Here is a 72,089-nt window from a genome sequence, read left to right on the forward strand (position 1 = left end):
CTTTGAGGTGAACCCGGTTGCATCTGCCAGTCTCTCAGTCACGGAGCAAACCAGCATCCTGAATCCCTCAGAGGCAGGTGACCCTCCCAAATACCTGCGGATGCTGCCCCCAGGCCCAGCCTGTGCCACACTCTTGTCTCTTTTCTGGCTGGCTGGCTGATCAGTAAAGAGCTGCTAGCTTCCCCTCCACTGGACACATTCAAGCTGGTCCTGTTTCTGTTCCATTCACACCCACTGATTCCATCGCTGAGAAAGGCCCATCTCTTCCAAGTCAGAGATTTTAAGACTCTGAGGATTAGAAGCTGCTATCCACCCCACCCCACCCCAGAGCACTCTATTCTGACTTTATGATGAGCTTCACTAATAAACTGTTTAAAACATGGTAATTGTGTTTATTGTATTCTTTAATTATCATATGTATCATTAAGGATGCTGCTTCCCCTGAGAATCTCAGGGCCTTCCTGCCTCTTCCTGCCTTGGTGTATCTGTGTGCATATGTCTCTGTGGGCACCCATTTAAGTGTATCTATATTTGTGAGTACATTTAAATCTGTTCTCTGTGTGTGTGTGTGTGTGTGTGTGTGTGTGTGTGTGTGTGTGTGTGTGCCTGTGCCTGTGCCTATGCGTGTGTTAATCACCTAGCATACTGTTCACATTCTCCAGTAAGAAGAGCTCCTGGGAACCTGCCTAGTGGGTCTGGACACTGATTTAAAGCAAGCACTGAAGCGTTGCAGAGAATTGCCTGCCCTGGGAAGGAAAGCAGGAAGCAACCAACAATACTGCAGTGCGCCTCACTGCGCCTCGCACTACAGTTTATTTTGAGCCTGCCTAAGATAGATTGTTTCTTCTTTCGGGTTTCAGACTGTTTGAAATCCAAGACTGCTGCGCCCTGGGCTTGGAAGGGATGAGTGTGGCCCCATTGCATTTGAAAGCAGCTGGCGCACAGGGTAGGGAAAGCTGAACTGAGCTGAGGCTTGCAAGGTGAACCAAGAATCCCAGCTCCACTTCCTCTTCAGCCCCTGCTCAGTTTGCTCTAAAAAGCTCTGACTCTCTAGTGGGTGCTCTAGACTCTTCCAAAGCTGTCTCCTTTCTAGCCTACGGCCCTTGCTGTGAACTGCAGCAAGTCCCTGGCCTCCACCTAGGACTCCTCATGGTTCAACCGGCTTATGTTCAAGTGGTCTCCTTGCAGGTGACTAAACACAGTACCAGATTCATTCCAGCCCTGCTCTTTATATCAGACACTAGGTTCAAAGGTCATTTGCTTTCTCAAGTGAAACTTGGGCATCTCTTTGTTTCTAACATGGGCCATAAAAGATGGTATTACTGAGGCTGTGGGGCACAGAGTGTGGGATGATTGTAGGGTCCTTTATGATCGGCTCATGGGGTCCTGTGCTGTGGGGCCCATGTGTTCAGTACTAGCTATACCAGGTACCTGCTTTACATGTTGATCTAAAATAGGTGGGTAGACATCATTCAATAGGAAAGCCAGTTTGTACAGAAGATGGAGCTTTAGGTGTAAGTGTACGTATGCATGTGCACATGTATGTTTATATTTATGCCCACATCTTACACAGTATTATGGTCACCCCTCTACGTGCACAGGAGTCTCTTAAGAAGAGACCTGGACTAGCCACACAGTTTAGGCAATCCTTCGTCTCTCACTCTGTTCCTGCCTCACGTCCTCCTCCTTCTGTGCTGTCGTAGCTCTCTACTACAGACCAGAGACTCCATTCTGCCTATATTCTCATCTACATCTACACCAGGAGAAAGGAGGGCATTTGCATGCCTGGACACTTGTGCTGTTAGTTCTGTCCCTGCTTGTGGTCACTCTGTAACCTAGACAACGTCTGTTGGTATTTCTTTTCTTCTCTTTTCCTTTTTCAAAAAGGTTTATTTATTTTGGATTTTAGAGACAGGGTCTTACTATTAGCCCTAGTTAGGCTGGCACAGGGTGGCCTCAAACTTAGAGATACACCTGCTTCTGCCTCCTGAATGCTGGTATTAAAGGTATGTTTCACTGCACCTGGTGAAGTTTATTTTTATTTTATGAATATTGGTGTTTTGCCTGCATGTACATCTGTGCATCACATGCCTACCTGGCCCCCACAAAGGCCAGAAGAGGGTGTTGGATCTTACAGAACTAGAGTTACAGATGGTTGTGAACCACCATGTGAGTGCTGGGACTCTAACTTGGGTCTTTTACAAGAGCAGTCAGTGCTTTTAACTGCTTAGCCATCCTGCTAACTCCTGTTGTTATTTCTTAGAAGGTAGTTGCTCATGGTAGGGACTGAAGGAGCCAGATACTAATCACCGACTCTCCAGGGGAAGGCACAGGCTTGTGAAGCTTACTCACCACTTACTGAGGGACTGTGGACTCTAAGTTTACCTCTCCTCAGTCAGAGGAGGCTTTGGGTTTAAATGGGTTCAGTGTCCTGTCTCACTGGCTCTGCTTCTCACATCTGAACCGAATGATCCTTGGTGCCGCAGGCTAAAGCAGGGTCCCCACTGCACCACTGATGCAGTGTTAATGCTCCTGTAATCTCAGGCTCTGGAAGAGGGGGGTAAAAGGGGGAGTAGAGAGAGGAGCCAGGGAGGCAGGCAGCAATGGGTATTCACAGGCCCAGGGCTTAACAGAAAGCCCTGAATTAGATTCTGCTACTAACAGATGGGACTCAGCGAGTGACTGTCAGCTGGACACGTAGGAAGCAGGGTTCTGGGAAAGGGTATGTGGGCATTAACCAGTATGTAAACATGCAGAAACTCTATAGAAGTAATTGATTAGTAACTATCATATAATTGCAGGGTAATCACATGGTTATTTTTGCTTTGCAAATTAAAGTGTTACTATGAGATTGAACAATTATTCAGGGCAATTAGAGGCTTAGTCACATGCTAATTCTGGATAAAATAATCAGGTGAACCATGGGACGGGAAGTTCAAACATGGGGTTGTGTGATCTCGTTATTGTATATGACAAGTGGTGACTGGCCTTCTCTGTGTCCCAAGGACTTTCATCAATGACTTCCTTACAGTGATTACCAGATATCAGCAGTAATGGGTAATATAAAGTGTCCTCCCCAAACTCAAGTTCTGATGGCTTGATCCTCAGCTGGTGGTACTGAGAGGTAAATTGTTCTTGAGGTGCCAACTTCTTTGGTGGATTAATCCATTGATAGTTGATACTGAACAGGCTATTTGGAGGTGGGGATTGATTCAAAGAAATAGGTCACCAGAGGCATGCCTTTGATGAAGGTGCATCTTGGTCAAGTCTTTTCCTCTTCGTACACACTCTGCACCCTGATGGTTTACCCTTCTAAAGCCACAGGGCCAAAATACCATAAATTGAAGCCTCTGAAACCGTGAGCTAAGACAAACCTTTTCCCGTTTAACTTGATTATCTCAGTATTTTGGTAGAGTGATGGAGATCTGGCTGACATGGCCATTTACCCAGAGGGAAGGAACCTGAGACTCTACACCAGTGATCCTGGCTTAATGAAGTCACTCTTAGAATATCAAGGCAGTTGGGTAGACACCTTCTAGTGTCATAGCTCATGCTGTCACTTGCAGCAGCCCAAATCCTTTCTCAAGACTTGTACTCAGGCAAAGTCATGATACTTGATTTTGATGCAGAAAGGAATTTCAGGATAAGCTAGAATGAAGCATAGTCAGAATTTATTAGGAAGATATTCTAATATAAATTCAAGCAAAAGGTTTAATAGAATGAGAGTATTCAGAAAAAAGATCAAGACACACCCAAGTATGGATTTGGGCTCCTCAAGAGACCAACCTGCTTACATGTCTTTACACAGTAGCCATCATATGATTTTGGTAGCTTCTGAAGTCACATATCAAAGGGTTAATTAGGATTTTTTTCCTTTTTAATCTCCTTTTAACCCTTTTCAGTAAGTGTGAGTATAAGGTGGTCGTTGAGGTATCTTCAAGGAGGATTGCTGACAAGGTACAACCACGGGTCGCGAAAGTTGCACAGGGGTCTCGGGTAGGTGTTCACTGTGAAAGGAGCTTCTTGGGAGATTCCTAGAGTTCACTTTTATGGCTAGGAAAAGTGTAAGGCATCTCTTTATAAGAGGCAAATTCTCTCTATGTTGGCAACTTTCATGGCAAATATACTGGATTTTAAAAATATTTTTCTATATAATATATTTTTATCATATTTTTCCACTCTCCCAGTTACTCCCAGATTCTCCGTACCTTCCTGTCTACCCAACTTTATGTTTTTTTCCTCTCTCACTCAAAAACAAAAGAACCCCAAGAAACACACCTCCCCCAAAACACATACACACACACACACACACACACACACACACACACACACACACACATCAAAACAAACAAGTAAAAAAACCAATAAGACCAAAAAAAAAAAAAAAAAAGCCAAAACAAAGCAAAATGAAACAAAAACCCCACAAAAATACCACTGAGTTTATTTTATGTTGGCCAACTAACTTATCAAAAACTATTTGGGTCCAGTCCCTCTATAGTCTTTCCCTAAAGTTCCAGAAGAGTGGCAGATTAATTAATCTGAGGGATTCTTGAATAAATCTATGTACACGAAACTCTTTAGTTTATTCACTTTATTCTTCTGAGTCAGTTCTCTCTCCACAGCTTCTTTTCTGCTCTCATACTTAGCTCCTTTCTTGTCTGATTCTCTCTACATTTTTCTGCTCTTAGTTCTTTACCATCTAGTTCTTCCCCATCTCGTTCTTTCCATCATTGTTCCCCAGTCTAGTCCTCCTCAAACTAGTCCTCTCCAAGTCTCTGAGGTTCACAGTTATATACCCATGCAACAGCAATGCTCTGGCTAAGGCAAGGTCAGCAGGCTTGAATTCCCTCAGGGTCAAAAGGAGGGGTGATAAGATCCACACAAAGAGCAGTAATTGTCAGCTATCATTTACAACCCAAAAGGGAAGTGAGTAATGGGGAATAGAATCTACTGAGGGCTAAATTTGGTTAGTGGATCTAAAAAAGGGAATTTATGTGCTCAAACTATATTCTTAGAAGTGGTTCTTAAAATGTTAAGAGCCTATAATTCTCTAAGTCACGGGTGAAAATAAAACTGCCTTATTTTCCTTTGGAGCCGTATCTGTCTCAGCCTAATGGAGGCTGTGATGTTTTCTGGCAGGGCAGGGGTAGCTAGGCAGCCTGTGTCACAGTTTGCTGTACCTGGGGTGTGAAAACCCTTTTGTTCTGAGTTACTTATTAAAGAGGAAATCTAGAGATACCACTTGGGCTGTGGGAGAAAGTCGGGTTTAGCTTAATTTGCACAAGAAACAAGGCTTGTACCTCACATCCGCCTGGCCTTGGCAGTTGTCTCAGTATGGATATTTACCTTAACTCGGGAGACTAGCAGGTGGCCTGGATGCTTTTCTTATCTGCAGTCTCTCCTTGGATATATGAGAGATATCTCAGATAAAATACTTTTGTCTGGAAATGGCCCTGGTTGGATACTTGCTAATGATGGTAATTATAGAAAGGCAGACTTCTGAGTCTAACCCTAAAAAATAAAGACAAAAGCCTGAAAAGAGGGGTCTTGGCTGTGTGACTTGTTGTCAATACAATTGGGGGAATTTATCCAAATACCCCAAATATAGGGGAAATTGTGCCCAAAGAATAGTCAACCACACTGTTAGGAGTTCTTAGAAAAAGAATTAATTGGGAAAACTACCATAGCACACAAGAAAATCATTGCAGGAACTGGCTAATATATTTAAGCTACTATCACCAAGACTCCTTGAGGCTTGGCTTTATCCCCTGGAAGAGTTCTTAACTGTCTGGCTTGAACCTCTGTAGGTCTTGTGTGTGCTGCCGTAGTCTCTGTGAGTTCACATGTGCATCAACCCCATTGTGTCCGGAAGACACTGTGTCCTTGGAGCCCTCCATCATCTCTAGCTCTTACAGTCTTTCCACCTTCCCTTCTGAATAGATCCTTGAGCTTTTAGGGAAGGTGTTTGATGAAGACATGCCCTGTAGGACTGAGTCCAAAGGCTCTCACTCTCTCCACATTGCTTTGTTGTGGGTCTCTGTGTTAATTACTATCTACTACAAGAAGTCACTTCTCTGATTAAAACTGAGCAAGACACTGGTTTATAGGTACAATAATATGTCATCAGGAGTCATTTTATTGCCAAGTTTCTTTAGAAGAATAATAGTAGTAGGTTTTCCCTTATGCCCATAATCTATCCAGTCTCAGGTTCTTGGCAGTGTCAGGCATGGGCTCCATCTCATAGAGTGGGCCTTAAATCTGGTTTTAAAAAGTGGTTGTTTGCTCTCATAACATGTTTACCACTATTGCATCATGTGCTGGAATTCTAGACTCTCAGCTGGTGAGAGACTTCGGGCTCCAGGGTGGGAGCTTATTTCTGGGATGCCATCTTTCTATCCTGTCACACTTCCAGAAATTTCTTTTTCCTAGCATCCTGGGCTTTAGGTCAAGACGATTCCCTCAGAATCCATTTTAGAGATGGCCTCTGCTACATGCTGGACAGTAAGCGGTTTACTCAGCTCACACCTGGATACCCAGCACTGTTCATCTCACCTGTGATTTCAGGTTTAAGATGATCTTGTGGAGGAGCAAAGGTGCATGGACCCTTGGCTCCACCCCAGCCTGGATGGCTATCAGTGTGCAGGAGGCCTTTGTGTATGCATTCACCCATGCTCACTCATGTTTATAACACTCTTTCAGTGATGCTCATGCTTACCTCAATGCTAAGTTTGAGGCCCATTTGGGGAGACAGATGGAGGTTTGTGAGATTTGACCAAGGGTCTGATCATTAGGAATGGGCTATGTGCTATGTGCTTGGCTAGGGCTGACAACCAGGGTAGGGAGTTCTAAGTGGGTGTCCTGTGTACTGGAGGACATTTAGGAGAATCCTCATCCTGCCTGTGGGATCCTTCATCACCCTTTCCTCAATGTACTCAATTATAATATTAGAGAATATCTCTAGACATTTCCAAACTGCTCCCAGAAGCAAATATCACCCTAGTGAGAGTCCCTGGTCAGAAACAGTTTCGGGAGATTTACTATCCTCAGAATGAACTGAACTGCAGCACATTTGCAGATAAAGTTTTATTGTCATATAGGCATTGCCACAGTCCACATTGTGCTGGATGTCCTCTCTGATAATGACAGCCCAGAAGCTATGGTGGAGGAAATACCTCTGAGATGACCACATTCACATTGACCCTTTGTGTGAGAAGGTTGCTAACTCAAGTCAGTTGTACTGGTTTAGATCAAGACAATTAGGAAGTGGATTATAGATAACCTATAGTTTGATATTCTAATGAAACTATTTCTAATACACATTGGTGCTAGAAATGCATTAAATGTATTAGATGCCATGAGTAGGCATCCTCCCTGGACCACTTAAGAGCTTCCAGGTGTAGAGTACAACCAGGGAGGTCGAGATCTGTGTTTTGCTTGAGCTGTGGTGCCACAACCCCCAGACACACACCATGTCTCTGCTGTGATATCTGAGCACAGCAGATATTCATGCATGTGTCAGACACTCATACACCCAATAGGGTGTTGATGCACACAATAAGTGTCCGCGTACACAGTAAATGTCTGTGTATGAAGTAGGTGCTTGTGCATGCAGTAGATGCTCATGAACACAGCAGGTATTTGTACAGGGTCTATAATGGTCCACAAGCCTCACATCAGCTGAGATGTTCCTCAGACCTGACCAAAGGCTTGGGCATAGTATAAGCACCTGGTGCTACTTTCCTACAGGGTTCTGTGTGGTGGGGCTGCTGCTTGGGCTCACATGTCCTCTTTCGGCCCCACACCTTACCAAGAAAAGCAGGTACTTTTCTCCATTGAGTATCCTTTCTGTTCTCACCTTAGAGTATTCCAGGTCCCCAAAGCTGCTTCTCTCTCTAGTGTGAGGTATGAGACAGTCCAAAACTCCGTGAAATGTTTGTACTGTGTGGCCTTGTGCATCACCTGAGGCTTTGGTATCCCTAACACTGGGGCATGCTTATGAGTCTGGCCGGGTGGGACATGACTGCTCTGGGCCATGATGGAATCCTAGCAGGGACCATGTCTCTTGACACCAAGGATGAAGACTTGACACAAGAGCCAGGAGATCTGGAAACAACTGTAGAGATGGCCAGCCACAGGCTGGGCCAGCACTGCCCCAGGAGTCTGTCAGCAGCCAAGACTCTAATTGCCTCTCTCAGTCTTAGGTGAGGGACACAATGGACAGACCTCTCTAAAAGTTCCTCTGCAGTTTTGATACCCTCAGCAGACCCCAAGAAGGTACAAGTAGAACCCCAGGTTAGCCCTCCATGCTCGACTTTCCGGGTCTTCCTAACCAACCTCAGAGAAAGGAGAAGTGGGGTTTCCACAGGCGTTCCCAGGCACACACTGAAAAGTTAGTCACTGTGGAGAGAGTAAGAAGACGAGGCCAGTGTGCTTTAAATTACGTGAATGCTTCCAGTCCAGAGCACACCACAAGCAGCTCAGGGAACTGGCAATTTAGTGGTTGGGAAAAGGGACAGTTAAATGTATCAGTCCTGGAGCAGTAATAAAAACCCGGCAGCTTGCAGGCTGTTGGTTCTGCATGGTTCTGTTGGTTCTCCTCTTCTGTGCTTTTCTTCCTTTCTCCTCTGCCTCTCCTCCACTCACGTGTTTACCCTCTTCCCTCTTCTGTCTCCTTCTCCCTGTCACATGTCCGCCCTCCTCCCTCCTGCTCTCTTTGTCTTCCTCCCGTCTCTGGTATTCCTCCTCCATTCTCTGTGCCCTATTTCCACCTGTCCTTGCCCCTTCTCCAGGCCCCAGAAGTGATGGCATGGCCCATGTGGTATTAGGAGCAGGGCAAGAAGGTCAGTGTGAAATGGTGAAAACATTTCCCCTTGGAAATACCCTGTCATATAAGAACTTGACTGGCACTTGGGGTGGGTACCTTTTAGCCTTACTGTCCAGACTGGAAACCCACCTGGGTGGATGCCTCTCACCTCTTTTTGCTTGACACAGTGGGTCACATACCACTTCAGGTCATTTCCTCCTTAAGGTCCTGAATCCACACACTACACAAAGTCCTTTTGTTGTTCTATACATGAGAAGGGTCACTCCCTTCACAGGTCAGGGGTGTGGCTGAGTGACAGCTGTGTTTGTGTGGCCTACTGCACAGTGTGGCTGCTTGATAAGACCAGGTGCCAGGGAGGGACAGTGGGAAAGATAATAAGGAAGGGAGAAGGGAAGAGGAGGCCCTTCCCTTCCCAGCTTTCTGGCAAGAGAAGAAACAGGACCCAATTCAGGGACAAGGCTGTGAGGGGAACCTGTTTTGGACTATTTCTCAAGCATTTCTCTTCAGAAATCTAGTAAGGCACCAGCATGGGAGAGATATGCACAGATGTGGGTCAGTGAAATAAAAGGGGCCCCACTCAGGCTCCAATCCCCTTCTCCTGGGCCAAGGCCAGGCAGATGGAGGCTGGACAGATGAAGCTGCCTGTGTGCCATCTGCCAAGCCATGGGCCTGCAACGACACAGGTGTGTACTCAGAAGAGGGGACAGAATGTCTCACTTCCTCAAGATGCCGGAAGACCCTCGGGGGCTGCTGGGCCCTGGGATGGGACTGACAATCCCATATGGAGAGGGCATCCAGAGAGGGAAGGAAAGAGGACCAGAGAGAGTCATTAGCAGAAAACACCCCCATTCTGTGCCAGGGCTACTCCAGATGCTCAATTCTGAGCTCCTGGATATGGGACTGAGAAGGAAGACAGAGGAAAGAAAGCTGAGCTAGAGGAAGTGTGGCAGAGGAGAAACTGGCTGCAGTTGTGGCCCTCTGTGGCCCTCTGTCAGGATGGGGAGGCCCCTTCATGTATTGCTTAATGGCCAGCTCCTGTCCTGCCCCACTCAGCTCAGGACCTTAGTCGTATGTTTATAAGACGTAACATCCTTCCAGTGATTAGTCTTTAATTTCAGTATGCTTTGATAGAATGGCTCTGGCTAAAAGGAGGTCCATGGGAAGGGGCTTTATTCAGCTATGTTTGGGTATCTGCAGTGGGGGGGGGGGAGGGGGATGTTTTCAGAGGGGTTTTTCAACACAATGATGGATAGATGGGATAGGGTAGCAGTGACCCCTGACATCAGTTGGTGAGAACAGCTCCGCTTCAGTTGGGGGAGGAGGGCAGAATTGAGTGTCACAGTGCCCAGGAGGGGTCAATAGAAAAGGGGCGAAGAGCCTGAAAGAACTGGTGGGTAAGTGTTGGGCAGCATTCCCAAGAACTTTTAGTAGCCAGGCATTGCCTCAGCCTGCCACAAACCAGCCTGACATGATCCCATTTTCCATAGAAAGTTACAGTTTTCCCTCTAAATGTGCCTGTCCAGTCCTGAGGATCAGGTGTTTCTCACCTCTTACACCTGTGAGAACTAGCTTCGTGCTTTCTCCTTGACAAAGCCATCCATTTTGCTAGCCTCCCACAGTTGGGAAGAATTATCGATAAGCACAGGAAAGCTGATGAGAGAGTCAGGAGACTATTCTGTGGGTGTGTGAAGGCAAGTAGGAGAGTGTGAGGGGGCATATGGAAATGTCCATGGGGTGTGAGGGGGTGTTTATGTGAATGTGTGAGTATGTGGGTGCATCTGTGGAAATGGGGGGTGTAAGGATGTTTATGTGTGTGAGTGTGTGTGGGTGTCTATGGGAGTGTGGGGGTGTGTCTTTGGGAGTGTGTGTGGGTGTTTGGGTATGTGGTGAACAGGGTGTACTTGCCCACACACGCCTCAGGCTGCAGCAGTGTGTCAGGTGGGTTCACACTCTACTTGCTTGTGTGAGCTGCATAATCACCCACAAAGTCACTCCATGCTCCTGACTGTGGCGTTTTCTCTTCCTTTCTTTTCCATAGCTTTTTACCCGGCAAGTGACAATTAATGTTCAGAAAGAACATGAAATGGAGGAGAAATTACAGCAATTTATCAGCTGAAATTATAGGTGTAGACACATGTCAGCAGTGGAAATGGTTTCTATCAAAATTAAAGTATTTAGAGATTTTCCTCAAATTCCAAATTATGCAAATTCCATTTTCTGAGATGCCGCAGCATGGTAGCTTTAATTGCAGGCTTACCAGGAACGTCTCGAAGCACTGGGACTGAGCGTCTCTCTCCCTCCTAGGCAGTTCTTTCATGCCCACATCTCACAAATGCAGGAGGGACCTCATCCAAGCACCAGGCAGACCTTGGCTGTGAGGACTGTGGCTTCCACAGCTGCCTAAGGAGCCACAGAGACCTGCAGCAGCTGGATGGCAGACTGCCCACAGCCAGGAAGAACAACTGGAGCACTGGCACATGGTGGTCCCTTGGCCAGGGTAACTCTGGGATGCTGTGTAGCACCTAACCAGGTTCTCAGAGCCGGAACCTCAGCTCAATGTGTTCCCAAGCTCCTCCTCAGTTAAATTTACTCCCAGGCATTTTATTTTTTTGGAAACTATTGCAAATGTGATCACTGTCTGAGTCTCCTTCAGTGGTGCACAGGAACACAACTCTGTGCTGCGGCTTGCACACAGCTTGAGTGTCCCCCAGGATTTTCATTGTGAAGTTTTAAAATGATTTATTTATTTTATGCATATGAATGTTTTGCCTGCATGTGTGTCTGTACATCACATTACATACCTGGTGCCTGTGGAGGCCAAAAAAAGGAGTCAGATCTCCTGGAATGGGAGTTATGGATGGTTGTGAGCCACCATGTGGATACTGGAAATTGAACCCAGGTCCTCTGTAGGGGCAGCTAGTGCTCTAAACTGATGAGCTGTCTCTTCAGTCCTCTCAAGTTGAAATGTAACCCCTATTTTGAATCACTGAGAGCATATTCAGAAGGGGCCTTTGGGATATTGTTAGGTTCATCATCGTGGAGGCCACAATCAACTACTAGGGAACTTATAAAGAGTAACACTAGACACATACATACACACGTGTGCCTTCCTTTGTAATTTCAGTTCCTCTTATTTCTTTTCCTCCTTTCTTTTCCCCCCTTAACTGTATTGTCTGTTACTACCACTGCAGTATTGAATATTAGCATTGAGAGTTAAAGGCATCCTTATTTTGCTCCTGACCTTAGAGACAAAACTTTCAATCTTTCACTATTGAAAATAATGTTAACTGTGGGTTTTTTCTTTTAAAAAATATTTTTATTAAACTGTTGAAAATTTCATGATGTGTATTTTTACTTAATTCACTCCTCCTCCTCCCCTTAAGTCACAGACCCACTGCTACCTTCCCTCTCTCCCAAGCCCATGTCTTCTTTTTTAAAATAACCCATCAAGCACAGTTTGTGCTCCATACAGTCCTGCGTGTGGGGCCATCCACCGAATCGTGGTCAGCCTATCAGGGGTCACACCTTAAAGAAAACTGACTCTCCCTCCCCTAAGTAGTTTTTTTTTCTAAATTAATTCCCTTTATTATATTGAAGAGATTACCTTTATTCCTAGTATTTTATCAGGATTGGATATTTTTTGTTGTTTTTGTTTCAAGACAGGGTTTCTCTGTGTAGCCCTGGTTGTCCTGGAACTCTGTAGACCAGGCTGTCCTGGAACTCTGCAGACCAGGCTGTCCTAGAATTCTGTAGACCAGGCTGGCCTCAAACTCACAGAGATCCACCTGCCTTTGCCTCCCAAGTGCTAGTGCTGGGAAGGATTGGATTTTTTTTTTTCAAGTGCTTTTTAATGTCTCATCTGAGATGCTCATCTGTTTTTTTTTTTAAAGATCAACATTTTAAATGTGGTCTGTTATGCTGATTAAATTTGAGTATTGTGCCATCCTCGCTTTACTGAGGTAACTCATTGGCCCATAGCATATATTCCTTTGATATTCCGTGAGAGGCTTTTCTGGTGCCCTTTCTGCAAGAGATTCCCACTACCATCTACCTCTACCAGGTAAGAGATAAAAGACACACTCTCTCTGCCCACCCTGTTGACAACAATGTGGGAAATCACAGCACTTCCCCTTGCTTCTGGGTTAGACTGATAGAGTGGACACTCTGACCACAGGGTTTGGGGTAGGTTTCCCCATTGTTTTTTTTTTTTTTTTAACTAAAGTAGGGTAGGTATTAGCAAAAAAAAGTGCATTGCTATTAACCACCCTCTCCTGAGCCCTATGGTTGAGAGAAGCTTTTTTTTTTCTTTAAGTTTTGTAACCCCTGTCTGTTGGTAGTTCTGGATTGGAGTTTCTTACAATACCCTGTTCACAATGTGTGAGTGGTGAAATCCCAGAGCTCTCTGCCTTGAAGTCAAGCACTGGATTTCCTACACAACCTCTCATCTTTTTGATACTGTGGCTGTTTGTGTTCATGGCTGTGGTGGTATTGTGTTCCCCAAAATATTGTGCACTTTAATAAACTTATCTGGGGTTAGAGAACAGAACAGCCACAATATTAAACATAGATGTTAGGCGGTGGTAGCACACACCTTTAATCCTAGCATTCCCGAGGCAGAGATCCACCTGGATCTCTGTGAGTTTAAAGTCATACTGGAAACAGCCAGGCATGGTGACTCACACATTTAATCCCACAAAGTGAGCCTTTAATCCCAGGAAGTAATGGCAGGAGGCAGAAAGGTATTAAGGCATGAGGATGAGGAACTGGTTAAGCTTTTAGGCTTTTAACAGCAATCAGCTGAGATCCACTTAGATGAGGACTCAGAGGCTTCCAGTTTGAGGAAACAGGATCAGCTGAGGAACTGGTGAGTGAGGTAACTGTGGCTTGTTCTGCTTCTCTGATCTTCCAGCATTCACCCCAATAACTGGCTTCAGGTTTGATTTTATTAATAAGAACTTTTAAGATTCCTGCTATACATGGCATTTTAGCTGGAGGGAGAACTTGGGAGCAGGAAGCCTGTTTCATGCTGGTGGGACAGAAGTCCTTGATTTACCCACCTGTAAGTGTCATTGAGTTTGGTTGGGAATGTAGTATGTTGGGAGATGGAGTCGAGGAGCGCTGACAGCTTTAATGCTGTTGAATCCCACTAACCACAAAGCTTGCACTTTAACCAGACCTTTTCGTTAGAGCCTCTGCATGGTGTTTGCTGGGGCTTTTATTCCTATTGCATAGCTGGATTTCTTTTCTTTTCTTTTCTTTTTTTTTTTTTTTTTTGGTTTTTCAAGACAGGGTTTCTCTTGTGTAGCTTTGCGCTTTTCCTGGAACTCACTTGGTAGCCCAGGCTGGCCTCGAACTCACAGAGATCCACCTGCCTCTGCCTCCCGAGTGCTGGGATTAAAGGCGTGCGCCACCACCGCCCAGCTTAAAATGTGTAGCCCAAGCTGGCCTCAAACTCCAGATCCTCCTGCCTCTGCCTCCTTCAGCAAATCCTTCCGGCCTGCGCCACCAGTGCTGGCTGGATTTCTTTTCTTTTTTTTTTAAACTGGTGGGAAGTTGGGATGGTATTGACTTTTGTTTGTGGATCCTACACCCAGAAATTTAGCTGAACTGGTTGGTCCTCATGGTTATCTATGTGTTTCCCTAAAGTTTTCTACAAATAAGGGACATTTCTGTCTTCCTTAGTTTCTAGTCCAGTTGTTTTTTAAAGGCTTATTTGTTTTGGCACACACATGTACACATACATAGATGCAGACAAAACACTCATACACAAGGTTTTTATATTTATTTATTTTATATTTATGAGAGTTCGTTGCATGTATGTGTGCACCACATGAGTGACTTGTGCCTGTAGAAGTCAGCAGAGGCTATTGGACCCTGGAATTGGTGTTATAGAGGCTTGAGAGCCACCTTAAGGCTGCTGGGAACCTGAGTCCTCTGGAAGAGCAGCAAGTGTTCTTCACTGCTGAGACACTCTCCAGGGCCCTGTTTGTTTTGTTTCAATACTTTGGCAAGGACACTCAAGACAAACCAAACAGAAGCAAATAATGGACATTTTCTTACTGGATCAATAAGACTTACAAAAATGCATTATTATGTTACAGTGTTTGTTATGCATTTCTGCATTGTACCCAGCCTGGGAGGATGCTGGGATTTTGGATTACATCTTGTCTTCCTGAGATGATACCATGGCTGTGGTGGTTTGGGTGATAACAGCCTCCATAGGCTCGTATGTTTGAATACTTGGTCCCCATTTTGTGGAACTGTTTGGGAAGGATTAGGAAGCAATGCCTTGTTGGAGAAGGTGTGTCACTGGGGCTGAGGTCCAGTTGAGACTCATGTTATTCCCAGTGTGCTCTCTGTTTCCTGCTCACAATTCAAGTTGTGAGCTCTCAGCTATTCCTGCTGCCAATACCTTATCTCTGCCATTCTGAACCCTAACCCTCTGGAACCATAAGCCCAATAAAATGCTTTCTCTTGTGAGTGGCCTTGGTCATGTGTTTTGTCACAACAGTGGGAAGTCACTAATACAATGGCTTTCTTCTTGTGGCAATTTGTACTCACAACAGAGGATTTCTGAGCCAGCTCTTGTCCTTCCTCATCACAGCACCTTTTAGACAGTGGTAGGCTTGATTTGCTAGCAGCTTTTTAGCTGTTGGTCCTGTTTTGAGATCAAGATCATACCAATAAATTATTTGGGTGTTTTCTTACTTTTCTACAAATCACATTTGTTTGAGATACAGTCTTACATTATAGGCCAGGCTGGCCTGGAATTAACTATGTAGCTTGGGCTGGTCTTGAACACGAGGTAATCCTCTTGCCTCCAGAATTCTGGGATTATAAGCATACACCACCATATCCCCCTGAATTACTCTTAACGGTAAGATGTCCTGCTCCTAGAAAGTTTGGCAAACATTTGCCCAATGTGGGCTTTGCCTGTAAAAACCCAGATTAAGACGACAATGTGTACGTGTGTGCATATGTGTGTGTGGGTGTACAAGAGAGAGACAGGGCTTCAGCTGACAACTTTTTTTCTAGGGGAAATTGGTTTTGATATTTTGGGGTTCATTTGCAATATGTTTTCTATAAGCTTATTATTCCATTGACATCTTCAGTTTTATCAATGTAAACATCTCAAAGTGATTTATGGATTTTAAAATTTGTACTGTAAGCCGGGCGGTGGTGGCGCACGCCTTTAATCCCAGCACTCGGGAGGCAGAGCCAGGCGGATCTCTGTGAGTTCGAGGCCAGCCTGGGCTACCAAGTGAGCTCCAGGAAAGGCGCAAAGCTACACAGAGAAACCCTGTCTCGAAAAAACAAACAAACAAACAAAAAAAAATTTGTACTGTATCTGCAAGCAGAACGTATTGTGATTTTTTTCATCTTATTTTTGTTTTTCTTCATTCCTCATAATGTTTGGTCTTGTTGCAGGAGCCACAGCTGGGGTTTGTTGACCTCTACAACCTGTCCAAGCACTGAAGCAAGTCAGGGCTCTGGGTGACAGTGGGATGCAGAATAGGAAGACTCATGAGCAGGGCACAAGGACAGGTGGGCCAAGCCAGGTCAGCATGAGTTCAGGAGGAAGGAAGCTGCAGACTCCACAGAGAAGCTAGTGTTGAGTCAACTTGTCCAGGGGAGATGGAGACAGGAACACATTTCACCCCACAGAGGGCACCAATGACAGATCAACACACGTGTGCACACATGCATGCACAAAATGACAAGGAAACCTGACTGCTCTAAAAAACAGTCTCTTTGAGCTCCTTAACTAGTTATCCAATACCAATTAGTCAGCCCTGAAATTGTACTCATATAAATAACACTAAATGAACTGAGGTTGAATTTATGTATTTAGGTGTGTGTGTGTGTGTGTGTGTGTGTGTGTGTGTGTGTGTGTGTGTGTGTAAAACAATAATAATTAAGGAAAAGGAAGCCATAAATTTGAGATTCACAAGCAGGGGACAAAGAAGGGTTAAGGGGAAGAAAGGGAAGGGGAGAAACAACATATTTATATTTTAATTTCAAAAAACAAAAATTGACGGCTGGGCGGTGGTGGCGCACGCCTTTAATCCCAGCACTTGGGAGGCAGAGCCAGGTGGATCTCTGTGAGTTCGAGGCCAGCCTGGGCTACCAAGTGAGTTCCAGGAAAGGCGCAAAGCTACACAGAGAAACCCTGTCTCGAAAAACCAAAAAAAAAAAAAAAAACCAAAAATTGAGCCGGGCAGTGGTGGCGCACGTCTTTAATCCCAGCACTCGGGAGGCAGAGGCAGGCGGATCTCTGTGAGTTCGAGGGCAGCCTGGGCTACCAAGTGAGTTCCAGGAAAAGGTGCAAAGCTACCCAGAGAAACCCTGTCTCGAAAAAACCAAAAAAAAAAAAAAAAAAAAAAAAAAATTGAAAGAGAAATATTTTTGAAGTTTCCATAAGAACTGGAAATCTAGAAGTGAATGTAATTGGTGAAGTGTGCTTTTTTCGTTTTTATTTGTGTGTGTGTGTGCACACTTGTGTGTGCACACCACATGTGCACACATACCCCAGTGTGCATGAAGAGGTCAGAGGACAACTCGGGGGAATGAGTTCTCTCCTTTCGCTGTGTGAGTTCTGGGGATGGAACTCAGGTTGTCAGGCCCAGTGAGTCTCCTCTATCCACGGCTCCAACTCACTAGCTGAGGTCACACCTTGAGGTGAATATCCTCATTTATTTCCTCTGGGCTTTTATTTTCTTTCCTCCTCCACTGCTAGAGTAAGGTGTCAAGATGACCTCTGAGATGTTTTTATTTAGGCAAGGGGATAACGGTACTTAGAGACATAAAATTGCTTCCTGAATGAAGTCTAATGAGGCATCAGCTCTCAAGGGCACAATGCGTGTCTTTAGAATCAGAGCTGGGAATGAACTTGGCCAGCTGGTGGAGCTGGGCTTCCAGTGCTAGGCTGTACTCCGGCAGGGAGCTGGCCTGTGACTTAGCACTCACCCCAAGACCTGCACCCTGACTAGAGCCCCAGAATCACACCCAAGCCATTCATGCAGGCTTTATCCTAGGAAATAGATCATAATGTTGGGGAGAGGCAGAAGATGAGAGGGCCATGAGGGTCAAGTAAGTCAGTATTACCTATGAAGGAGGGCTAAAACCTTTCAGTGGCCCCACCCTAGGAGGGGTGGCCTAGTGTTTGCTGCTCCATGCCTAGGGCACAGAAGGGCAGATGGGCATCAGCTGGGACTTGAGAAGTATCTAGATGGGGGAGGGGGTAAGGCCAGCACACCCACATAGATGTAAGTCAGCTTTGGCACTTCCTAGTATTAACAGTTTCAAGGCACTTGTACACGCGTCAGTGCAGTTACTGAGAGAGAGGCCCTTGTTTCCCTCAGGGAACCTGCCCTGAGTCCCCAGAAGTGCTGAGGTCAACTCCTCAAGGAACTTACATGGACTTCAGCTCTTTATTCCCCTCAGGGAACACATATCCCCAGAAGGGCAGGGGTAGGTGTAGAAGAGACTAGGTCTCTCTCTGGCCTTCTGCTCCTTCCCTGCCCACATGACTTCAGTCAGTGCTGAACACAGTTGCTTCTCAGGAAACGCTTCAGCCTCCAACCAAACTGCACCTTCATCTCAAGTGGCATCTGCTCAGAAAAGCTTGGGCGGCCCAGCCTAGGTTGGGGGTGTTGCACTCTCCTAGTGCAGACATGTTCCCTAGTGGCTCTTGTGCTAAGTGTTGTCACCTGGTCGTTGGAGTTTGGACAGCCTGTTCTTTCAGACTGCGAGCTCCATGGTGTTGGGGGCCAAGCCTGCGATGTGTGTGTGTGTGTGTGTGTGTGTGTGTGTGTGTGTGTGTGTGTGAAAGGATGATAACCAGCAGCTGGCAGAAAAGTCACGAGCCACAGCCATGACTACCAGAGTTACAGAGAGCTTTATTGGGAGGAAGGAGGGGATAGGAGAGAGGAGAGACAGGCCTGGAGAGAGAGAAAGATGGTGGGTGGAGGGAGGGGGGAGAGGGGAGCGGAGCAGAGCTGAGAGGAGAGGGATCTGCATCCGGTTTTTAAGGCACAGATTGTGTGAACACGCCACAAGTAAGTAGTTGCCAGCGCCCCTGATGACGTAAGACACAAGACCCCGAGCTGTGCATGTGCAGGAGTAAGGGCAGGATCCTAACAGCCTGCAGTTAAACCCCATGTAGCCTGAAGCTGTGCAGGGCACAATGACACTTCAGCTTTTAGCCTGCTATCCATTCACTTTTCACTTCACTAATACAATAACTATTCCACTGGGAAAAACAAGCCTCACCAGTGCTTGGAGTTCATTGCAGTGGGGCTTGATCACCCACTGCAGCACACCTGTGAGGGTCGAGTGGCTGCATAGGTCCAGAGCCACGGGGCTGAATGTTTGAGGGTCAAATCTGGAGACAGAAATGGCATTTCCATTTCTTCCCACCTTGGAATACAGCCACAGCTGTCTCTGGAGTCTTCTCAGCACTAGGCTCTGGACTGGCTCTTTAAAGGGAACCTAGGGTTGCAGATGGAGTGGATTACAGAAAGCTGCAACAGGTGTAGCTTTCCGGGCCAGTATGTCTGCTTTATACTTTCAGAAGATCTCTGGCTCACACACACAGACCTCAGATCCACTTTGCTGTGAGTTGTGTGGTACTCTTCCACTCCCGAGTCTCAGCTTCCTGAAAGAGAATGAGGTCTCTTCCCTCTTAGAGGAATTGAAACTTGGTGGGCCCTTGCATGTAATCTGCTTCCAGTCTTTGGTTCACCCACAACCGGGACATCATCATCTGTCATACATTCTACCTGGGTCCTGGAGTCAGCCCTGTATTGGCACAGAGGCTAATGAGAAATGCTGTTTCTATAGTGGCTGGAAAAAAAAAAATCACACTTCCTTTATCTTTCCAGCATCCCAGCTCTCCTGGATGCTGCAGGAATTCAAAGTGAAAAAAGAAAAACAGACCTGTAAATTGTTTGGTTTCCCAGTTGAGTACTTTGCCCATTCCAGAGAGAATGGTTGGCTTTCTCTAGTCCCAGCACAGGGCTTGGTGATTAGGTTCACCTCGGCCAATCGACACAGTACTCCTGTGTGTAGATCACAGATGACTGGTAATTCCAATGGAAGCAGAGGAGAGACATCCTAGACTGAGGGTTTCCCTGTTAGGGAAAGAGAGGCACTTACCAGCATGCTAAGCCTCCCCAAAAGAATGTGTGGCAAATGTATGATAGACTGGGTACACCTATGCTTGTCTCTTGAGGTTTCTGGGATAAAATACAAAAACCTAGGGGCTTTAAGTAATGCTAGAGGTCAGCCTCTGACATCCAGGTGGGGTAGGATCATGCGCCCATGTTAATCATCAGAGGAGGACCTTCCGGCCTTTTCTAAGCTTTGGTGGCCCCAAGTGTCCCTCAGTCAGTGTAGCATCCTTCTCTGTCTTTGCAGTGTGTGTGATGCTGGTCTCCTCCTATGAAGACTTCTGCTACATCAGATTCAGGACCTCACCTATTCAGTTTGACATGATTTTAGCCAATCAAATGTACAATGACAGTATTTCTAAGTTAGGTTATATCCTAAGTTCTAGGAAGGCATGCATGGAGCCATGGAGATGGAGCCAGCAGAATACACTAGTGTAACACGAATCGTAAAAGGTCTTATTAAATAAAAAACAAAACAGGAGCCAAATACTGGAGTGAATCCTGAAAGATCAGAGAAGCAGAACAAGCCATAGCTAACCTCACCTTGACAACTTCTCAGCTGATCCTGTTTCCTCAGACTGGAAGCTTCTGAGTCCTCACCCAAATGGATCTCAGCTGAACTGCTCAAAGCCTAAAAGCTTAAAAGCGCTAGTTCCTGGTCCTCATGTCTTATATACCTTTCTGCTTCCTGCCATCACTTCCTGGGATTAATGATATGTGTCTTTTCCAAGCAAGACATGAGATCTCAAGTGCTGGGATTAAAGGTGTGTGTCATTATGCCTGGCTGTTTCCAGTGTGGCCTTGAACTCACAGAGATCCGGATGGATCTCTGACTCCAGAATGTTAAGATTAATGGTGTGTGTGCCACCATTTTCTGGCTTCTATATCTATCTAGTAGCTGTTCTGTTCTCTGACCCCAGGTAAGTTTATTAGGGTGCACGATATATTGGGGGACACAGTATCACCACACACTAGTAAGTCCTGTGTCTGAGTTCATTGCACATGGCAAGGGTAAGAACATCTGCACTGCCCCAGAGACTCTGGGAAGCTCTGAGGCAGCAAGGACAGGATGCACTCCACATTACCAGTACCTGCTACACACGGAGCACCTGCTGGGCTGGACTCACAGACCACTCAGCCTGTTCCCAGTTGTGCTGGCCAACCCCTCACGCCATTGCAGCCTAGGATAGGCATCTGACTTCTCCTCCTAGTAAGGTGTCTAACATTGAATGTACCATCTCCCCTGAGGTCTGAGCATTAGTTCTACCCATCTGCTCCACGAGTGCCTTTAACTCCAAGGAGAGCTCATCCTTGTCCCCTCACCCCATGGCCCACCTCACCTGGGCCCCTAAGTAAGGAGCCTCTAAGCTGAACTACTTCTGCTTGTCCAAATACGTGTATATACACACGTACATATATGCACATATACCCCACACAGGGGAAACATGCACACATCCACAAAATACTGCAGCACATACAAGCTGAGTGACTGCTAACTGACTGCTGGGTCCCACTGATTTGACAAGAACAAGGGGTGCTGGCAGGCTCACAGCGGGGCCAGCACCAGAGCCGCAGAGTCAGACACAGAAGAACCTGGAGCAGCCAGCCACGTGAGGCTGCTTTCCTGCCATGGCATGAAGCTGTTGCATTCATAGACACCTCAGCAGGACCTGTTCCTGCCTCTGCCAGGGTCCTGCTCACATCTTCTTCATAAATCTTTCCCTTAGAAAGACACCATCAATAAGCCACAGAGGCCAACATGTGACCGAAAAACCATTCCATTATTAAGCCTGTAATTGCCGAGAATTAATTTGCTAATTGCATGCAACTAATCTGCGTCCCTTTTGTTTTATGTCAATTAACAGAGTAATTAAAAAGAAGCAATCTTCATGCTCTCTCCTCCCTGGCAGCCTCAGACGGCCAGAGCTGATGAGACAGTCCGCCCTTCCTCGGCCTCATTAACAGCTCTTCCACCAGTGTGCTGAACACAAGTCCTTGAGGCAAGGTGGCTAATGGGACTCCATTGCTCTGCTGCAGCAGCGCCTGGACCAGGATCAGAGCCTTGTGAGTTGTTACAAGTGCAGCCTTCCGGTTGGCAGGGCCACTGACTGTTACAGCACAGGGATTCTGATGGTGATGGGCACAAGGGCACACTGCAGGGAACTTCTGAACATTAGGTAAGACACTGCAGTAAGTCTGTATGTCCCTTGCTGGGATCACACACTAGGCCCCTCATCCCATGGATGTTGGAAGAAGGTGCTGATATCCCTGAAGCTATGAAAGGTGCAAGCATCTACTAGATTGCAATATGAGGCCTAGGAGCACAAGAGGGAGAGCCTTCTGGGGGAGAGCCTGAGAAAGCTTGGCTGTATGTATGTATGTATGTATGTGTGTGTGTGTGTATGTGTGTGTGTGTATGTGTGTGTGTATGTATGTATGTGTGTGTGTATGTACGTATGTATGTATGTGTGTGTATGTGTGTGTGTATGTACGTATGTATGTATGTATGTGTGTGTATGTATGTGTGTGTGTGTATGTATGTATGTATGTATCTTACTCCTGCTCTGCCCTTCTCCCTGAGGGCTCTAATGTGGGTTCAGCTCCCTTAGCAGGATCAAATGGCACCTCAGGAAAAAAAATGCATGTTCATTCTCCCAGCTCACACGCTGCAGTCTAGGCCTCACTCCCGAACCCCTTGCTGGGTGATTCCTTCACATGTGTGGCTGTTGCAGCTCTGACTTCAAGATTTCCACTAACAGCTTGTCTTGATGATACTCAGTTTCCTGCTTTCCCTGATGCAGCCAGCTGCTAGAGAACTGACCCAGCCGCCTGGGCTGACCAACATGGCCTGGGGCTTTCTGGCCTCAGCACTTGGACAAACCTTCCTCTCAATCACACATCTGCGCTGACACAGGGAAGCTGAGCCTGGTGGGAGAACTACCTGGCCCCAGGCCTAAGGACCTCACAGACCTCTTCCTCAGCCCCTGCCCAGCAGTCCTCCTGTCTGCTCTCATGTTGAAGACCCTACTCTGGATCAAGGTCCTTTCTTCAGTGGCAGAATTGGCACCATGATCTCAGGACATGTTGCAGCTAACCCTCTTAAGTGTTCAGTCAGCCTAACTCACAAGTTACATTGTGGCTTTTAGCGGCCTGAAGCGCTTTATGCTTCTGTGTGACCTCCATTAAAAGACTCCCCAAACCACCACCCACCCCTCAAATATATCTCTATCACTGGTATGTAAGATGTATCCATTTGTCTTCAACTTCCACTGGGACCTCATCTTGCCTCTGGGAACATCTTGAGCAGATGGTCAGGGACTGTGGTGGGGCAGGAAGGTGCCCCACGGCACAGCAGGCCCAGGCAGCAGCATAACTAGAGCAGCCCATGGATTTAGGCAAACGGCCCCTCTACATCTCCAGGCCAGCTTAATGGGCTGTGGACGGGCCTGTGAGTCAGTCACACACTCACAGTTCTCTGCTGAGCAAGGACAGATCTTAGAGTGGCCCAGGGCCCCCTAGCAAGCGGCCAGTGATTTCTACTGACTGTTGCCTGCGCTGACGTGACCTGGAGCCCATGTTTCTAAACACCGATGCCAAGCCTGCATATCGATGTCCAGGTGTGAAACATCTGGACTCTGCAAGGGAGTATTGGGATGGTCACACAGTATGCTCTGTGAGCCTCGCCCTTCTATGGAGTCTATCACATCTTCACGATGGCCCACAGAGGACAGCAGTGTGTTCCCTGCTTCTTACAGATGGCATTTGAGATGTGTGGTGGCTTCTATGAGAATGGCCCCCATAGGCTCATATGTTTGAGAACTTGGTCCCCCATTGGTGAAACTGTTTGGGAAGGATTAGGAAGTGTGGACTTGTTGGATGAGGTGTGCCATTAAGGTTTTGAGGTTTCAGAAGACTCACACCATTCCCAGTGTGAGTTTTTGCTCCTACTTTCAAGCCAAATTAAACTCTTTCTTTTACAAATTGCTTTGGTCCTGGTGTTTTGTCATAGCAATGGAAAAGGAACTAATACCAAAGATGTCTTAGTGACTACAAGTGCCCTGCTGCTTGGGGCTCAGGCAAGATCTAGCCTGTTACTCCCTCGCTCGGCTCACAGACACCAGCAGCCTCCATGTTTCTATGATTTAATGGTTATGTTTACTGCACCACAGAGTATGACAGCCTTTGTTCCCTTTAGGAAGTCCTCAAGCAGCAGAAAACACTTGTCTTATGTTCATACAACCATAGATAGTGAATGTTATGTGAATGCATGCATATATGGAGCATATATGCACATGTGCACATGCACTATACATATGGGCACAGATATATACATATGTATACACTCACATAACATGCACATGTGTACCCACTGTGTACATACATGTATGTCTGCTCAGTATATTCTATGCCAACATATTCATATACCAGCCATGTATGTGTGGACACATCTGTGTGCACAAGGCCCCACAGAAAGCTCACTTCTTGGTTCTATGCAGTTTCCGGGGCCTTGGTGTACACTGCAGCAGGAGTCCCATTGTTCAAGGAAAAGGCAGTTGGGATGTATTTGTCATCCCTACAGAATGCATTTGGAGACTGACGAAGGTCATAGTGGCAGTGTTGGTGACCCTGAATTAAGGGATACAGGAATGATTGTGAGTTTATGATATAATGGAGCAGAGAAGGGAGTTTGGACCTCTGTCTACTGCTGTGAGGACTGTGACCACATCCCTTTCACACATGACTGAGATAATATCCCATGCTTCCCCAAATCTGTCACAGATAATGAGACCATGACCCCAAAAAGTTCACCTGCTCCAAATGTGTGAAGGCCCACAAAGGTTCTTAGTGAGATCTGAGCTTGCTTTACTCAGCAGGGCTGCATTAGAGGATTGCTTGACCATGGACATGGTTACTAGGTGATTGGAAGGGTCTGCACTTGGCTGTGCTAAGGGGAGGTCTTTGCTCCACCCCTTGGCATTTCTATAAATAGCCCTTTAGACGAGACAGTGAGGGCCAGTGCATCTATCCTTCTATCCTTCTGTCTAAATCTCTTATCCCTCTCTCCTCAAGAGTACCCTGGGGAAAAGGTGGAACTGGTCTCCCACAGCACATAAGGAAGGACCATATCCCCAAAACTACTGCAGTGAAACTCTCACTCCTAACTAGTCACACTGGATCATCCACACCCCCAAGTGACCATTTTTATAAAGTAGTGTTGTCCTGGGAAGTATGTCTGCTGGGAGCAATTAACAGCTCACCGTTGAGCTTGCCACTACATAGGAAGCAGTTGATCCTCAGCCACTATGCTGGGAATGGCGGCCAGGGCTGAAGAGGTTGGCACAGCATGCCTGCTTGAATGTTTTACCACAATCTCCTTAGCAGTGAGTGAACCAGATGTGAAGACAGCATCTGCATACACTGTGCAACATGGATCACGTGTACACATGTATACAGTGTGCTCTGAGCTCATGGGCATTGCAGGGGGTACATTGTTTCCACATGTGTGGTGTCATGTGTCATGTCTGTGTGCCATGTGTCACTCAAATGTGTGTGTGTGGGAGCATCAGATGAGAGGCCTCATTTAGATGCCTGGAGTGAGGGCCTGGTAGTATGTGTTAATGGAGGCAACATGAAGCAGGCCAATTTCAAAGCAAATAAAAACCTGGCTCAGACTTACAGTGCAGCTATTTCCTCCCATGATCAGCTGTGCTGTGAGTTAAATTAGCCAACAGAAATGCACAGGGTGGAAGCTTCTGCCAGCTAGACACCTGTAAATCATCCATCAGCCAAAACAGTCCTCCTGAGCACTCACCATCAGGGCCGGGGAGTGGGGAGCCTGGATGAAGAATAGTTTTGTTCTGGCAGAAGCAACTATATCCCCTCTGCTAGCTCAGGATGACAGCTGTTGAGAGGTCTCACAGCTGCTTGGCCCCACATACATCCAATAAGGTTGGACAACCAGAGAAGCCACATTGGAAAGCTGATCCAAACGTGGAAATGGGGACAACCGATCTGAAGCAAGCACAGGCAAGCATGTCTGTCTGTTAATAGATTTGTTCACTATGGCTTCAGAGCATCTCTGGCTCACCCACTAGTGTGGGTGTCCATCTGGTCTTCCAGGATGCCCAGCCACTCTCCACAGTCTAATTATTTAAAGATAATTTTTTCAAAATATCTGTCTCTCTATATCTCTATTTTTCTCCCTCTTCCCCAATTGTATCTTCAACCCATTGGGTGCTTGGTATTATTTCCACCTAGAGTTGAGTCTGGTCACAGAATCATCTCTCTCTCTGTATGTCCAGCTGTTTTTGCTGGTTGGTGATTTGCTGGTATTTCCCACAGATACTCAATTAATTGTTGTATTCACGCTATGCTTTATATTTGAATGACACTGTGAATGGTTTTCCTGACATTTGTCCCTCTTCATTGCTTTCTGTAGATTCTCTCAAATGTAGAAACCCTGGGATTCCTGTACTGGTACTACAGGCTATTCTGGGTATCCGTGAGTTCCCACTTGTCTGATTCTCCTTGTCCTTCCTGCTGAGTTGGTGCCTCTGTTCTCACCAGCTTGTGGTGGGAGCAGATCCATACCCTACTCTGTACCAAACAGCATGTGGCCATCCTCCTCTTGTAAGGCTTTGGTCTTCAGTGGAAGTTTTATTTTATCATATTGTTTCTGCACCCACAAAGAAAATAAGATCTCTTATAACAATCATCCCGGGAGTCTCCTGAGAGTCTCCACAAAAGACTGCCACTTGCCTGCCCATATGACTGCTGTGGGTCCAAACCCAGCCCTGTCTCCAACCCACCTGCTGGGTGGATTCCTGGGGTGCCAGCAGCAGCTGTGCAGCATGGATCCTCACCTGACACCCTATCCCAAGAGGAGGAGCCAAAGGCTGCTGCAGTCCTGTCTTTCAGCCCACCTCCTCCCTCAGTAAGCCTCTGCCACCAAGCCTGTGGTCAGTGGGCTATGTTGCCCACCCCCATCCTTTCTCTCCTTACGAGACCCCGCTTCCCCTCCTTCTTCACAGCCTCCTCCTTTGCCTGCCTCACAATAGGTCTCCCCATTGTCTCACGGGGGCGTCATTACTGTCCCGCAGTGTGACATCATAATAGGCTGCTGTCCCGGGAAACAAAGCCCTTTGGAGACACCAAGGAGACACGTCGTGTTTATGTCGTCACTGACTAGACAGAAGTGGAAATAGAGGGGGGCAGAGTAAACATCTGTAGATTGGGAAGAACAATACCATTTGTCCCCTTTTATTTCTGAAGCTGCTGAAATTATGCCTTGCACAGCACAGAAATGGAGTGTGTATGTTCGTGTGTGTGTTTGTGTGTGCTCGCACTCGTGCGCGTGCAGGTGGATTAATAAAAACCATTGAAATGCAAATTGAGGACCCCTCCTCCAAAACAAGCTAGTCATCACCCCCATTGTCCCAGGATACATAGAAGCCCACCAGCAGGAGACAAGGACTCAGGACCTCCCGCCTGAATGGCCAGAGAGGAGCATGCTGCAGGTCACAGCAGCTCAGATGTGACAGACCTGTGACCAGCAAGTAGGGGGTGCAGACTGTAGTTTCAAGGTCCCTCCGCATCTTTACTGTCTCCATCTTTATTTTGAAAAAATAAACTCAGAGGTTGTTTCTTACAAAACATGCAAAATACATATCATGCAACAGTATATGCAGGAATAGCCATAAATAGGAGCTCACAACTGGGACAAGGTATGCCTGGAGCTATGCAGAGATCATGACAAGAGGTAAAGGCCACTAGGAAAGTCAAAAGTGCCATAGCTCCCAGATATGTGTTTGTTCTGAGATGGCTGAGGCACCGCATGCCATTCTCAGACTCAAGTCTCAGGTGATGAGGGGCCCAGACCATAGCTGTTTGGGTGCAACCCCTGCAGAAACAAACAGTCAGTTTAGCATTGCAGGAAGAGGGTCTGGTTAGAAATCCAAGCAAAAAGGGAAGCCTAGCCTGTGGCTGCTCCCATGCAGACCACATAAAAAGCTGGGGCAAGAATGGCCAACCCCAAGGATCCCTCCCCTCTTCTAGTCTCCAGAGAGGCACTCTGGGGGATGCAATTCTGAAGCCGGTGATACCACCCAGCATCTCCACCCACTAGCTTCACAGACGGGTCTGTGCGGCAATGTGAGTAGTAACCGGCATTTAAAGATGCACCTGGTAGTTAAGCCTAATGTGTTCTTTCTGTTGGAAGGGGTCTCCAACAATGCTTCCTTCTGCGCTTTGCTGAAGATTAACTGTTTATGACCCTGCCATGTGACACTGGGTGATAAATGCCTTTGCCTTCCAGTACATGTCAGCGGAGCTCTCAGGCATAAAATTTTAGGCTTGTCTGCTCTTCCTCCAAGGGGCCTGGAGACCCACTTGTCTATTAGCCACACAGACTTCACTTTCTGGGACTGCATGGGACATTTTGATCCTTGCCAGTAGTGCCTCTTCCAGCTGAGTCTGGAAAAAAGAGAGGCAGAGAGAACGTAAAGGGTCTGCTGGGGATTGTATACACACACACACACACACACACACACACACACACACATGAACACACCAATAGTGGCATCTGCATGCATACTCATGATTATATATGCATTTAGACACATGTACTCGTGCTCACATGCATGCATTCAGGCACCTTCACATCTTCACGTGTGTGGACTCAGACACCCGCACACATGCTCACATGTGTGCATTTAGACACCTGCATGTAACTGCATAGAATCCTACTGATTTCTACTCCAAGGACATGGGTGAGGGTCACATTTCCAGAATGGTACATGTTCAGGAGCGAGAGTCTAACTGGGCAGGCCTGAGGTGAGGCTTGGCCCTAGCAGACCCTAGAGGCAGGATCTCTGCTGTGTGTACAATCATGCTGGCTAACACATACGGCTTCCAGCCTTGCCTGAGCCAAATTGGACTTAGCTATGGACATGCCACTACCCAGACAGCTAGGAGTGCTTGTGCTACAACACAGTAGGTCCATATCCTCATTTAAAATTTTTCTAAAAACACCCAAATAAATGCTGCTGTGAAAGACTGAGTAAAGCCTGGGCTCCTGGGCCCTCCCTATGGATCCAGCCTGGAGGTGGAACCCCGGAGATCCCACAGGCTGGGGTATTGGCAGTTGTATGGTAGGGTGGTCCTTTGGCCCCTTCCTCTGTAGTTCAAGCCTCACGGTGTGTTTCTGCTGCATTGTGTGGCCTGGGTAGGTGGGTGTGTCCTTAAATATAGCACGATGCAGCAGTTCCTTGTGAATGCCATGCTGCATGGCGGCACACAGACCAAGGACAAGGATGAGGGCGGGGCAAGGCTGGGTGACAGAATGCCCCACATGCTCCCCAGCACATTTGCTTTGCTTCTCTGCCAAGTGGGAGGCTCTTCCAGCACTGTTGCTGACACCCACTCCCCAGGCCCTTTGTTTCTGGCACGTGCCATCTCGTGCCACTTGGCAACACTGCAGAGGACCCCACACCACGCTCTGCCCAGTGAGGAAAGACTTGTGCTCAGGGCTCACAGCAGAGGCTCTGGACATCTCAGCCACTCTGGCCATTCGAACCTTTTGTTCAACCCTGAGGACAAGGCAGATGCAGCCTGCCTTTGTAAGAAAACTATCAGAATTCCTAACCTCCTCCCCCAACGGAGGGTGATTCTCCTGAGAAGCCACTAGGAGGTCAGCAGGGCAAGGGCCAGGAGGGTGTGAGAACTGTCTACAGCCCTTCCTTGTCCAAATCTAATGCTGAAAGTGTTCGCTGGAGTACAGAGGACCTGCTTGGCCAACACAAAGCTTGGTCAAGGCTTTCTTTAAAAACGAACCAGGAAGGTACACTTTAAGTTAATAATGAACTTAAAAGCTGCCAGATAAACCATTTGGAAAAGCCATTTTCTGAGTTCAAGATCTGTGACTCTGGCTTAGCCCAATTGGTCTGTAACTTGAGGATTTGGGACTCAGGGCTAATTTGGTTCCTATGAATTGATTATGCAATGTCCAGCCATGAGTTCCCCGGTTAATAGTTTCCTCTAAGACTTGGGCATCATAGGATGCTGTGGGCTTTGGAACCCACTGGCCAACCCCTGGGCAGGAGGCAATAAGACATGGAGGCCAAGTGGCTCTTCTCCCCAAGGCCTGACTAAAGTGTGGGTATGAGCTCATGGGATGTGGCTAAGGCCTCAATGAGTTGGGCTGGAGAAGGAGTCAGTCAAATCAGTGAAAATTTGCAGGACCATGGTGGATAGTGCCCCATCTTGGCCTTTCTCGTAGACTGAGGGGCTCCTTTCTATTCTGGCTGCTGTAGCACAGGCCACTGAGCTGCAAAGAACAGGAATTCATTCCTTATGATCCTGGGGCCTGGGAAGTCCTGGTGGGGAACTAGCAGACTGGCAAACTCTAGATCCGTAGAATCCTGTACCTTGTGGTAGCATATTCTTACTGAACCCTCAGAGGCTGAGGAGAATCAGGGGGTGCTCCATCATCTGTTTCTGTGTGTACAGATTTGTGTGCTCTGGGTCCTCCATGTCTGTGGACTCACACGTTATATGGCCTGCTTTGTGTGTGTGACTATGGTGTATTGTATATGTGTGTTGGGCATGCATGTGAGTGTGTGGATGTGCATGTGGAGGCCAAAACAGGATGTCAGGTGCCTTCCTCTGTCACGCCTTACTGCCTTGAGACAGGGTCTTTCTCAAGTGAGAAGCTCACCATTTCAACTAAGCTGGCTGGCCAGTCAACTCTCAACATCTGCCTGTCTCTGATCCGTGGTGCTGGTGCTCCAGGCAGGTACAACAATGCCTGGCTTTATATACGCATGTTGGGAACTCGAACTCAGGTCTTCACACTTACAGAGCAAGTACTTTTACCCACTAAGCTATCTCCCAGCCTTGATATATGGCCTTCCGTGTCTCATTTCTTTCATATCATGTCCTGGAGGCTCAGGTCACATGGCAATACACATGGCCTTTTTTGTGAATGAACAACATTCCTCTTTACATGAACCTACATCTTATCTGTCCACACATCAGGAGATGGGCATTTGGGCTGTTCCCATCCCTTGGCTTTTCTAAGCAACTTTGCTATGAGCATTGTGGAATTGTGATATCACATGGTGTTCCCATTTTTAACCTTTTGAAGATCCATGAGCTTTTCCAAAGCAGCTGCACTATTTTACATCCCCACCAGTGCTGCGTGCAGATTCTGAGCTTCTGTTTCAAAGATGTTAAAAATAGGTCTGACAAGATGGTTCAGCAGGTAAGGGTGCTTGCCATCTGGGGTTTTAGCTCCAGGACCCAAGAGCTTGTATAAGCTGTCCTATGACTTCCACACATACACTGTGGCATACATAAGCCCACACAGAGAAATAAAATTTTAAATGTAATGAAAAATTAAATCATTTACAGAAGAAAATGGCCTCCCTCACTGTGGTATGACACATTGCTCTCCTGACCCCTCCTGACACCTGTCAATGGAGCAGTCATAGTCACGAACAGAGGGACAGTGTATATGCAGGATCACAGGAAGGCACTGTTGTGTACTGTCCCTGGTGCATACACTTGTGCTGAGGATAGCTGAGCTAGTTGTGGAGTTAGGGTGTCACGGCGAGATACATTCATAGGTGAACTAAGCCCACCTTATTTTCACTGTAGACTTAGAGGTAGAGTGACTGGCCCATTTGGGTCTCCTCAGCCCTGACAAGGTCTTAAGGATAGATATGCCACCTGCACACCTTTGAAAAGTCATGTGGCCATTAGCTTTTGACTGAACTAATGTTAAAACAGTCTAACAGGATGGGAAAGAGACTCATGAAGGTGAGGCCCCATGGGACTGCTGGAGGGCAGCACAAAGTAGCTTCCATCCCACCTTGTGGCATTTGTATGGATCTGAATATGGCACAGAGTCACCTCTGTTCTCTACAAACACCCAGCCTGCTCCTGCTTCTCAGTATCATGGTCTCTAGGGAGTGAAGGCAGGTGTGCCTCCGCAGGAGGAACTTTTGATGCTGAACAATGGCAGCATACATTCTGTCTAGCATACAGATCAAGTCTCCTGGAGAAAACAATTACATTTGAATTTGACACACTATCAGCTGCCTTAAACCAATTGAGCTCATAGGAACCAGGTTACCAGGGAAACCATGTTGGAAGGATGACCAGCCAGGAAAACACCTTACTTATAGCCTGGAAATTCCTGAAGCCTCACTAGCTGCAGTGGAAATAACTAAAGTTAGTTGAAGAAATTAGTTTAAATTAAAGACTATTAAGAGGATGAAAACACAAGCTACAGGCAGAGTGAAAACATCAGCAAACCATGGACCGGTGAACACGCAGAGGGACTCTCAAAGCTCAATAGTGAAAAACAAGCAACCCACACGGAAACTAGAACCATGAAGAGTCATCCCACCCAAAAGGCTTCCAGAGGAGAAATGGGGCATGCGAAGGTCCTCAGTGTCCACCACCAGGGAATGCAAGTGGGACCATGGGGAAGCTCCGCTTGCCCCAGTCAGAGTGGCTGAGATAGAAACAAAGATGGAGCCATGTCTGGCAGCACACACATAGGATCCCAGCACTCAGGATGGAAGCAGGAGGATTGTGAGCTAGAGGTCAGTCCAAGAAACTGACAAGGCTGGAAGTGTGGCCACTCATACAATGTTGGTGAGAATGTAAATGGTACAGCCACTGCAGAAGTGTGTGCATTTGAGCTATTCAGCAGCTGCAGTTCTGAGGTTTTATTCAGAGAAATGGAAACTTGTTCAGCTTATTCATGGCAGTTATGTCGTTAACGGCCAGAAACTAGAAACAATGTCCTGTGTAGGTGATGGGTAAAGGATTGTGGCTCAGCACATCATAGCCACTACTCAGCTATGGAACAGTGACCATTGATACAGAGCAAGAAGAGATCTTGGAGGGGGTACTGAGGGGGGAAAGCTGTCCTCAGAGCTTGAATTCAGTCCAGACCTGCCTTCTTTGTCTCATAATACTTAGTATACAGAGTTGGGGGACACACAAGTACCTGAGGGGCAGGATGTGCCTGCGAAGGGTATCTAGGAGTGGCAGGGTGGGGGAGGAAAGCCTGGTAGCTAGGGGGCAACTCTAGGTCTCACTGGTGTTGGTTATATAGAAAGGACAGATATACTATAGGGACATCACATCCAGGGTGTTATGTGGGATCACAATTTCCCCAAGTGATACTGAGGGACTTGGGTGAGATATGCAGCGGACATCGCTGGGCCGTCTGTCCTCAGCCTCCTGTGGGTCTATCATTACTTCAAAATAACAAGTGTGTGGTTTTTTTTTTAAAGTGACAGCAGGCGTTGCTTTGTTCCAGGCAAGTAAGACGCTGAGCCCATCTCAGCATGTGTCACGGGAGGCCCTTCTGCTGCCCGGAATCTGGGCATGTGGCTTGGCAACTGTTATTCTGGTATCGTTTTATCTTACATTCAAAGTGATTAAAAAGCCTCATTGTCATAACAGCAATTTTTAAATCTGTTTGCACAGCAAGGCAGAAGAAATGGCAATAGCCTTGACAGAGAAAGGGAAGCAGTGAAGCCATCTACCTGCACACTACAGTGTTTCCCAGAGTCACCTTCCACACTATAGCTCTGGGGATCCAAAATACACTGGAGGGTGGTGTGAGTAGCTGTGCACATCCTTAGCTGCACACCCATCTGCCTTTCGAGTCACAGTGAAAGTGTGTTCAATTAACACACTCATGGCCACATAGTCATCAAGAGGTGTGAATATCGCTGTCCTCCAGGGTTTCACCTTGCCTGTGGACGAACAGTGCTCTGAGGTGGTCGGCCCTCCCTCTGTTCCATATCTCCATAGCCTCTGCTTCAGCCATATCTTGCTGAGAAAAACTGCTTTGCAACAGGCTTGATGCCATCAGTGCTGTCTGTACGGCAAATCCTCAGATTTGGTAGATGGTTGTAATTAGCTTCACACACGTGCACAAAGCTGATGATGGGTCAGCAGCCTGAGTCCAGCTGAAGGCAGGGTCTCATTCGGGCCCCAACATCTGGTTTCCTGGCTGGTGCCCCTACTGTTGGCTCAAATGCCCCACCTGCTCTGGCAAGCCAGGGAATTGCATATTAGAATGAGTTGCCATTACACACCCAACACAACAACTGTGTGTAAGGGACCACCCACACATAAGTAGGCAGAACTTGTAAGTCACTGCTGTTGGGAGTGAAAAATGGTATTGTCCATGGATTAGTTATTTTCTTCACTGCCCTAGAGAAAGGGCTTATTTGGGCTCACAGTTTGAGGGGGTACAGTTGATCATGGTTGGGAAGATGTGGCAGCAAGACCATGAAGTGGAGGCAGGGGGATATGCTGCTGCTGCTCATAAACATAGGAGCCCTGTTCGTAGAATGATGCCACCAAGATTTAGGCTGGATATTCCCATCTCAATTAACACAATCTAGAAACTCCCTCACAGATGTGTCCAGAGTATTATTTCCTAGGTAATTCTCCATGCTGTTGAGTTGACAATATCAACTATCACCCCACCACCCAGCAATTCCATTCCGTGTTCCTGCTGCTGCATTTACATACACAGAAGGTGTAACCGAGGTTTTACAAACCTGTGCACCTGAGAAATTCATGAGCACCCAGAATGTGCCTTGTGCCTCCTCTTAGCCAGCATCTGACACCAGGCAGTTGCCTTCTGGCTTTGTTTTGTTTTGCTAGTCCAGTATGTTTCTAGAACTTCACTCCTTGTGTGAGTTCATTAAATGTGTCCTGTGTCTGGTTTCTTTTTCCAGCACAATGTCCCAGGGAGTCATCATGACCTGTAAGACTCCAACGTCTATTTCACGGAAATTGCTGAGAAGTACTCTGGCTCAAACGAATTGCCACAAGAACTCACTGGACAAGGTCACCATCTGAAGACACCATGAACAAAGTTTCAGGAGAACGTCCATCTGTGTGGATGTTCATTCACGTGTCTCTTACCTGACCATCTGGATCACAGGATGGGGGAAGTCTTGTTTTATGAGAAAAAAAATACTTGTTATGCAAAGGGACCATACCCATGACAATGGATTAAAGTCCCAATTGCCAGTGAGAGGGCCAGGTCGAATCAGTCTTTTCCAGGCTGGGTCTTACAGTAGCTGGTGACAGCATGTGCATTTCACTGGAGACCGATAGAATTAACCAGCTTCTCCTAGGCTTACTGGGTGTTGGTTTCTTGTCACTGTCAAGTGTCTGTCTCTGCCCTGCTCTGCTGAAGTGAGCCACAATGTTATGGATATAAGTCTTTCAGCACATATAGGCGAATGCTTCTCCTAACCTTAACATGTCTTTTCATTTTCTTAAAGATGCCTTTGACAAGCTTTCGTGGGCTGGGGAGGTGGCTTGTGGGTCAGAGCATGATGAACTGAGTTTGAATCTCCAGTACTTATGTGAAAAAAAAAGTTGGGCATGAATGCACACTTGCTTATAATCCCATAGGTACTGGGCAGACATAAGAGAACTTCTGGGGTTTGCTGCCACCAGTCTATTTCTAGGTTCAGGGAAAGACTCTGTCTTGAGGAAATAAGGCAGAGAGTGATAGAAAAAGCTACCTGATATCCTTCTCTGTCCTCCGCCATATGCATGCACAGGTACACATACCCAAATATGCACATATACCACACACACATTACACGTATGCACTGGAGTTGGAGTGACAGTTGGTTGCCAGCCACTTGATGTGGGTGCTGGGAACTGAACTCAGTCCTCTGCAAGAGAAGAACATGCTCTTAGCCATTGAACTGTCTCTCCAGCCCCTTTGCACACTTTTTAAAAATCAAATTTGTTTTTGTGTTTATGGGTGTCTTACCTGCATGTATGTTTGTATACTACCTGGATGTCTGGTGCCCATGGAGGCCAGAAGAGGGTGTCAGATGCCCCTGGACTGGAGTTACAGATGATTGTAAACCACTCTGTGAGTTCTGGGACAAGAACTGAGGTCTTCCAGAAGAGCCATCTCTCCAGCTCCCCCTTGTTTTGTTAAGGGGTATTTGTGTGTGTGTGTTTCCTTCCAACGGGCTCATTGCTTATCTCAAGGTCAGAAACATGACTTTGAGTCTTAAAGAAAAACTGTAAGTTTTCAGTGTGTGCTTCTTATCACATCAACTTCTCTTTAACTTCAGCTTATGAATAGATGTTTATTATGGAAATGTGTTTAAAATGGTGATTTTATTTTTGTTCTAGCTAGATAATCATAGACTTTTGCCTTGATCTGTTAATATGGTAAAAATAAATTGACATTTGAGCATTGACCCAACCTTGCATTCATTCTAGGGAGAAGCAGTCCTTAGGCATTGTATTGCTGGTTTTGACTTGCTAGTATTTTGTGAACGATTTCCATTTATAAGAAACATTTGGTTTGTCACTTCCATTACTTGTAATATCTTTGACAGCTTTGGAATTAGACCATGCTAGCTTTGGTGTTACACAGGAGCCAACTTGTGCTGCCTTTTGAGGGCCAGCCATGTGATCTCCTACCATCCATGTGCCCTCGGTGCTACCCTGAGTGCCTGAAATGAGCAGGTGCAAGTAAGCGCTTGTGCCATGAACATACTACAAATCACACCTTCCCGTCCTGGAGAATAACTCGTTAAACATTTACCAGGAAACATAGCTTGGACTCACAAACAAAATGTTTTCCTTCCTGTATTTTCTGAAAGAGACTACAGTTTGTAATCTCTCTTCCTTAGGTATATGCAGAATTTATCCACTGAGATTGGAGTCTGGTGTGGCGAGGTTGTTTTGCTTGACTCCAGTTCCTTTCATAGGTTACAACTATTTATATAGTTCTAAATTTTCCTCATTCCTGCTTCTGCTTTGGTTAATAATGTTTTTAAGTGGATTTTCCATTTTCTCTATGATGAGATTTCCTAGCTTGAGGCTGTTCACAATATTCCCTTATTAGTTATTATCTGGCCACTATGACAAAATGCCTGGTAAACAACTTGAGCATCTTTGCTATGGTTTTTATTGCTGCAGCGGAACACGGTGACCAAAGTAACTTGGAGAGGAGGGGTTGATTTGGCGTACACTTTCACAGCACTGCTTATCACTGAAGGAAGTCAGAACAGAAACTCAAACAGGGCAGGAGCCTGGAGGCAGGAGTTGATGAAGAGGCCCTGGAGGGGTGCTGCTTACTGGCTTGTTCCTCACAGCTTGCTCAACTTGATTTCTTATAGAACCCAGGACTACCAGCCAGGGATGGAAACACCCACAATGGGCTGGGCTCTCCCCCATCAATCACTACTTAAGAAAATACCCTGTAGGCTTGACTGCAGCCTGATCTTACAGAGGCATTTTCTCAATCGAGGGTCCCTCATCTAAAGTGACTTTAGCTTGTGTCAAGTTGACATGAAACCACCCAGCACATCGAGGAGGGGCTTATTTGGGTTCTTGGTTTCAGGAAGACATGACTGTAGAATGGAGTGCAGTCAGAGTACAAGGCTGCTTACTCACATTTAGTGAATCAGGAAGCTGAGTGCTCAGGCCACACCCAAGGCTAGGCTATAACCCATAATCCAACTACCCACTTCCCCCAGCTAGGCCCCCAGTTCCTAAAGGTTCCATACTCTCAAAACAGTGCTACCAGCTGGTGACCAGTCAAACACCTTCAAACCATAGCACCTTCCAAAATCTGTATTGTTCCTGATGTAGAAAACATGTCTTCCCTTTTGTTTTTGATCACTTTTACTAATTGCATCACCTTTTCAGAGTCGATTTGCAGCTTTTCTGACTTGCCATGTTGTTTGCTTGCTTCCTGATTTTTGTTCTGTTCCTATCAGTATTTTCCTTTTTCACTTGTTTGGGGTTTAATTTTTGTCTCACCACACATGTCAGATGAAATGTTAAGGGTGAGAGATACTTCAAGGTCACAGAGCTGTTGGATTTAAAAGGCAACATCCTCACCTGCATCCTCACCACGTACTCAGCCCCATCTTAGCAGTGAAGGTGGTGATCCCTCTGTGTTGAAGGTACTAGGATCTTAGATGCTGGCCTGCTGCACTGTAAGATGAGGTGGTCCCTGTTCTAGATTTTTCCAGGAATTTGCAGGCTTAATGCTCACAGTTCCAGTGTATGCTCTCCAGCCCAAGTATCTACTGGCATCTGCCACAGAGGCAAGGGCATCATCCTGTGTGCAGAGATCTGGCTAGTCCGAGTCTACACAGGTGATGTAGGTGTTATTTGTGAGCTCACCTGGCAGCTCTCCACAACTTGGAAGTTAGCAGACTGACTTACTTCTCATCTGAGATGGGATATTCAACATCATATGGAGAAAGCATGCAGCTGACTTGGACACCAACTGTTGAAACACACTTCAATTGCCAGCTGCTGAGTTGTCATGGTTAAGGGTATGTTGAAGTACCAAGTGTGCTCAGGACTAAGCGTCTCAACTCCTGCCTACTGGCAGCTCAAAGTTGACAGAATCAAAACAGACTCCAGCAGGGAGACAGAAAAAAGTGGCTGCTTTTGACAGAATATGCTTTGCAATAAAAAGATGTCCTTGCTGGGTGTGGTGGTTTGAATAAGAATGGCCCCCATTGGCTCATATATTTGAATGCTTAGTCATCAGGGGGTAGCATTATTTGAGAAGAATTAGGTGTGGCCTTGTTGGAAGAAGTGTGTCACTGGAAATGGGCTTTGAGGTTTCAAAAGCCCAAGCCACCCCCACCTCAGGATCAGAAAGTAAAGCTCTCAGCTCCTTCTCCAGCACCATGTGTGCTGCCATGCTCCTCCTAGCCATGATGATAATGAACTAAACTTTGAAACTGTAAACAAGTCCCCAATTGTTTTCTTTTGTAATGGTCATGTTGTCTCTTCACAGTAACAGAGCAGTGTCTATGACACTGAGTGTGGCAGTGCACGCCTTTAATTCTAGCACTCGGGATGCAGAGGCAGTCTAATTTCTATGAGTTTGAGGTCAGCCTGACTACACAGAGAGCTTCAGGCCAGCTAGGGACACATCATGAGTACCTGTGTGAAAACAACAACTAAAAAAGGCCCTTGCCTGTAATTCCAGAACTCAGGGGACTAAGAAGGGTGAGTTAGAGTTTGAGGCCAGTCTGGGCCATATCAAGACCCCTGCCTCAAACAAACAAACAAACAAACATGAAAAATAAGAGAATAAGAACAAGTGCAAGAGACAATCAAGCAGAAGCCAGGGTCTTCTCTGGTCTGCAGAAGGCTGGGGGTCCTCTGACCCTACAGCTCTTTGCCAATGAATGTCATTGCCTAAGATGAGGTCACATTGTGTTGTGGTGACCTCAAACCCAATGAGTGAGTCTTTGTAAGGAGAGGAGGATCTGAAATACACAGACAGATAACTTGAAAATCAGCAGGGACAGTAGTGATGAGGCCACCACCAGGGGATGCCAGGAGCCATCAGAAGCTGGAAAAGGCAAGAAGGACCCTCCCTTGAACTTTCAGAGCCAAGACAGCCCTGTGACATTTCCATCCAATAGCCCTGACCTCAAGAACTGGGAATTAATTTCCATTACCTAATCCACTCAGTTTGTGATTCCTCATCATGGTAGTCCCAGAGACTGGTGCTGTATCTAAATTGTCCACAGGGTTCCCATCTCCTCAGTCGCAGGTGCTGGTGGGTGCAGGTCTTGGCCAACATGAGGACTATCTCACACACTTACTCAGCACCCACAGACTGGACACCCTCTGAAAGACCAAGTCTGGAAAGGCCCAGATGAGTATCAAGCTTTCGAAGCTTAAGGGGCCATGACTGGGTATTTCCAGGCCTGATACAATCTCCTATAAATGGGGGGTTGTGAGAAGCCTCCAGGGAGCAGAGGCTAATCACTGACCCTAGAGTACAAGGTGGAAGTGGTAGGGCACACACTACTCCTCCATGGCATCCCTGGAACCCAAGCAGAACTCGTGGTCAAATGCATAGTAGTGACACACTCCAAGGACACACACTGTTGGGAACACGAAGGCTTCTAGGATTTCTCAACGTAGAAGAGAGTCAGGGTTCCCTACAGCTAGGCATTTGACTGTGAGATCCGAGGCCCTGTGCACAGAAGCCCTAGGCGCCTCCCCTCAGCCCTCCTTGCCCTGCCACTCTTCACGCTCATTTTCAGGGCCTCGAGGATGCAAAGGCATCTATGTGATTTTCGTTGTTGTTTGTTTTTCTTGTTGCAAATGTTTGGTAGGCAGCTCTAGAGAACCACAGCTGTGCCTAGATTTCCTGACCCCAAATCTTTTGCCCAAATAAATCCAGACATGTGTGCTGAGGGGAGATGAATACTTAAATGCTTGAATCTACACTGAGCTGCACCACAGCATTACCACCCCTTCCAAGGCATACCAGCTGCCTACATCTGACTCTGTTGTGAGGATGCAGGCTGGTCAGTGCTGCTTGCCCATGGTTCAATGCAAGCATAGTAATTTGTGCTGAAAATTTAGCTGAATGTTTCTTTCTCCCCAGTGAACAGGCAAGGGTTCTTTTTTTTTTTATTTTTTTATTTATTTATTTTACAACACCATTCTTTTCAGGCAAGGGTTCTTATTTCCAGCTTGCCAGAGTGGCTTCCAGCAGAGAGGCTCAGCCTGAGCACCAAAAACCATAGCTCCATATACTGGAGTGGGGATAGCAAATCATTTCATCAAGAAGGCAACTCTGAGCAAGACAGATTCACCTGTTAAATGCTGCCTCAGGCAGAAGTCCAGGAGAGGCCAGGTCAAGAGTAGCTCTGTAGCTGGTCCACAGCATGTGCCTGGACAGCCTCACCCCTACAAAGCTGCAGTTCTGGGGCATCACCTATTCTGTTCTCAGTGCTCATCATTTAGACACTGGAGGTCTGTGCCCCATGAGAGACAGGAATTGGCATAAAACACTGGAAGACAAGCCTGGTACTCCTGGTTAGTTGTAGGGTCCTTGATCTAAGAGAACAAAGGCACAGATACTGAACTCACTTTGTGTTTGTCCTGACTGTCCTCAAATCTGGCCACCAGCGAGATGCAGGGAGGGAGTTGGGGAAACTTGAAGGGTCCCCCCATCATCTGCTGACCAGGGACCCCTTGTGCTGTCAGAAAGGCTTTCAAAACCAGGCCTCTTATCAGCTTGTCCACGTGAGCTTTTAGGAACCTTAGCGGGAGCTCAAAAGAAAAGCAAGTGTATAGTCTCGGTATCCCAAGACACTTCCATGGAGAGCTTCTGAGCCAGCCTATTGACTGAGCACCTGAACATCAGCTCTGCTGCAGGAGTATGAAAGAACTGACGTCACTGAATACATCACTTGCCAGCCTGGCAATCAGCCTGTCAGCCCAGCGGCTCCTCTACTGCACTCTAAAAAGAATCATTTTCAGAGTGCTCTTAACCCAGAACATAACACTGCAAACAAATTGCAATAAAATTAGCACAATCCTGCCAGTGAAGAGCTTGTCCACAAAGGGTAGTTTTGTTCAACTAAAGAGCAAAATTATACTTATTTATTTTTTTAAATTCATTTTTCTTATTTGTCTTCCTGTGTGTCTATAACCTCAACACATGTCCCCAGAAAGTGAGTCTCTAGGGTAATTCTGCCTTCTTGAGTTAGTTACTTTTCCTGTTGCTGTGATAAAATACCCTGGCAAAAGCAACTTAGGGAGATATCATGGTAGATTATTATATATACTAGTAAACAAATTTAGTAAAATAACAGCCTTAGATAATTTGCACTGTAATTTGCACTGTTATGGATTCTTATATGTTGATAAAAATGTAAACTATTTTTATATTCCTGTTTAAGATAAGTTGTATATTGATACAACTACAGAACTATATTGTTATAATGTACATGTATTTCTACTCTTATTTGAAATATTTGTATATTGATACAATGTAAATTTATATCTGTCATACTGTATGTATGTTCTACTTCTGTTTAGGATATTCTGTATATTGATATATATTTAAGACTATTGTCATATTGCATATTGCACTATACATTCCTACCTCTTTTATAAATATCCTGTGTATTGTCACAATTTTGAAGATATCGTCCTTTACCATACATTTGCTTATAGACTGTTTATCTTGTTTATGGGAAGCCTTAGTCCTTAGGTTATTTAGGTAGATAAGACTTATAGATTTATAGTCACCTATGCTTGTCATCTCTATAGTTACGTTAGTTAGGTTATCCAGATTCACAGATAACATAGGTCCGATGGACAGGTAGTCTTCAAACACTTCATGGACCTAGAGAATATGACATTTAAATAACTTAGAATTCTGTTGACGTGAGACACAATTGTTCCTGGTAGCACCAATTTGATCCCAAGAGAATGTTGGGCTTCTAAGACATTTCCAGTTGGAAGTTTGTCTTCTTGGCACAAAATGGCCTATTGGACAAAGAACTGCCCTTGCCTCAACTGCTAACAGTATAAATGCTATCCTTCTGGACAAGCAGGACACAAGAAAAAGTAACTTCTGAATTCTGCCAAGACAGGGTAAGATGGTCTTTCAGAATTCCTGCTTCTAAAAATGGTCTGTCAGATACCCTAGGCCTGTAGCCAATTTGAATACACCAACAATGCTGAGAATCATTAGGTGACTGTCCAGGCTGCCAGCTGTCTCTGTCTACTCTTACAAGATTCCTGAAAGTTGCTTGCATCCATCTTCCATTTCTCAGGTACCATTACATTCCTTCTGAGGTCTTTGATGGGATTAAAGACTAGCAGTTATAGTTACAACTTAGTATATATATAAAATATCTTAAATAGAACATATTAAGTATTAGATTCAGGTTCTTTAGGATAGGACACCTTTTGGAATGATCTTTGTAACATGCATTTACCTATGTTCTAGACTTCTCTGGATTTTAGTATTTGTTTCTTGCTTGATATTGTTCGAATTGGTTGTAGTTCCATCTTATCTAGGTCATTATCCCTCATTACTTCTGGACAATATTTGATAACCATTTCTTTGTATATAGTCTTGTATTAGGTTAGAACCTTCTTATTTAGACAAAAGGGGGTAGCCATTCCAGCTTTGATCTGGAAGGTTCCAACCTCCATTGAGGCTTCGGTAATTGTCACACCTACAAGATGGGGCCAAGAGAGGTCCCTGAAGACCTGAGATCTGGATGGGCCACCTCTCTTGGTGCCTGGACCCTGGACGCTGGAGGTAGACCGAGCAGAGTTCTCCAGAGAACACCGTCAGACTGCACTACACCTTTCCCAGACCCTGTTACCTATCCCTTCATTTGTGAGTTACCCCACAAAATAAACCTCCCTTTTAACTACGTGGAGTTGCCTCAATAATTTCACCAATAGATCATGCCATCATGGTGAGGAAGGCATGGCAGGAAGAGTGTGAGGCAGCTGGTTACATGGCATCGGCAGTTAGGAAGCAGAGAGAGAGATGGAAGCTGGTGCTCACCTCCCGTTGACCTTTTTATTCAGTCTAAGACCCTAGCCCACAGGATATGCCACCTGCATTCAGGATGAGTGTTCTGAACTCAGTCAACCTGATCAAGAAAACACTGGGTATTCTGCTTGTCGGTTTATTGTTGTTATTTGTCTACTTGACACAAGCTAGAGTTATCTTGTTATGCCCAGATCATGGGGACCCCCAAAAGACCACCACAGAGACTGAATCCTATATATAAAAGCAAAGAGCCTTTATTTTCAAGCTCAGAGCTTAGACTCTCTGTCCGACGCAGCAGTGATAGCAGAGAAGCCCCAAGCCCAGGCAGGGTGGGGTTTTTATCTTAGCAGAGGTTGGGGTGAAGGGATTTCTGGGGTCTAAGGAATGTTTGGAATGTCAGGCATTTCCCCTTAGATGCAGGCCTCCCTGGGTGGGGTCAGCTTATGGCTTTTCTTGGGTCTAGATTGCTTGCCAGAAGCTCTGTCTGAGCTTCTAAGAGCCTATCATGGCAGCTATATGGTCAAGCTGTTTTGGGTCCCCCACAATCTGAGAAGAGGAACCTCAATCAAGAAAATGCCTCCTAGCTGGGTGTGGGGGCACACACCATTAATCCCAGCACTTAGGAGGCATAGACTGGTGGATCTCTGTGAGTTCAACACCAGCCTTTTCTACATAGTGAGTTCCAGGAGAGCCAGCTGTATAATAGAGAGACCATGTTGAAAGAAAAAAAAGGGAGAGAGGGAGGGAGGGAGGGAGGGAGGGAGGGAGGGAGGGAGGGAGGGAGGGAGGGAGGAAAGAAAGAAGGAAGGAAGGAAGGAAGGAAGGAAGGAAGGAAGGAAGGAAGGAAGGAAGGAAGGAAGGAAGGAAGGAAGGAAGGAAAATGCATCCATCAGGTTGGCCTGTAGGCAAGTCTGCAGGGCATTTTCTTGATTAATGTTTGATATAGGAGGGCCCAGATAACTGAGTGGGGCCATCCCTTGGAAGGTGGTCCTGGTGCTATAAGAAAGCAGGCTGAGGAAGTCATGGAGAAAGCCAGTAAGCAGCACTCCTTACAGTTTCTGCTAAAGTTCCTGCCTCCAGGTTCCTGCCATGCTTAAATCTGTGCCCTGACTTCCCTCAGTGGTGAACTTTTACTTGGTCATGTAAGATGAAATAAACTCTATACTTTCCAAGTCGCTTTTGATCACGATGTGTTATCACAGCAAGAGAAAACCCAACAAAGATACCAGGGCTGGAAAGATGGCTCAGCAGTTAAGATCCTCTTGCAGAGGATCAAGATTTGACTCCAAGCACCTAGCACCCACATGGCGGCTCCTAACCATCTGTGACTCCAGTTCTAGGGGATCTGACAACCTCTTCTAAATTCTACAAGTACCAGACATGCATGTAGTACACATACATACATTCAGGAAAAACACTTATAAAATAAATAAACCTAAAAACTTTTTTAAGAAAAAAGTCTCTCACAGACAAGCCCAGAGGCTCCTTTCTTGGGTGATTTTAGTTCCTGTCAAGTTGACAATATAAACTGTGTGGCTTATGTAAGCTACGGTAGGCCCATGCTCTTTGTTCTCTTAAGGAGTAAATAGGACTTACCCATCCAAGAAAGGACCTCAGAAGACACACTGAGGGGTCAAGACATAAGGCTGTGTGATTGAGCAAGTTCCTCAGCCTTCTCATGGCTACACTTGTTTTTCATAAGCTCCTATGGAGTGGAGGATGTGGACACAGAGCATGGAAGCATTCCTGCTGGGTCTCTGTGTCAGACTCCCTGGCTCTCTACCTGAATGATCAAAGGCATTCTCAAGTAGCTCTGACTTGGGCCCAAGGCCACACAAGGGTGGTCCTTGCTACCGAAGACCACCGTGTTTTGAGGATGGAGATCAGAAGATCCCATTTTTCTGATGAATATAACTTGTCTGTTTTTATTGATGGCTCAGTATCTTACCTGTTATTCTCATGTGATCTGTCTGTCAGTGCAGTGACTTCTGAAGATTCCAAGCCATGTCAGGGTCTCCCAGGAGCATTTTGCAGTCTGGAGGGAGGGTGTCTGCAAGATAAGACATAGAACCAGCAATAATTCAGCAGCAAGAATGTGGCTTTCCATTAGAGTAAGAAAGAGTTCAGACACTCTTATTTTAATAGAATGTAGTTATAATTGATGATCTATTTTGAGAAATTTAATTTCCAGTGACCTGTTTTCCAAATTAACAGAGTAATAAAGGCCAGTGTGCAGGAGGCAGGGCCAGCTACTGAGGAGCCCAGGTTGAAGGTGTGGTCCTGCCTCAGGTGTCCAGAGGAGGGGCTGCTATATTTTAAATTCAAGTGTCACCAAGGGCTGGGCTGAGGCAGCTGGAAGATCTGTGAAGTCACTATGTAAAACCATAACTCTGCAAATCTCTAAAAACTCTCAGAACTGGAATGGATAACCTCTCGTGAGAAGGGGTTGGGTCATTGCTGGAGTTCCACCAGTCCCACAGCAAGAGGGAATGCATCTATACACCTGCCTCCCCAGATTATTATGCTGGACCACCAACAGGGGAAGAAGAATAAGGTGAGAGAAAGCTAGCTACTCCAGAGCAGGAGACTCCGCAGGCAGGCCTATGAGGTGATGGAAGATCCAGTGAGTTGGGGAAGTGATCAGTCCTGATCTCCCTGGTGTCCCCCAGTTGGAAGTCTAACCCCATTCCTGCTATTTTATACTTGCTTGATGCTAGCTCACGCCTAGGGGCCTGTTATTCACAAAGACTTACTCTGTACTTTGAACAGCGGCAGAGATGGTCTGCAAATACGATGAGGACAGGAGCAGTCTGCAGACACATACACAGGCACAGAGCACCTTTGAGATAGCAGAGGAGCAAAACACACCCACACTTCCATCTCCATCCCCAAGAGCCTGAAAGCAGCCTTAGTGCCTCGGGAATGGAAGCCCAGCTCCAGCTCAGCTGAGGCCCCAGATAGATTGTCTTCTGTTTATAATTTTTCCTGTTCACTGGGTCACAGATACCCAGGCCAAGACCCCACTTCCCCACCCTCAGGTGGAGTGTGGGATAGCTGACTAGTGGACCTTAGGAAGAGGCAGACTGAAGCAGAAGGGCTTCAGTTCTCCCCCAGGTCTTTCTTTGAGCTTCCTCCTCCTCCTCCTCCTCCTCCTCCTCCTCCTCCTCCTCCTCCTCCTCCTCCTCCTCCTCCTCCTCCTCCTCCTCGTGCAGAGGGCACACAGTGTCTCAGGCCTCATGCCCACCACTGAATCTTCTGGACTCGGTAGCAGGCCAAAGACCCCTTAAAAGCATTTTCATCAACATACAGTTGAGCTGCATGGAAGAAGATCCAGGACACACAGAGCAAGTCTAACTGAGGGCTTCCAATGAAGGGCAGGGTAAGTAGGCTTGTGACAAGAACCCCAAAGCCACCATGGATGGAGCAATTGATGAACCAGCCTGACTCCGTCTTGAGATTAAAAGTCAACATATCATAAAAATAAAAATAAAAAAAGAGATTAAAAGCCATCTTATTACAAGGTCAAAATAAGTTCACTCCTATTTTCTGTAAAACTTGGGTTTGACCATGTCTTGGACCAATTTTCTGGAATTTGACATGTTCCACAACTCTATACCTTAACCTCTACCCTGATAAGATAAAATTTTCTGCCAAATAATTTTGAAATGTTCTGCCAAGCCCCTATGTAACCAAAATTCCTCTGGAGATCCCCCAACACTTGAAAACTTCTTAGTCTTGCAGGGTTTTTTTTGGGCTATATAACCCACACCTTCTTCTGAGTTTAATGCTATTTTTTTTCAAACCCTGCTTTAGGGAGACAGCCTTGTCTGACAGAAAATAAAGTCCCTTAATCTCCAAGGAATTTGGGTAATAGTCTTTACTCTTATTGGATGGGGTTAACAGTTAGAGGCCCCAGAAAGATCATGATCCCAACCCAAATTCTGAAGCCAGACCTTCACTCCTGGACTCCAGGATGGGAATGCTGCCTCAGGAGGTGTGTACCTTAAAGATACCTTCAAGGCTATGAGCCAGGCCTTTGGTTTGGTGGATTGTTGGAGCAAACTGCCACACTAAAAAGAAACTAGCAAGCAACTGTCTGAGGGGCTTCCATCAGTAAGTCATAGAGGGTATCTCCTTCTGTGGCATCTGGTGCTGTTTCTGGTAGGATCCTGTCTGGGGGCATGAGAACTACCTATGAGGTACATAAAATCTTGTCCAGGGCACTAGCAAGACACTGTACTGCCCACCTTTTTTGTTTGTTTGTTTGTTTGTGACACCTGGTTCTTGGTCCCCTGTGTTTTGTTTCTTGCCCAGGGCACTAATAAGAAGTCACTCTGAACCAGGAGGTGGTGGCACACACCCTTAATCCCAGCACTCGGGAGGCAGAGGCAGGCAGATCTCTGTGAGTTTGAGGCCTGCCTGGGCTACAGAGTGAGTTCCAGGAAAGGCTCAAAGCTACACAGAGAAACCCCATCTCAAAAACAAAAACAAAAACAAAAATGTCACTCTGCCTTCCTGGTTCTTGGATACTGGGACTCAAGATGCAAATTGGTCAAACACAGTTAAATATATGAATGAAGTTGGCCAGCACATTTTGTTTTTGACTGGTCCCTTTTGACTATGTGAATGTTCTGTGTACTATGTTTACTGATTTTATTTTTGCTGATTCCATCCCTTGATTGCTTTGTGTTCTGTGTTTATTGTTTTGTTTCTTGCTGTGTCTTTAAAGCTGCCACAGGGGCCTGCCCCATCTCAGCTGCCAGAAAACTTTGTGTGGCTTTGCTTTCCCTCCTGAGTCTGCTGCTAGGTGCTGGCTGGGATGAAAAACTACACAGGCAGGAGGGTGAACAGCGGGAAGCACAGAGGGAAACAAATGTTGCCCAAAAAGGGAAGGGAGGAGTGGATCTGGCAGGAGAAGACCGACCGACACAGCGGCCACTTTGGTCACTCGCCGCGGCTGATTTAATAACCAGAGCTCATAATTTCTATCTTCAAGCCCTCTCTGTTCTCGGGTTGCTCTGCCTGGTCAATGGGTTCAATTTTTAGGTATGGATAATACTGAAAACATTGCTTTATGCTGTCCTGCTTCACTGCAAACCTGGTGCTGGTGTTGGGCTCCGGCTTCCCTGCTCTAGACCCACACATGCCTATTCAAAAGTTTCCTGTATGTCCTGTGATTGGTGATCCACCTGACTGTGACAGAAAGAAAGACCAAAACAGACAAAAATGGTTTCATTTGACTTTGTAAGGCTTTTGCTGAACTATAAAATTTATCTCAAGATTTGTAATATTACTACATAAACTTTATGTACCTCAAGATTTGTAAATTTATTGGGCATAGTTAAAGATTTATAAAGTCTATAACAAAATGTTAACTTAAAACTTATAACAAAAAAGGTTGATAATTAAAAATCTATACATGGGTAATTTTAATTTACTATAGCATATTGTATATATAACTTGGATTCAACTCTTATTTGAAAAAAATTGGGAAACAACACTAAAATACTATAATAATTAAAAATATAAATAAAAGCCTTTAATGATTTTTATTCCTTAATCAACATAACATAAGTAAGCTTTTGTTTACTACAATCAATAACTATTTGCTCTTAAAAAGAAACTGTAGTCAGACTTTCTTGTCAGCTGCCAGCCCCCAAATAATGACACAGAGACTTATTAATTCTGAAAGCTTGCCTTGGCTTAGGCTTGTTCCCAACTAGCTCTTCTAACTTCAACTAATCTGTTTCTATTAAGCTACATTCTGCCATTGGCTTTTTACCTTTCTAACATTTTGTATGTCCAACTTGCTCTGTGTTTCACCAGTATCTCTACCTCTCTTCTTCCCAGAGTCCTGTCTTTCCTCAGAAGTCCTGCCTATTCTCTCCTGCCTAGCTATTGGTCATTTGGCTCTTTAGTAAACCAATCAAAAGGTGCCTTAGGCAGAGACACATATTTATAATGTACGAAAAGACTATCCCACAAAGAGAAACTAAATAACAGGTCTTCTGGGTGTCAATTTTTCTCAAATGTCATGAATTGGACCAAAATGTTTATCCTTCAATGTCCTCAAATTGAGTCTGCATTTATTAAACCAGAGACACTGTCATTTGATATATGTAAAAATTCTATTAATTTTGCCAGTTCTAGTTTATACTTAGAGGACTAAGCCTTAAAAAAATCCATTTTAAAAAGTCAAGACAAAATTATTCTCAAAAGCAAAACCAAGTAAGAGAGGAGATAAAAGAAACTTTCTCACGGAGGAAAAAAAAAATCAGCACAGGCCACCTCCTGGCTTAGGGCTGCTTGCCTCTCTGGCCAACTTTGATGCCAACCTGATAGTCACTAGCAGACACAGGCGTCCCTATTAGGTCTTCTGATTAAAATATAACTTAGCAGAACCAACAGAGGTTTAATGTCATGAGGCAGGATCTGGTGAAGATTTTGGACAAGACAGGAAATGGCAAAAAAAAAAAATCTGTATTATTCTAGATAAAAGATTTTTTTAAAAAGCTAAAAAATTAGGACCACAACTATAAGTACAAAAACTTAAGACATTTTCTTTTTTACAAAGTACACGGGCCCAACTGAAGTCTGTCACTGCACCCAGCAAGCGTCTCCCTCCACCCCATGGGCTACTTCCTGTTTGTTATTTTTGTGCAAAAAAGGAGGACTTTTGCTGCCAGATGTACCAGGATGTTACATGAAATGGTTTCCAAGTAGCCTTAGATATCTACAAATATGCTTGCTATTTTCATCACTTGAATAGCCAATGAATGTCTTAAAAGTTCCTCATAGAAGCAGGCTCCTAAAAGAAGGGTCTAGATGAGCATGGCTAAAAAGTGCTCCAAAACAAACAGTAGGAAGATAATGAATTTGAAAGAAAGAAAGAAAGAAAGGAAGGAAGGAAGGAAGGAAGGAAGGAAGGAAGGAAGGAAGGAAGGAAAGAAAGAAAGAAGGAAAGAAAGAAAGAAGAAAAGAAAAAAGAAAAGAAAAGAAAAGAAAAAAGAAAAGAAGGAAGAGAGGGAAATGAAGATTTCAGAAATGCTGGTGTCACAGAGACTCCAGAGCAAAGGCTCTGAGTTTGGTAATGTGCACAAGCCTGTGGCTGGCTCTGAGGGACTGTATGATAGGCTGAAAGCCTAGATACTTTGATATTCAGGTGCTGGGTGTTGGGAGCAAACTATGCAAAAGCCAAGGACTGGCTCTTCCTGCTGGATAAAGGTGGAACACCAATGGCTACTGTGTTTCCTGTTGAGTTCTTCCGGGCCTACAGCACACCCAGTCTGAAATCTCCACTACAAGTTCAACACTTCTAAAGGCTAACGTTAAAATGTAAATGATAATCAGTTTAGAACTAACTTTGATCTTAATCTTATAAAAGCTACCAACTCATTATAAATAATAATTAAAACATGCAAGTTAATAGTCACCTTATAAGTGACCAGATTCTTTAATATGTTCAAAATTATACTTATAGTCATGCTAAATACAAATGCAATTTCTTTATACAGCAGTGGTTCTCAACCTGTGGGTCGTGGCCCCTTTGGGGTTGAATGTCCCTTTCATGGTGGTAGCCTAAGACCACCAGAAAAAAAGATATTTACATTATAATTCATAACAGTAGCAAAATTACAGTTATAAATAGCAATAAAAATAACTTTAGATTTTGGGGTTACCACAAAATAAGGAACTGTACTAAAGGGTCACAGCATTAGGAAGGTTGAGAGTCACTGCTTTACAGGAATAAACTTTGTTCAGCCTTCTATGTATTTTTTCAAGGTTAAGCCTAAAGCAAATAACTAAGAGCAAGTAAAATTTATTTCAAATCAGGTATACTTAATAGATGGCCCTCAAAACTTTCCAGAGATCTGCTGAATACGACATTTAAAATGTTTAATGAAAAAACCTTCCTATTGCAGATGAAAATTCCAGTTCCTAGAGGTGACTTGAAAGTCTCCAAAGAAGATGATAGAGCACAGACCTGGATTGTGGTGATGCTAACCACTGGAAGAAGCTGCCCCATGCCTCGCCTGCTGCCACTGCCCTGTACACACTATGGGCACTGTTGGGTTGACTGCACTGCCCTGTCCCTCACAGCAGGTCAGTTTTTCCAAGTTCCTCCTCCACAGAAAAAGTTCTTGGACCTTCTGGTCTGGCAGCCAAAGGCCTATGCTGTCCTATGCAGCAACTGATGATGTAATGTTGTTCTATATGGCAGTCAAAGACCAACTACTTCTGCCCCCAATGAAGCCACTGAGACCACTATAGGAGCCTAAATTGTATAGGAAGCTGGCAAGTCTCTGTCGTTTTTGTTGTTGTTTGTTTGGGTTTTTTTTGTTGTTGTTGTTGTTGCTGCTGCTGCTGCTGTTTTTTTGTTTTTTGAGACAGGGTTTCTCTGTGTATCCCTGGCTGCCCTGGAACTCACTCTGTAAACTAGGCTGGCCTTGAACTCAGAGATCCGCCTGCTTCTGACTCCTGAGTGCTGGGATTAAAAGTGTGCACCACCATTACCCAGCAGTCTGTGCCATTTTAGTTGATATAGAAACCATTTAGTTTATACTTCTTGCTATAATTTATCTTTCTCAGACTTCTGATAGTGTTGATAGCTAACTGTAGCTTTACCAGTTTAACAACAGCTACCTACCTGGTTAATGCATTTCATATAAGAGGCTTCCTAGAGCTATTAGGTCTCCTGATGTGAGAGGCAAACTCACAGATGGGCTTGCCTTGCTGACAGGCTTATATTAAAAGATGAACAGGTTTCAGATGTAACTTTTTACTATTACTTTATTTAAAAAGAACTTGCTTTGCAAAGACTACTCTCAGTAATCAGCCACTTAGGTCTGATGGTAAATAATTGGATAAAAAATTTAAGGTTTACATAAATTAAAGTCTAAAAATAAGTTAAGGTATAGAATTGCAAGTTATAAACATCTGAAGAGACAAAAATTATAAGGGTCTGAAAGTGATTTAAGATACATAAATGCAGATAATAAAGGTATAAAAATAATTTAAAATAAAATGTATCAGATTTCTGCTGTGGGATGTTCTGTATGGCAAATGTGTTGCTCTGATTGGTTAGTAAATAAAACACTAATTGGCCAGTAGTCAGGCAGGAGGAAGTATAGGTGGGACAAGGAGGAGAAGAATTGTGGGAAGTAGAAGGCTGAGTCAGAGACACTGCCAGCTGCCACCAGGACAAGCAGCATGTGAAGATGCCGGTAAGCCACGAGCCACATGGCAAGATATAGATTTATAGAAATGGGTTAATTTAAGATATAAGAACAGTTAGCAAGAAGCCTGCCACGGCCATACAGTTTGTAAGCAATATAAGTCTCTGTGTTTACTTGGTTGGGTCTGAGCGGCTGTGGGACTGGCGGGTGAGAGAGATTTGTCCTGACTGTGGGCCAGGCAGGAAAACTCTAGCTACAGATTTCTTCCCCTTCTATGCTATTATTATACTAAGAGGTTCAGAGGTTCAGAGTTTTAACATTGATCAATAGAATTCTGATAAGCTGGGAAAGCACTGACTACTATTACCAGCCACAAACTCAAGATTTTAAATTTCCTTTGGTTGTCTTCTAAGTATAGACTTAAAAATGCTTCTCTCCATGCTAAAAACATCTCTGTCCAATCTATATACCTAGCCCTCTGGGCAGGGAAAAGAAGTCATGCTTTTTAACCCAGAGCCACAGCTTGTGCTACACGACTTGAAGACAAGAGTCTACCCAGCTGTTTTACAGGCACCCGTTAGCTGCTGCTTCTACAATATGCATTTCAACAACAATGGCAATGCTAATGTATCTAAAACTTTAATTTTTTTCTTTGTAAACTTAAAGATTCATATAAGCTTCAGGGAGGGCAACTGAATCCCCCTGCCACAGGTCAAATGGACTCAAGATAAGTACTCATGTCAATAAACACCTAAGCTTCCCTGCCTATTGCCTATTCCTGAAGAGGAAGCTCCAAATATAAGATTTGTCCTTTAAGTTCCTTAACTTTAACTTCTGTCCCTAGTCTACCTCTGTCTCTGTAGACTTCCATTCGGCTGACAGACACCATCCAGGAAATCAGCTGTGGACTATAGACTACAAATTGTTCCAAAAACCAAAAATGCCAGACCCAAGTAGTTCTACAAAACCAGAGAGCCCTGACTTGCTAAAAGCTGTTATGAACTGGTCCAACCATCATAATTGCTTCCTTTCTCCTCACCTGGGTCAATGAACCAGGTGCTTCTGATGAATGCCCCATTCATTCCCCCTTTCCCCTTCCAGCCTTTAACTAATACTCTAGCCTTTCTGGTCTCTGACAACAGCATCCTCATTTCGTCTGGGAAGCAGTTTCAGAAGAAAATATGTTGCCCCTTATCCTCAGCAAAGGCTGTTATGTTAGATCCAAAGGAAACTTCCTGGCAAAAGGCAAAATGGCTACTTTTAGTGCCTATTGGTATACCAGGCTTCTCACTGTAAAAAGGTATCTGTTAAAATCAAATAGACCAAAATCTATCAACAAGTAAACTCACTGGCTGAAATAGTTCTACAATATGCTAGGGCACTCAACCTGCTCAATGTAGAACAAAAAGGATGGCTTTAATCAAAATATACTCCATCTATGCTAACCAATCAGACAAAATTACAGAGACCCTAGCCATGATACAAACTTTGTCTCTCACCAAATAAAAATTACAAACTACTTGCCTCCCTCTGGCATTATCAGCCCATACAACAGATAAAATTAACCATTTCCTATCAAGGATTTGAAAGGGACACATAAGACAAGTGGGAGGGATGATGGACCAGCTTGACTCCATATTAAGATTATAAGCCAACTATCTTATTGCAAGGTCAAAATAAGTCATTCCTATTTTCTGTAAAATTTTGGTTTGAGCGTGTCTTGACCTATTTTCTGAAATTTGACATGTTCCATACCCTATACCCTAACCTCCACCTGATAAGATAAAATGTACTGCCAAATAATTTTGAAGTGTTCAGACAAGTCCCTATATAACCAAAATTCCTCTGGAAATCCCCCAAATGTTGTAAAACCCCTAGTCTTGAAGATTTTTTGAGCTAGATAAACACCATCTTTTTGAACTATATAAACACCTAAACACAGGAGATATCCCTGTCTGACAGAAAAGAAAGCTTGCAAATTTGAGCAAAGAATTTTGGTGATGGTCTTTGCTCCTGTTCAGTGGGATAAACATGGCGATGAGAGCCTACTGTTTGGACTTCAGTTTACCATGGGAGACTACAAGAGTCCTGCAAAAATGCTGCCCACTTGAGTCTTCTGACCCCTCCATCTATCTTTGGTCACTCCTCCAATTTATGGCCACATCTCCTTGCCTGGCTGCACCTGTAGGCGTGGGGGTGGGTGAGTGATGACTATTCTTTGTTGTCAACTTGACTATATCTGGAATTAACTAAAAAGTCACTGGGCACACCTGTAAGAGATTTTTAGTTAATTGGCCACCTGAGGAAGAGAGATCCACCTTAGATACAGATCACTTGAGGTAGAAACACCCACCCCTAAATCTGGACCACACTTTCCCATGGGAACCTATATAAAGGACAAGGAAGAAAGACATTCTTGCTCTTTGCCTGTTTGCCCTTGTTCTTGCTTCATTGACATTAGAGCCTACTTTGGGATTACAGTGTATAATGAAGACCAGCTGAGACATCTAGCCTCATGGACTAAACAACTGCTGGATTTTTGGACTTTCTGTTGGGAGACAGCCATTGTTGGACTAGCTTGACTACAGCCTGTACGCCACTCTAAAGAATCCTGTATATATATGACTGAATATTCATTCAATCAGTTCTGTTCCTCTAGATAGTCTTGACTAATACAAGAGAGGATCCACGGTGAAGTTGGGGCTGGGAAGGACTTTGTGGGGCTCCCACTGGCTTGAGACCAGGACAGCAGTCCAGGCCATCCCCACCCAGATCTGAAGCCAGAACCAGTCCCCAGAGCTCCCTTCCCTTGGTTCTCCCCAGGTAGCCTTGCTCCACTATCCCAACCTCCAAGTGGGCACTGTCCTCTCTTACAAAGGCTCTTGAAAAGAAAAGGGAAGGAGGCTCTGGGCCCTACTCATAGAAAGCCCAGAGCTCTTAGGCTGCCAGCTAACCTTGTCTGCCCTGACCAATCCATATAATCAACTATATTAACAAAATAAAGGAAAACTCGTAAGTATCACAATAAATGTAGAAAACACTTTTCACCAAAACTCATTTGTGATCAAGTTGGAAAATAGAACTTCTTTCTTAGTTCCCCTCTCTGCCAGAACATAGTGCTGTATACTCAGCTGGCTGATACAGCACACACTTTTTAATCTTATGATGCTAGAGATCACAAGTCGGAAACAGGACTCCCTTAACTGAAACCTCAGTCTAGGCAGGGTTGTGCTCCCTCTGGAGGTCCTGGGGAGAACTGCTTCCTACCTTCCCCAACTCCAGGAGGCGCTATGTTCCTTAACTGGCCCTAGTACCTCCCTCCACCATAGAAGTGGGTAGTGTCAGCACCTCATAAAGCCTCATGTGAACCATCCTGAGCAGACAAATTAGATGGTAGATTGGTGATTGCCAGGGCTGGACAAGGGGTTTCTTTGGAATGATAAGAACATTCTAGAACTATAGAATGGTGATGGTTAACCATTACTGTGAATACCCTAAAGTTTGACAGGCTGTACATATGAATTTTGAGAAGTTAAATATCCATCCATCACTGAGCATAGATATCTGGCTCTCAGGTATTCAGAGGAGAAATGAGAAAACACATACACACTTATGAAAATGCTCACAGCAGCTAAATACCCAACTGCCATAACCCAGACACACCCACACGTCTATTTACAGAAGACTAGAGACAAGCCATGGCGTACCAGTGACAGCGCACAGCTCAGCAACCAGTAGAAACAGGAAGTCATACTGTAACATAGTTACACAGAACAATGGAAAAAGCCAGGCTGGATGACCATGCCTCAGAATTCTACCTTTAAAGGACATGAGTGGACCTCCATGACACAGCTCAGGCCCAGAGTGCCTGCATCTGTGCAATGGCCATGGATGATGTAGCATTCTCCCAGGTCTTGATGGCTGAGGTGATGGCCTCCAGGATGGACATCATCTGAACCTTGTTGTTCACATTACTTGAACAAGGTCTATTTTACGTAATTGCATCAGTAAGTCAGTAAGAAAAAGAAAGTTCTCTGAAGTAAAGTCCTTAACGTCACCAGTCTCTGTCATCAATGTCCTCTTTGTCAGTCTTTGGGGGAGTACATCACAGCACTGGACTACTCCAGGGGAGACACAAGACTCAGCAAGCAGTGATTGCCGCTTCTATTTACCTGATTCCTACCATGACAACGCTGTGTTAGTCTCTCCTGATCTAACAAAATACTTCACAAAACAACCTGAGGGAGGAAAGATTTGTTTTAGCTCCCAGTTTCAGAGGATTTAGTCCATGTCACTTGGTTCCATTGCTTCTCAGCCCATGGTGTGGAAGAAAATCATGGCAGCAGGAACATGTGGCAGAAGCTACTCATCTCATGGCACACAGGAAGTAGACTCCTCCCCCATGGTCTACTTCCTCCAGCCAGGCCCACCTCCTACAGTCTTCAGCTCCTCCCAATACACCACCACTAAGTGGGGGCTAAGTCCCTAACGTGTGTGATACTATTTATTCAAGCTATAGCACACAATGTTATACCGTACATTTGTACACATATGTACACGACTTTACCACACTCATGCATACAGTAAATCCTCTGAAGATTCCCCATTCCTAGACTATAAGACCAGAACTCTCATGGCTCCCAGGCTAAGCATGGGATCTATGTGTAGGCAGTGGATCAAAGGGCTATCCCTGACACCATTGCCATCGTTTCCTGTAGTCTTTGGTTGGGCCCATCCTGCCAATGCAACCTATTCATACTCCCAAAGGATGACGTGGGTAGACATTATTTGTCTACCTCTTTCCCCACAAGGTCCTCTGTTTGGCTTTCACACCAAGCACCCCACTGTTCAAATTACAGCCTCAAGAGGGACTCAGCTCCCCAAATCCCTGGGCAGCAAACTTAGCCCAGGCCCTTTGTGGGGTGCCTCCCTATCCCAGGTGGGCTCAGAGGGACTTAGCTACCTCTGGAGACTCACTATCCCATAGCCAGCCCAGGAGCCAACTTCTAAGTGTGAAATTTCCTGTTCACTTCATTGAGGTGGGAGTGAGGGTCTATGCAATTTAGTGGAATGTCCTACCACCCTTCCTAAAGGGATCGATATCTGCTCAAGATACCACAAGACCAAGTTCTCAGCACAGAGATTTATTTGCCCCAGAGGGACAAAGGGCAGGGAATAAGAGACAAAGACAGGAGATAGAGGATGAGGGGAAGGGAATAAGGGAGAGGAAAAGGGGGTATTTGTCCCCCACTGGGGGACACAAGAGACTGCCTCTGGATAGAGAGGAGACAGATGTGGCCTATAAGAAAATGGTGGTTTATAAAGGTAAAAAGAGAAATCCTGTGTCAGGATGAGGTGTTTAATTTTGATTGGGCATGTTAATTGAGTCAAAGGGGGCTTTTGATTGCTAGACTTTGATTGCTGGACCTTGGACCTTGGTGGTCAGCCTCAGGAGGAGGAAGTAGCCAAATAAGGGAACAGACCTTGGTGGCTAGCTTTAGGAATATAATCTAATGGATTTTAGCAAGGCAGAGGGGGTGGGGGAGAAGGGCAAGGCCTGCCAGAGCCATGTTTGCCATGCTCAGGCTGGCTAGTCCTTTCTGACATGAGGTCCTGTGCTTAGGTACCTGGATATAGAGTCTACAGGAGTCCTGGGAAGTAGATTCATGAGTAGCTAGACTCCTTAGAGGACAGGGAATCTGTCTTTTACATCAGTGCCAGGCCAAGCACTCTAACAGCAGCTGTCTTCATGGCTTCCATCACTGCCTTTGTTTCCTTGGGGGATACAAGTTCTCATACACCCTAAATCTTGCCCACTGTGGACTCCAGACAAGGATTACCCAGATCTTCCCTGGTTAAGACATACCAGAAGCCACAAAGGTGAACTCTAGTCCCTGAGATTATGAGGTTAGGGAACTATCATCCTTAACCCTTCCTCACAGGCTGACCACCCCTGTTTCTCTAGGACTAGCTGGAAAGACCTCACCTACTGCCCCAAATGGAGAATAGACCCTGACCATCAGTGAGGAGGGAGATTCTGGCGTGAACTGACTCAAGGCTTCTGCTGCACCCAAAGGACCTCCACATTAATCAAACCTTGACTTGGTTTTCAATTAGCATGGAGGAAGCAGGGTTTATTGATCCCCTCTGTACCTCCATTTATATTTAATGTACCTATCACCCACATTCTATATCAAGAACAACTGCCTATCAGGCAGCATGGGCCCCAGGGAGCAGGGTTTTATTTTCCTTTCTTTGCAATCGATTGAAGATTAAGTTGCTGTGTAGCTTTTTATTGGAGACGCACGTTTGCTGTGTTTAACAGGGAAACCAGAGCAGGGCTCAGCAGGGAGCCTGAGTTATGTTGCTTCCATCAGTCAAAAATAAAGTGTCCATATCAGTTGTTGTCACTCAACACATCTGAGTGTAATCTATGCACACTTATACAGATACATGCACCCATACACCTCAGTGATAGGCATACTTTCACACACAAATATGTACGCACAAGCATGCACACACATCCATGCATGTAGATACATTCAACATGAAAATATGTACACATACACACACATATCCACACATATGCAAAAGTCCATACATGGGCATGTGTGCATAGGCATACATACACATATGTTTACATATTCACACTTGAACAGGCACGCAATGGCTTGCACCCATATTTGCATGTACATTCACATAGGCACACATATCTGAGGGAGGCAAAGCCTAAGCACTCACAGCCCTCATAGGTGGCATCTGCCACTGTGCATGTATGCATAGTTCTTTCTAACTTGGGATATGGGAGATGATTACATGTCAGCAGCTGACTTTGCCTCCATTCACTGGTTTCTTGATCGTGGTGTACTGCTTTGGTATCTTGTGGTCATAGAGAGTAGCATTGTCCCTTGAGCATTTATTGTTGTTTCTCCCCTGTCGTCCCTCATCAGGACACTAATTTTCCTCCTACATCTTTTGGGAATTATATCAGGCATCTCCAGTGGCCAGAATGCCCTGATGTAGTGCTAGAGTTGTATTTCTTTGGGCCTAACACTCAGGCCATACTGTCAAGCCTGTCCCAGCTAGGTCTAACAGGACTCTGCACCTTGGATGTGCCCCACATCCTCCCCTCACGCATCCAATCCACAGACACTACGTTCCAACCCTAGATCTACCAGTGCCAACTCCATGTCAGCACACAGCAAGTAGCTGGGGCCCTGTATCTCAGTCTAGGCAACATTCCTACCTCCCTAGTATGGTACTTCCACAAATCTTCCATCTTTGTAAAAAAAACAAAACCAATGCCAGTCAGGGGTGTTCTCTAGTTTCCTCCTGAGGTCTGACCCTTTCCTTGATGTCCATAGGAAGTGCCTCCTGAAGGCAGGCCCAGGCCTGAGCACAGCATATCTTCCAAGACCTGTGCAAAGGATGGGAGGAGGGACCCAAGTTAGAGTGTTCACAATGCTCCTGGGCCAATGCTTGGCCCTCACAGTCTCTCGGTGGCTACTCTAACACATGCACACCAAGAACAGTCACCTGACAACCCTCATGGCCTGAAAGGGGGCATCTACCATCCCATCCCAGACAGCAGCTTCCTAAAGCAGGTCACCTAGATATATGTACCCAGACTATTCATAAAACAACAGAAGCTTAGCATCATCCTTCATGCTGGTAAGTAACTTCAATTGAGGATACCGTTGCTTCTCCACTGAAGAGCCAAAGTACTGAAGATAAGCCTTGTGTCCCATGATATCTGGGCAGTGGTAAATAGATTCCTTGTGGACTCAGGTTAGAGGGTCTGTTATTGGGTGCTGTGGTGAGCATCCCAAGATGACCTGCCTGGCCAGGAGTCTATGCCTCATATCTTTAATCTGTGGCAGCAGAGCCAGGACAGTAATGGGAAGTAGAAGACCCCCTCAGCCTCCTCATCTTACACACCTACACACATACACACCCCCCACATACACATCCATACGCATGTATGCACACGCTCACCATGACATGAAGATGATTCCACCCTAAGCCTATGGATTACTAGCTTAGGTTTTGGGGGGGGGGAGGAAAGAGAAGGAAGGATTGCTAGGCAACCAGCCAGGGGTTGCTATGGCATTTTCAAGAGTGCAGCTGAGCCAATCAGGGACAACTGTGGGCTGGAAGAGGCTGGCGCAGGATGTCATGTCAGCTCCGAGGAAGAGGAGCAGCAGTGACAACAGGCCTGAGGAGGACCAGCCACCTCATGAATATTCATCGAGCTGATTGAGGAAAAGTCAATTAACTACTTGACAGCTTGGTTTCCCTGATTCTTTTCTTTTAACTGTTTAGCCACCACAGGGCAGGGTAAGGCAAGGCACCTGGATAGGGCAGGGCTCCCCCACTGTCCTGCTGTCCAGAGAAGCTCTCCAACCTTCCCAGTTGTGTTTGGCCAATCCTGGCATTGCCGTGGGTTCTGGCGCTGCTTGTTGCTGTTTCTGTAGAAACTGTCCCTGACTTGTACATGGAACAGACCATTGGTCCTACATTGTCCCCTTGGATGCCATGAGACCCAGTTCCCATCTGGTTTAATACAGGGAAAGGCCCCTGCAGATGGTCTGTCCATCCTCCCCCTCTCAATGACCATGGACAGACAGACACCTGAGCAATGGCCCCAGACCTTGAAAGGTGAGGCAGCTCTGGAGACAATGTTTCAGGAACAGCCCAGGGCCACTCCACTCGGCGAGACCTCCCTCCTGGCCACAGTCCCACTTCCTTCTCACTAGCTTATGTGTTGGTCAAGTTGGTGAGGAAGCAGGTCCAAAAAACAACTGGTTCCACACAAGTTACCGGCTATGAAATCTGGTTCCTGTGATGGGTTCTAAAGACCTGAAGCACAGGCAGAATCCACAACAGGGGCAGGTAGGGGGAGGTTCGGCCTGGTCTGTATTATTCTTTCATTTCATTCTTTCCTGGTGACCTCTGATGATCTTATTCACCCTGAACCCTGTACAACTTCAAAAATGAATCTGCAGCTGATCAAGAGAAGAAACTATAGCCAACCCCATTGTCTGAAGTAATAGGAAAAAGAGCCTGAGAGACCTCAAGCCTGAGATTCTCCAGCACTTTCCCAGGAAGTGAAAGCTTTTTCCACTCACAAAAGTGTGCACAGGTCTGGAAGGAGGTCCTTTAAAAAAAGGATTCCATACTGAGCCCTGATAGTTTCTTAGGAACTTGCTTGGCCACAGCTCAGGTCCTGCTAAGCAGATGTCCAAAAGAGGCCAGAGTGCTGAGCCAGCTTTGAGGCAGAGATGTGGGTATTAGGGAGGCTTCAAGGCCTGAAAAAGAGCAGGTGTTCCTCCGGTAAGAGTGCAGACATGGCCAATTCACTTCTCAGGCTCATGCAGAGATGAATGGGTTAAGGTCCTGCCCAGACAGTAAGCCTGGGGACTTTCTTGCCCACTGCTCCCCCCTTAGTTCATGCTCTGCATGTGCTCAATGAGAGTGAGTAGTGAGGCCAGAGACTTGAGCTTAAATAACCTACCTGAGAATGCAGGAAAGACAACCACACCCTTGGCTGGCTCTGAAAGCCAGGGCCGCCTCTAGCAATCATCAGTTCACTCACATTGTCCCCATTTTGGCCAGTTATCTCTTGCCTGTGCCTCATGAGGAAGAAGCCCCCTCACCTACACTCTGAATGATAGGGCCAACCTGAGTCATCCCCAGCACCCCCACCCTGCCCAGGCTGCATGCACATAGATACTCAGAAGATGCTGGCTCGGACTCCTTACAAGGGCCAGAGACTTTACATTTTTCAGGATGTATAAAGAAAGTCATTTGGCCTTCGCCATATTCCTCCAAGGATACTTTCAGAGCCCTTTGGGAGCAAATCTCAATATATCAGCAGACATGTTCCATGAATTAGTCAGTCCTCCTGGAGACTGCTAGGTTGTCCATGACAAGGACATCTGAGAAGCTGCTGTAGCCCAGCATAGTCCAGGAAATAGGATAACTAAGTTAACAGGTGGGAACTTCAGGTAGGGACATTGTGGGAAACTGAGGAAGCCTGAGATAGTTTTGGATTAATAATGATTTTTCCATATTACTCATCAATGGTGACAACTGGAAGCTGTGCTAAATGACCACAACAATTTTAAACGGTCATAATGGGGAAGCCCACTGACCCTGACCCGCAGGAGGGAGAGAGACAGAAGTAGTCCTGACCATATGGTACGGGAATCTGTTACAGCAACCACGGGAAGGCAGCATTGTACAGCACTGTGAGCTAGGAGAGGAGGCTACACACGGCTCCTGCAATGGGGGCTAGACCAGGAAGTGAGGGCAGCAGAGATCATTACAGGTTAGAGTTCACTAGGGTCACGGGTCCTCATTTCCAGCTTCCATTCACAGATGGTACAGCCTAGGTCTGGGTGGACTCCCAGACCCAGGAAACTGCACCTCTGCCCATGGACAGCATGGGTGTGGACCTGAAGCCAGGTGTCCAGCTGCCACTGGGGATCTTCCAAAGTTAGGATCAAATGGAGAAGAGGGGACATGGAGCAAGCCAGGTGGCAAGGCCTGTGGTGACACTCATGAGACCCTGGACATCAGGAAGGGAACGAGAGGCCGAGGAGAATCCTGGAGACCAATGTCCAGTTCCTGTAGCTTGGGCCTTTCAGTAGTAATGGTGAAGAGAGTAAAACATAAAGATCCATGGGCAGAGGGGACAGAGACAAAGGGGAGACAAAGGGGCCGGGGAATACACGTAGGGGTAGAAAGAGGGCTAGAGGGAGGTTTAGGAGTCGGGAAATGGGAAGAGCCCTTGCACATCAGGTTTACATGAGTCTCCCTGAAATATGGAGGAGGATGCATTTTCACTTTCGAGCTATGTACAGAGAGCTGTCACTGGGCCTCTATAAGGCAAGACTTCTAGAGGAAGCCTGAGATACTGTGAGACCCTATAGTGGCAGGAAGGGGCTGCTCCAGCTCCGAGGTAGCATTTTCTGCTCCAGCTTCATGAGACCCACAGTCCCCAAAGAAAGCCTCCCACCTGGAACCAGTAGTCATTTGCCCACGAAGAGGGCTGGGGTCTATCAGAGAGAGCTGGAAGCTATCAGGGAAACAGGAGGCTGCTAGGCAGGGCCTTGAGACAACTGCCCTCCTCACCTTAGATCTAGGCAGACTCTAGCAGGGAATTCAGGGACAATATGTGCCAATGTGTGGCAGAGGTCTGGTACACTCATGGCACCTGGCACCTCTTTGCCTTGCTCTAAGCTCTGCACCCTGTAGTAACCATTCCTCTTCAGAGGCAAGGACATACACTCCTAGAGAAGGGTGGCTGGTGTCTGCTGCCCGCAGAAGGTAAAGTCCGACTGCACCTTCAGAGCCTCCAGATTCCCCTGGCTGCAGTACCCAGCACTGAGGCTGACCCGGTACAAGGAGTATTTCCAGGGCTCAAGAGCAGCAGCTCTGGGGACCGAGATGGGACTAAGAGTCCCATATTCTGAACTGAGTATTGCAAAGCCCTTGTGCAAACATGTCTGCTCACCATGTAGGGTCACATCTGTCCCCATGGTCAGAATTGATGCCAAGCACAGAATGGACAGGTGGATTGGTTCCTTTCTGGGCCTCAGGGGACCTAAGCAGACACTCAGAAAAGAGCAAACAGAAGAAGGACACCTGGACTTCTGGCAAGAAAGTCTCCCAGAGTCAAGGACCTGGCCTGGCCTCATCCTTTCTCTTGCAGCATCTCTCTTCAGGGATGGCAGAGCTCAACGCTGCACAATGCTCCTCTGAGTTATTCCCTGTAAGTACACTCCTGCCCTTCTTGGGCTAAGGCACACTAAATTATATCCTTCAGTCTATAGAGATATGTCCATCTCTCCTGCCTCCCTGTATCAAAACAGGTCCCATAAAGCTCCAGGGTCAGGGCCTGCTTTTAGTACACACTATGAATTGAGCACCTATGCAGCTGCCAAACCTCCGCCTGCCTGTTCTTCTCAGAGCAGTCCCTCCACCCTACAGATTCCAGGTCCTTGAGGAATCACTATCTATCCTCTAGTGGCTCTTGTCCTTGAATCTCTGCAAACCAGCCTCTGTAGAGCTTACGAAGGACCACTAGACTCTCCTAGAGGTCTCCCACCAGGAACACATCTTCTTTGCACTCATCCCTGTCCAACCTGAGGAACCTCCAATAACAAGGCCAGTGTCCTGGAGAACTCCAGGGTCAACCTCTCACCCCACTACACCCATTCTAGATATACCAAGGCCAAATCCAATAGAGCCCTCCAAGTACCCTCCAGGGGAAAAATGGTATAAAAAAGTCACAAATCAGAATGTGAGATACTATAGCTGATGGGAGCCTTTGTGTAGAGGTGGAGAGGTGGAGAGACCCTATAGAGACACAGAAACCCCTTGCAAGCTGTTCCCACACCACTGGGTCCCTGACCCACAGACACCTGCCTCCTGCTGTTGACCTCAAATCTCTTCCACCCACTCTTTTTTATTTAAGTACCTGTGTTTAAAGAGAGTTTATTTCTACAATTAGTGAAACACCACTGCCACTTGCCCTAAGTGAACAATACCTTAAAATGAACACAATTATGAACAAATAGGCCAAATTGCCTCTGCCCACATTCTAGCCTGATCATGGGATGTCAAAGAGTGTCTCTGAGTGTTTCTCTGTCCATACTTGCCCAGGGTATAAGTCTTTATGCAACGCTGCCTATGCTGCGATCCTAGGCAAGCCTGTCCTTCCCAGACCCCCCACATAAGAGGACTGAGCACTCACCACAGACGAGTTCCACTACCCTCCTTCAGTCAATGATTATAACGTGGACCTCTGCACCACTGGCCAGGGTTCTTGAACCTCCTTGTAACCGGAGTAGGCGGAGCCAAGGCATTTGTTCACTTCGCAGCCTACCCTGCTATCCAGGGCTTTCCCTTCCATTCTCTTCTCTCCCCTTCCAGAGACCCAGACCAGAAAAACACAGGGAACTGTGGTAATCAGCATGGGCAACCCTGAGGTAGGTAATTTGCAAGGTTGGCATATCCCAAGAGAGGGAAGGAAGGGCTACTGCCCCCCTGGCAGGCAGCAATCCCTGGACCTTTCCGGGAACCCTTTGCAGAGAGGACAGCAGCCCAGCACAGCTATCGGAGCCTGTGTAGGTGTGTAGAGACCAAGGAGAACAGGTATCCTTTGGGAGGGTAGCAGGCTGTCTGGGAGGGAAAACACAGCCAGATGTGTTACAGAAGCAGCAGCTGGAGCAAGCCCTTTCACGGCATACCTTAACAAGATAGTCCTGTAGCCCAAGCAAGGGCTTCTTACTGTTGTCTCCCCACTACTCCTGAACTAAGACACAGCTCAGAACCCTCAGTCAGATTCCAGGTCAAGCTAACTCAGTATTGCAGGTATCATGCAGGGGCTCCCTCTGGTGGGGCCTCGAGGTCCGGGGCCTCAGAGAACCTAAGGGGGTAAAGGGCCCTGGGCCTAGGATGTCTTCATTGCATCTTTCCTCTGCCTGGCTCTAAGATGAGCAGTCAGATAAGGATAGGGTCCCATTGGAGAAGACACCTTGGGCCCCAGGAATCTTTGCCTTTGCTCTTCAGGAGGAGCCTGTTCTGAGGTCTAAGTTCTAAAAGAAGGAACCTCTAATGGGGTAACCCTGCCAGGAATTTTTCATACCTGAAGTGGGCCTATGAAGCCCATCAGAAGACTCTGTAGATCTTGGAGGAACTCCAAGGAGACCAGAAAGCATCCTCCCCAAGTTCCTGCTCTGATACTTGACCCTTTCTTCTGGTTAGTATTGGAGCAGTACTGAATCCTAGCTCCCAGGTGATTTTTATTGACATCAAGGTTCCTAAGTGGAAGTAAGATGGCTCACCAGGTGAGGACTTGTGCCAAGCCTGAGTTTGATACTACACAATGTAAGAGAATTGATTCCCACAAGTTCCCCTGTGTTCTCTATTCCCCAATACAAACACTAAATAAATAAATAAATAAATAAATAAATAAATAAATAAATAAATAAATAATTTTTACTAAAAAAGTAAAAGATCCCTAGAGTAGAGCCAGCCTCCCACAGCATTCTGCCTGGGGTCTCAGGCTTGCCCTAGAGGTAAAGAGAAATTTCTTCATAAGAGCCAAAACTTACTCTGAAAGGGACAGAGTTGAAGGGGGGCAGATTTTGTCATCTTTGCCTTGGTGGGTGGCTAGGGGGTCACCTGGAAACACAGGATTCACGGGAGTATCAGAGCATAGCCAAGGATATTCCACTAGCCAAAAGGCTGGACCCTGAGGAACAAAAGGCCTGTTCCCGCCGCCACAGGCCAGAAGATCAGCCTGGATCCCTCATTCTTTGTCCTGCCCTGGACAGCCCTGTTTGTAATCCTCCTTCCCTCCCCACCCCCATCCCAGCCTGCTGTTACCTGGCCTTTCCAAGGCTAAGCAATGTTGAAGGCCTTGGTGGAGCTTCTGAGGGACCCTGGACCAAGCTGAGTTTCACTTCCAGTGTTTTCATTTGAGCTCTGTCCACGGTGCTCTCTAAGACCAAAGAGGAGGAGAAGAAGGAGGAAGAAGCCAGACAGAGGAGGGAGAAAAAGGGGCTTTGGCCTCATTTCCATGTGGAGGGCCCAGCCCGTTCCATTGTGCACCAGGCCTCATTCACAATTGCAGTCTTTGTGGTGGCTGGCTCCGCCCTCAGTACTCAGTCATGGTGGGGGTCCCGCCCCCCCACCTTTACAAAGGGCTAGGAGGAGCAAGGCCAGATCTTTCCTTCCCCATTGGCCTCACCCAGACCATAGCTTAGGGGCAGCCAGAGTTAGCTGAATCTCCAGGTAGTGAGCATAACATCTGAGTGTTGTATGGGAGTCACTCACATTTATACTATCGGATATAGCAGGGTAAAGCAGGCAGTGAAGTATTCCCAGGCTCCTGGGGAGGGGGTGCCTTCAGGGGCCTTTCCCCTTGGGTATCAAGTATATGCCCTGCCTTGAGAGCTTCATTCTCAACCCCAACTACATTAGGAGACAAGTTACCCTCAGGAGAGAGGTTTAAAGCCACCTGCACTGGGTATGAAGAAGCTGAGGCCTGTGACATTCCTGGGTGAAGGCCTTCAAGCTACCTTGACCATCAAGCTAGATCTGAGACGCTATGGACCATTTAAAGAGTGCAAAGGGGCCTGCAAAGCTGATCCCTTCTTCCCTCTGCTGGCCACATCTGTACTGTGGGCCCTGCATCTGTCCTACCACCCGCTCCCGAGGCCATCCATGTATGCAAAGGGGGCTGGATGTCGGTGCTGTGGCAGCCTGAAGGCCTTCTTCCCCCATTTCTCCTCCCCTCGAAGCCAGGGTAGGATCAAGGGTCAAGAGACTGTGGGCCAGCTGTTCCCAGATGTGGATCAAGGCACCTCCCCTTTCTGGAGGAATGACAAGCCTCCTGCAGAGGAGGGGGCGGTGGTGTGACGAAGAAGAAAGGGCGGAAAGGGAGGGGGTTCTTCACGGGTTTCTGTTGATCTGTTTAATCCCACGCTGCTGCAGACTTTCGCGGATGGAGGGCAAGAGGGAAAGGAGGGGGTCGAGCCTGATTCCTTCCCTTCCTCCTCCCGCCCCCACCCTGCCTGAGCCACCTGACCCGTCTCAAAGTTGCCGGGCTGCGGCGCGCAAGGCCTTTGTGAGCGCGGAGCAGCGGCCTGGAACCTGGAGCCTGAGCTAACTGGACTATGTCGCCCCACCTTCGTGCCCCATCCTCTTCCCCACGTACCCAGGAGCTAGCAAATAAATAAATCCACAAACACAAATTTGCAGTGTGCTGGGGAGAGGCGGCTGCGCCGGAAAGAAGGATCGTGAAGAGGTGAGGCTGGGCCATACGGAGTCCAAGGGAGAACAAATCTGAGCCAAGGCCCAGCATCAGTAAGTTGACTTTTACGGAACCTCTGAAGGTTCCAGGGTCACCAAAAAGGTCCCTACCGGGAGGACTAAGAAGAACAGGCAGCGGAATGCTTGGGGTGGGCTCTCCTTCTCTCAACGCACAGGCAGCTCCACCCCCACGCCTAGGACAGCCCTTCCCCCAGCCCACCAGGCCAGGAGGCAGGACGCAGGGAATTGGAAAAAGAGAGCCAGGGGTCCTAACTGGTGCTCCGGATTGAACGCATAGAAGTACCAGGAGAAAAAGCTCAGGCACGTTTCGGCGGAGATGCGAAAAATAAACTTGGTCTGACCCCTGGAAGGGGTGCAGCTCCAGACTCCCCAAGCACCACTCTCTGGTCTGGTGTAAATATCTCCCATAAATAGTAAGGGGAGGCCTAAGGGGAGGTCCTTGGCTTGGGAAGGGAACTGGTCTTTGAGGAGTCACGGTGCGGAGCCGGCCCCGTAGCAAGCGCGCTCCTAAACCCGAGGCTCTTGGGAGTGCCATCCCATCCCCCGCGCGCCCTCCAAATAGAAACAAGCTCTGGGCAGGCTAGAAGCCGAGATGTCTTAAACCATTGCAAAAAACGGAGGGTGGGGCTGAGGGAAGGTAAAGGGTCTGCGGTCCTGGGAGCGCCTCAGTGGGAGAGGACCGAGATTCCGCAGATGAGAAGAGGTTCCTGCAGGCTATGCCTTCAACACCATGGACAGCAGACCCTGTAGCTTTGGGGTCCTGGACTGCGCTGCGGAATCTTGGACGGTCCTAGGGACCTGCCCCAGTACCCTGTAGGGTGAGGGACCGCTGGTCACGCGGAGCTGACTCTTAACGAGAAGCAGCCTCTGCTCGGGAGTCTAGATCCTTCAGTCTCGAGCCCCTAGTCAGTGTCCCTGGGGCTACCGGTGCTGGCAGGCTGTGGGTAGTTTCCTTGGTTTGGGGTTGGGCATAAGCAAGGGTGGGCTTATGCTGGCTGTGTAAGTGGGGATTCTCCAGCGTCAGTAGCGTCTGACACCTGAAAAGGGAAAGATCGTGGACTGGAAGAGCAGAGGTGTCTCGACCCTCTGAGGATCTTCCAGGAGTAACATGAGATCTCCAGATCACCTCCTTCCCAGCGGAGTGTCTTCGGAGTTCCCGCAGGGCTGGAGAAGGTTGGAAAGGAAGGACGGCAGAATCTTTATCCTGGGTCACCTAGCTTTTGCTAGAGGGCAGATGGCTCAAAGGTTGGGTTGGCCCAGGGAGGAAAAATAGGGGCCAGAGGCCTGCCTGCTTCTGTGCGGTTCCTCCAGTCTGCACCAGGAACAAAGGCCGCTTGGGAGGCCTGGAGTGGCGTTTGGGGAAAGCCGCTGATCCCTAGTCCTAAAGGACCACCAGATCAGAATAGCCACCCTTCAATAGGCTGCAAGGAGTAGATCCGATTGCAATCAGCTGTGAAGTGTGGACTGTGCTCCCATCGCTGTAGGCAAGGACTCCCTACCCAGCTAGGAAAGGGTGAAAGAGGGGAGCAGTCTCTGATGGGGGTTGGGTGAGACGTCTAACTCTCTCCTCCATATAAGGCCGTCAGCAGGAGGCTGGGACCCCTTTCTTTCCCCCAGCAGAGAGGGGCGCTGGAGCCACTGTGTTGAGAGGTTGGTTATTCTGGAAGGACCCGCCGCTGGTGTAAGGCAGGCATAGTGTGTTCGCTGCACAGCGGGGTGTGGCTGGTGGGTGTCAAAGAGCTGCGGTCGGTGGGCTGCGGGAGAAGCTTTTGCGTGGGTGGTGCGGCAGGACAGTATGAGCGGTTCGAGAGTGTAGGAGAGGCGGTTTCTCCGCATACGTGTGACCGCCGGGCGCCGGGCACAATCGAAGGTGTTCGAGGGCTGCGTCCATGAGTCGAGGAGCGCGCCGAGCGGGACGCCGAGCGTGTGCGCGGGAGGCACCGGTCGCGCGGTGCGTGAGTGCGCGTGTACGCGGGGCGCGTGCCCCTCAGTTCTCAAGGACACCTCCGAGAGGAGGCGGCAGAGCCGGTGTCCGGGTGACGTCACCGCGCGCCCCAGTGATAATCGCCCGGTGCCGGAGCCGAGCGCGGATACGAGCGGAGGCAGCGGCGGCAGCGGCGAGCGCGGGGACGGTTGCACCCGGGCTGGGCCAGGAGAGTGGGAGTCGGACTCCCGCAGTGCCGACCTCGCGGACGCTGGGCTCCCAGCCGGCCCTCGGGAATTTGCCCGGCTTCCTTGGCGATGTCCCTGCGCTCTCCTCCACCCCGGGCCGTGGCGTACGGGTCCTGCGGGCGCCAAGGAGGAGGCGGAGGCGGGAGCGGGCGACAGCGCGGGCGGTGCTGCGGAGCGGAGGCGACGGCAGCCGACGAGCAGCAGGCGGCGGCGGCGGCTCGCGCCCGGACGGGTAACTGCGCTGGCGGCCCCGGCCGGGGCGAGCCCGCAAGCGGCCTCTCGGGTCACTCCGTCTTTCTCTCCTCGAGCAGCTTCTAGCCGGTCTGAGCCGCAAGGGAAGAGAGCTCAGCGGGTTGTAAAAAAGAGACTGCTTTTCATCTCCGAACATCGAGGTTCTTTATTTTCACCGCATTCACGCGCTCCTAGTGGGGTCCGGAAGATAAGCCAGGGAAGGGCAGCTGCGGAGAGGTTTGCGCCGCCGGGGTGGAGCGGGCTCTGCACCCCTCAGAAGACCGCGGAAGGCCGGAGCATGGGCACGCTCACCCCGGCCGGCTCCTGCATCTCTCTCGCTGCGGTTCCGAGGGGTCCCTGCTGCAGGGACGCCTCAAGGGATTTGCCTAGGCCCTTCTCTACCTCGGGGAGGGGAAGGAGAGAGGGCTCCTCGGAGTTGGGGGCGGACCAGGGCTGCACTGCCAGCTTAGCGCGGAGCCCCGCCCCGCCCGCCCCGCCGCGAAGAAGCTGGAGCGTTCGCGCCCCTCAGGCTAGGACCCCACGCAAGCCGCAGCCCCGGCCCCGACCTGGCCCAGCCGCTCGCCGCCCGCCGCAGCCCTGAGGGCCCCTCTGCGTGTTCACAGCGGACCTTGATTTAATGTCTATACAATTAAGGCACGCGGTGAATGCCAAGAGAGGCGCCTCCGCCGCTCCTTTCTCATGGAAATAGCCCGCGAGCCCGGCCGGCGCGGCGCCCCTCCCGCGGGAAAAAGGCGAGCCCCGGCCCCCGGCGGCCCCTCGCTCCGCGGACAAATCCGGCGAACAATGCGCCCGCCCAGAGGGCGGCCCAGCTGCCGGGCCGGGGATCTGGCCGCAGGACACAAAGGGGCCCGCATGCCTAGGACGTCACGGGGAGGGTGGGGGCGACCGCGGGGGAGACTGTGGCCACCCAGCCCCTGACCACGTGTGTCCGCAGCTCTGAGTGCTCGAGATCCCGAAGAGGGGGACGAGGGCCAGGAGACAAAGGGAGGGGCCGGGGGAGCAGCGGGTTAAGGGGCTTGGGAGGGAAGCGTGCAGCCTCTCAGGTTGAGTTGGCGTGCCCGGATACCCACGGGCAGTCCTGGGCGCTGTCCGCGGTGCTGGCGGTGGAGCCACCAAAAGAGGCAGGGCGCTGATGCGCGTGGGACGAAGGGATGTCCTGAGAGCCACTGTTCCCACCCAGGGGGCCCTGAACAGTTGCCGCGGCAACCTGGGAAAGGTGGGGTAGGGTCTGAGGTCACTGCAGTCTGTCCCCTAGCCACTCCAGTTGGGGG

General features: G+C 47.1%; 1 long non-coding RNA gene across 2 annotated transcripts; it reads right to left on the reverse strand.

Moving 5' to 3' along the window:
- Nucleotides 1-27,591: 27,591 nt before the first annotated feature.
- Nucleotides 27,592-55,978, reverse strand: LOC121828976 (uncharacterized). 2 transcript variants are annotated; one of them, XR_013051004.1, is made up of 4 exons: nucleotides 55,897-55,978; nucleotides 45,321-45,422; nucleotides 42,131-42,202; nucleotides 27,592-28,467 (listed from the first exon to the last, which is right to left on the reverse strand). It is a non-coding gene; the product is annotated as an uncharacterized LOC121828976 (long non-coding RNA). The 2 variants fall into 2 exon arrangements; XR_006071751.2 differs by lacking the exon at nucleotides 42,131-42,202.
- Between the last annotated feature and the right edge of the window lie 16,111 nt (nucleotides 55,979-72,089).

This window comes from Peromyscus maniculatus, chromosome 4, assembly GCF_049852395.1.
Source record: "Peromyscus maniculatus bairdii isolate BWxNUB_F1_BW_parent chromosome 4, HU_Pman_BW_mat_3.1, whole genome shotgun sequence".
Taxonomy (NCBI): Eukaryota; Metazoa; Chordata; class Mammalia; order Rodentia; family Cricetidae; genus Peromyscus; species Peromyscus maniculatus.